Genomic DNA, 72,089 nt, shown 5'->3' with positions numbered 1-72,089 from the left:
CTCATTTTAACAGCTAAAACAATTCAAACTGGATGGAGGGACCTTTTAATTAGACGGAGACAAATGTGAAAGATGACTTAAATATTATATAAGATGTGAGGGACTACTTAGACAATTATGGCAAATTTGAGGGACTAAAAAATTATTTTCCCATATATAGATAATTAATTGATATAACTGATTCTTTCCTTTAGAATTGTCAAGTCAGATTGATTTTTTTTTTATATTTGATTGGAACGTTTATCTATTACATTATAAGAAATTTAATACTCCTCGATCAATAGGTTGATTTTCTATATTAAATTAAATTGTCAAGTACATATTAAGTTTAATGAAAATTAATGATTCTATATTAAATTTTACACGCATTTTAGACATATTTATAATAATAAAATATTATTATAATTTAACAATCAAATTTTCATGATAAAATTATAATAATATTTATGATATATGTAAATGGAGCAGTTTTCGATAATCTCAATGTATTCCTACCAATTCCCACTTATATATCTATAAAAGTTATTTATTATCAACAAATAAATGGAATTTTAGATTTCTTATTACTTTGCACTTTGCGGGCGGAAGAGTGTCACTATTTAATGGATAGTTTCCTACATAAAGACATAACATATTGTTTATAGTACATATATAGACAATTAATTCATATAGCTGATTTTTTTTCATTTAGAGTTGTCAAATACAAATTAATTCTTTTATATTTGCTTGCAACATTTATTTGTTATCTTGTATGAAATTTAATACTCCTCAATTAATATGTTGATTTTTTATATTTGGTAGCAACAAATCACAATTACTTTTGTGAGAAATTTTGTATTCTTTAATGGGGCAACAAATTAAAGAGGGGTAAGGGTGAGGTCCAAATCCGGACGTAAAGGATCTTTATTTTGGCGGTTAGTCTAGGACTTTTTTGGTTTGTTAGCGTACAAAAAAGTGTCCTTTAGCATTTTAGACATAATTTTTATAAGTAAATTTTGATACAAATAGAAAATTATACATCTAAAACTTGAATTTCATGAAATTCAATAATTATATATTAAATTTTATATCGATTTTAAATTTTTTTAAAACTTTATATTGGGTCATAAGAAATGTAGAAATGAATAGTATTATCTTATTATATATATATATATATATATATATATATATATATATAAAATTTCTTATTTTATCCAATAAATTTTAGATTTAAATATGAAATTAATATATCAATCAAAATTAAATTACCTTTTTTTTTAACCAATCAAATTAAAATCTTTAAATGATATTTTTTTTAATACACAAACTTAGTAGGGACATTTTTGTGAATCCTAATGTTCCCCGCCCATTCTCACTTTTATATATATTATAGTTATTATTGATATAAAAAAATTATTTATTGTCAGGAAATAAAGGGAGTCTTAGATTTCCTATTGCTTTGCACTTTGCGGGAAAAAAAAAGTGTTGCTATTTGGTGGATAGTTTGTTACACAGAGGCATAACATGTTGCTTATGGTAAATATATGGGCAATTAATTGATATTGCTGATTTTTTCCTTCAGATTTGTCAAGCACGTGTTGATTTTTCTATATTTGATTGCGACATTTATTTATTACCTTGTAAGAAATTTAATACTCCTTAATCAATATGTTGATTTTCTATATTTGGTTGCAACATTTCTCAATTACTTTTGTGAGAGATTTAGTATTATTTAATGAGGTTACAAATTAAAGAGGGGTGAGAATGAGTTTCAAATCCGGACGGAAATGATCTTTATTTTGGCAATTAGATTAAAACTTCATTGGCTTATAGGGGTACAAAAAAGGTGCCCTTGGCCATTTTAAACGAAATTTTTATTAGTAAAATTTGACACAAATGGAAAATTACACATCTAAATGCTAAATTTATTAAAATTCAATGATCATACATCAAATTTTATATGGATTTTGAATTTTTTTTAAACTTTATATTGAGTTATAAGAAAGGTGAAACCGAATAGTATTACCATATTTTATATATACCTTATATAGTATAATATAATTTCTTATTTTATCCAGTAGAATTTAGATTTAAATAGAAAATTAATATTTTATATATACCTTATATAGTATAATATAATTTCTTATTTTATCCAGTAGAATTTAGATTTAAGTAGAAAATTAATATGCCAATCAAAATTAAATGGCCTTTATCTTTTCAACCAATCAAATAAAAATCCTTAATGATATCTTTGTGAATCCATAAACTTAGTGTGGATATTTTTGGCAATCTTAATGTTTCTCCATCCATTTCCACTGTTATATATATTATAGATATATATAAGTTATTTATTGTCAGGAAATAATTAGAATCTTAAATTTGCTATTACTTTGCATTTTTCGGAAAAAAGAGTGTCACTGTTTGATGGATATGTTGCTACATAAAGACATAACATGTTGTTTATGGTAAAACATGGACAATTAACAAATATAGCTCATTTTTTCGTTTAGAGTTATCAAGTACAGGATGATTTTTCTATATTTGATTGCAACATTTATCTATTACCTTGTAAGAAATTTAATACTTCTGATCAATATGTTGATTTTTTATATTTGGTTGCAACATTTCTTAATTACTTATGTGAGAATTAATGAGATTACAAATTAAAGAGAGGTGAGGATGAGATGCAATCCGAACGTAAATAATCTTTGTTTTTGGCTATTATGTTTGGGACTTCATTAGCTTATTGGGTACAAAAAAGTGCCCTCGGCCTTTAGACATAATTCTTTTAGTAAAAATTTGGCAAATAGAAAATTACACAATTACAAGCTGAATTTTATGAAACTCAGTGATTATTTATTAAATTTATATGAATTTTGAATTTTTTTTTTAAACTTTATATTGGGTTATAAAAAAGATAAAACCGAATAATATTATTATATTTCTATATACCTTATATAGTATATAATATAATTTCTTAAATTATCCAATAGACTTTAGATTAAAATAGGAAATTAATATGTTAATTAAAATTAAATTATCTTTATCTTTTACAATCAATCAAATTAAAATCCAAAATAATATCTTCATCAATTTATAAACTTAGTAGGGATATTTTTGACAATCTTAATGTTCCTCCACCCATTTCCTCTTATATATATATATATATATTCAAGTTATTTATCACGAGGAAATAAACAGTCTTAGATTTTTATTGCTTTGCATTTTTGACAAAGAAGAAAATCACTGTTTAATGGATAGGTTACTACATAGAGACATAATATGTTACTTATAGTAAATATATGGACAATTAATAGATATAACTATTTTTTTTCTCAAGAGTTTTCATGTTGGTTTTTCCATATTTGATTGCAATATTTATCTATTACCTTGTAAGAAATTTAATACTCCTTAAACAATATGTAGATTTTTATATTTGGTTGTAGTAGTTCTCAATTATTTCTGTAAGAAATTTTGTATTTTTAATGAGGTTACTAATTAAAGAGGGGTGAGGGTGAGATTCAAATCCGAATGTAAAGAATCTTTGTTTTGTCTATTAGGTTAGGATGTCATTAGCTTGTTAGGTACAAAAAAAGTGCTCTTAGCCATTTTAGACATAATTTTTATTAGTAAAGTTTGACTCAAATAGAAAATTACACATCTACAGGCTGGATTTTATGAAAGTCAATGATTATGTATTAAATTTTATATTTGGTTATAAGAAATGTGTAACTATTCAAAGGGAGGCAAAAATATCAAAATGGAGGCAAAAACTCATGTAAGCGCTAAATAAAATGGCTCAAGTGTTACTTGAGAAATGAGACTTCGAATCGTACATCTGCCTCAAATAAGTCAACGATTTCATTTTCCAATCACTTCGAAATAATGAAAACACAAAGAATCTTAGATGAATGGTACATTCGAGTTTCTAGAAATTGAGAGCATCCGTGAGAGAGTAAGTTTTCATTTGGGGAGGAGACTAACTTCACTAAGAAGTTGTCCACATCAGCATAAGGGTGTTTTTGTCTTTTTATCTCATTTTAACAGCTAAAACAATTTAAACTGGATAGAGGGACCTTTTTAATTAGACGGAGACAAATGTGAAAGATGACTTAAATATTATATAAGATGTGAGGGACTGCTTAGACAATTATGGTAAATTTGAGGGACTAAAAAATTATTTTCCCATATATGGATAATTAATTGATATAACTGATTCTTTCCTTTAGAATTGTCAGGTCAGATTGATTTTTTTTATATTTTATTGGAACGTTTATCTATTACATTATAAGAAATTTAATACTCCTCGATCAATAGGTTGATTTTCTATATTAAATTAAATTGTCAAGAAAATATTAAGTTTGATGAAAATTAATGATTATATATTAAATTTTATATGCATTTTAGACATATTTATAATAACAAAATATTATTATAATTTAACAATCAAATTTTCGTGATAAAATTATAACAATATTTATGATATATGTAAATGGAGTAGTTTTTGATAATCTCAATGTATCCCTACCAATTCCCACTTATATATCTATAAAAGTTATTTATTATCAACAAATAAATGGAATTTTAGATTTCTTATTACTTTGCATTTTGCGGGCGGAAGAGTGTCATTGTTTAATGAATAGTTTCCTACATAAAGACATAACATATTGCTTATAGTAAATATATAGACAATTAATTGATATAGCTGATTTTTTTCATTTAGAGTTGTCAAATTCAAATTAATTCTTTTATATTTGATTGCAACGTTTATTTGTTATCTTGTAAGAAATTTAATACTCCTCAATCAATATGTTGATTTTTTATATTTGGTAGCAACAAATCACAATAACTTTTGTGATAAATCTTGTATTCTTTAATGAGGCAACAAATTAAAGAGGGGTAAGGGTGAGGTCCAAATCCGGGCGTAAATGATCTTTATTTAGGCTGTTAGTCTAGGACTTTATTGGTTTGTTAGCGTGCAAAAAAGTGTCCTTTAACATTTTAGACATAGTTTTTATTAGTAAATTTTGATACAAAATAGAAAGTTATGCATCTAAAGCTTGAATTTTATGAAATTCAATAATTATATATTAAATTTTATATGGATTTAATTTTTTTTTAAAACTTTATATTGGGTCATAAGAAATGTAGAAATGAATAGTATTATCTTATTTTTTTCTATATATATATATATATATAATTTCTTATTTTATCCAATAAATTTTAGATTTAAATATGAAATTAATATATCAATCAAAATTAAATTACTTTTTTTTTAACAAATCAAATTAAAATCTTTAAATGATATTTTTGTTAATGCATAAACTTAGTAGGGACAATTTTGAGAATCCTAATGTTCCCCACCCATTCTCACTTTTATATATATTATAGTTATTATTGATATATAAAAATTATTTATTGTCACAAAATAAAGGGAGTCTTAGATTTGCTATTGCTTTGCACTTTGTGGGAAAAAAAAAGTGTTGCTATTTGGTGGATAGTTTGTTATTGTCATGACCTATTTCCGCAGGCCGGACTGGCACTAGGACCTGGGTGGGCTTAAGGCCTCCGGCTCGTAGTAAGCCTATATTAATTCATCCATATTCTAAATATAATTGTGGCTTCGGACCCAACAACTTTGTTTCATAAACATATCAAAAGTGCACCTTATATAATTAACATATATACTTTATTGTCTATTCACAACCCATTTGGAATACAATTGCGAAACTCTATAATTTACAATATTTTACATTTACATCGTTATTATAATCATTAACAGTCTTCCATAAATATTATTTCAACTCAGTTGAATTCCATAGGACTTTTCTTTCTTCCTATTACCTGAAAAAAATAGTAGGCAAAAGTGAGCGCCAAACTCAATGAGTAGGGTTAGATAACCCTCTGACCCCACACATTTCACATATGCTACAATAAATCGTTTTAGTCCTCCGACTAGTTATATGATCATGCAGTTTGTCACACAAATGGCAATACAGCAGCAACCACAAATATTATCATCTTCATATAATCACATCATGTGGAAATCAGTCAGTGGCGTCACCGAAACCCCCAATGAGTCGTCCTCCCACATGGCCATCCTCTCATAATATGTGCACCAGGGAGCCGATCCCCCATACATGGTCGACCAGTCTAATCCTCACTTGACCAACCCTCTCATTTTTTTTCCTGTCTCTCTTTTCTTTTACATACCAACAGGAGGCCACCTTGTAGTTTATCCATATTATCCATATCATATCATCAGGTGCACAAGGGACGCCGATCTCCCATACGGCCAACGGTCTCGTAGACCGCTCTCACAAACCCATTGTGACCCTCTTCATCTCAATTCCACACAAACAAGGCACAGCAATATCACAATACAATTAATCAAGCAAATTTTTAATCACAACAATAGTGCAGCACAATATAGCAATTTAACAAATGCATGATAACATTTAGCCGTGAATGCATGAATGCAAAGATGCAGGCGGATGATGCGAATTATCTAACACTACTCACGGTTCTTTATTGTCCTTTAAAGGACTATCGCTACTACTGCACGCTTCCAGCTTTTGTCTTCACATTTCAGAACTTTATAAACCTCTAAAATAAAAGAAAGTTCTAAAATAAGGATTCTAATTCTAGAAATGTATGCCACATTTATTTATTAGTTTTGGTTACCAATCGCTTAGTGTTTCCTTATTTATTTATTTATTCTAATTTATAACCTTTAAATAAAACTTCTAATTACTTTGTAAGTAATATTTTATAATAATAATAATAATAATAATAATAATAATAATCATAATCATAATAATAATACTAAAAGTTTTAGTTGTTATTACTTATTAATGATACAGCTAATTTAGATCTTTATTCAGTGTCTTGCTAAAAATTTAGCAACATTTCCTCAATAAACTAGACTATCCAAATTTTATATGTCGGACATATCCACACACGGCCCATCCATCGGGCACATTCTCAATCACGTTAAATTCCCATCAGCCATAACCATACTCATCAATCATGTAAATATTTATTTATTTATCAAATCCACTTCATACCTATATATACTCCGCATATCAAATAATTTACATTCTTCTATAATTAATTATCTATCTATACCATAAATTATAATCCCTTCTAACAATATTTATTAAAATTTTGAAAACTAACTTACATAATTATTAGCTAGGAATTCTTATTTCAATATCAACCTTATAATTATAATTAATGTTCATGAAATATATTTAACAATATTCAATTTAATTCACTTAAATACTCAATTAAATTCATTAATTAATTAATTCGAGTTTTAAAATTTATACCGAAAGTGAGAAACTAGGTCTTAGAGTGTACCGATTGAGAATCAGACTGCGATTCCACGATCCGTGTGAAGAGAGGAAAATTTTGTTCCTTGGTGCCTCGTCGGAGGCTCATCGGACCGCCGCCGATGCCGTGCATGGTGGCCGGAAAATCGATTCTACCCAGAATTTTCCAAGAACACCACCACTCGAATCGGATTTCACTCATGATTCCATTTCCGATGTCGGCTGAGCTAGATGAGCCCTCTAATTGGACGGATCAGACTTGACAGGAGCTTTACGATTCTATTCATGGCAGTTTTGTCATCTGAGCTTTGTTGCCGTGACTGATGGAGGAGAAACGATCGCGTTGAGAAAAGGAAGCGATCGGCACCCTCACTTCACGCTGCAACCACCAACAACGGCGTGGTTCGCCATAATGAAGAAGAAAAGCTAAGGAAGAAACCAGCCCATATCGCGTCAACAGAGGCCTTTTCCGCGTGAGAGGAGACCGAAAACATGACCCGCAGTACCAGGCAAGTCGACCGCCACCTCGCTCTCTTCGAGCAGTGGCCGGAAACGATGAGGAAGGGGGGGCGCCTGCGCTCGGTGGAGAGGAAGAAGAAGAAAAGAAAAAGAAAGAAGAAGGGCAGTTCTAGAGAATTCTGGGCCATTCCGGTTCGATTCGAACTGATTTGGTCCAAATCAGCTATTCAACTCAATTTCTACTAGGTTTACGAATTTTTCATTTGATTTTCGAAAATTTCAGACTGGTTTACGGGTCTAATTAATTTATTTTAATAAATTTGATATTTAATGCCCAAAATAATTTTTAAACAGTTCAGAAAATTCTCGATTAGGAGTTGTCATACTATTCTTTGGGCTTGGACCCAACTCGCGAATTGAACACAGGCTAAGATTATGCAATACCTGTAGTCCACACTGTCAAAAATTTCGATTGTTAATTTAATAAAAATTCAAAAGTTTCGAAAATAAAAATACGGGGTGTTTCAGTTACATAAAGGCATAACATGTTGCTTATGGTAAATCTATGGACAATTAATTGATATTGCTGATTTTTTCCTTCAGATTTGTCAAGCACGTGTTGATTTTTCTATATTTGATTGCGATGTTTCTTTATTACCATGTAAGAAATTTAATACTCCTTAATCGATATGTTGATTTTCTATATTTGGTTGCAACATTTTTCAATTACTTTGTGAGAAATTTAGTATTATTTAATGAGGTTACAAATTAAAGAGGGGTGAGAATGAGTTTCAAATCTGGACCGAAATGATCTTTATTTTGGCTGTTAGATTAGGACTTCATTGGCTTATAGGGGTACAAAAAAGGTGCCCTTGGCCATTTTAAACACAATTTTTATTAGTAAAATTTGACACTAATAGACAATTACACATCTAAAGGCTAAATTTATGAAAATTTAATGATCATACATCAAATTTTATATGGATTTTGAATTTTTTTTTTTAAAAACTTTATATTGAGTTATAAGAAAGGTGAAACCGAATAGTATTACCATATTTTATATATACCTTATATGGTATAATATAATTTCTTATTTTATCTAGTAGAATTTAGATTTAAATAGAAAATTAATATGCCAATCAAAATTAAATTGCCTTTATCTTTTCAACCAATCAAATTAAAATTCTTAATGATATCTTTGTCGATCCATAAACTTAGTGTGGATATTTTTGGCAATCTTAATGTTTCTCCATCCATTTCCTCTTTTATATTTATTATAGATATTATAGATATATATAAATTATTTATTGTCAGGAAATAATTAGAATTTTAAATTTTCTATTACTTTGCACTTTCCGGAAAAAAGAGTGTCATTGTTTGATGGATGTGTTGCTACATAAAGACATAACATGTTGTTTATGGTAAATACATGGGCAATTACCAAATATAGCTCATTTTTTCGTTCAGAGTTATCAAGTACAGGATGATTTTTCTATATTTGATTGCAACATTTATCTATTACCTTGTAAGAAATTTAATACTTCTGAATCAATATGTTGATTTGTTATATTTGGTTGCAACATTTCTCAATTACTTATGTGAGAATGAGATTACAAATTAAAGAGAGGAGGATGAGATGCAAATCCGAACGTAAATAATCTTTGTTTTTGGCTATTATGTTTGGGACTTCATTAGCTTATTGGGTACAAAAAAGTGCCCTTGGCCTTTAGACATCATTCTTTTAGTAAAAATTTGGCAAATAGAAAATTACAAAATTACAAGCTGAATTTTATGAAACTCAGTGATTATATATTAAATTTATATGAATTTTGAATTTTTTTTAAACTTTATATTGGGTTATAAAAAAGATAAAACCGAATATTATTATCATATTTATATATACCTTATATAGTATATAATATAATTTCTTAAATTATCCAATAGACTTTAGATTAAAATAGGAAATTAATATGCTAATTAAAATTAAATTATCTTTATCTTTTACAATCAATCAAATTAAAATCCAAAATAATAACTTCATCAATTCATAAACTTAGTAGGGATATTTTTGACAATCTTAATGTTCCTCCACCCATTTCTTCTTATATATATATATATATATATATATATATATATATATATATATATATATATATATATATATACATATAAGTTATTTATCACGAGGAAATAAATAGTCGTAGATTTTTACTGCTTTGCATTTTTCACAAAGAAGAAAAACACTGTTTAATGGATAGGTTGCTACATAGAGACATAATATGTTGCTTATAGTAAATATATGGACAATTAATAGATATAACTATTTTTTTTCTTAAGAGTTTTCATGTTGATTTTTCTATACTTAATTGCAATATTTATCTATTACCTTGTAAGAAATTTAATACTCCTTAATCAATATATTGATTTTTATATTTGGTTGTAGCTGTTCTCAATTATTCTATAAGAAATTTTGTATTTTTAATGAGGTTACTAATTAAAGAGGGGTGAGGGTGAGATTCAAATCCGAATTCAAAAGAATCTTTGTTTTGTCTATTAGGTTAGGATGTCATTAGCTTGTCAGGTACAAAAAAAGTGCTCTTAGCCATTTTAGACATAATTTTTATTAGTAAGTTTGACTCAAATAGAAAATTACATATCTACAAGCTGGATTTTATGAAAGTCAATGATTATATATTAAATTTTATATTTGGTTATAAGAGATGTGTAACTAAATAGTATTACCATATTTTTTATATATCTTATATACTATTTAATATAATTTAGATTTAAATAGAAAATTAATACGTTGAGATCAATCTTCCTTAGAAAAATAGTTTTACTATTACTAATTTTGGTCGAACCGAATTAATTAGTTTCCTTATCACAATCCATGAATTTGAAATAACGGGGAATGAAAACCAGTGTGCAAGTCGACATTTCCTTATTGACTTTGTTGTAGTTGTAAAAAAGATGGTAAGATTTTCTAAGATTTGGGAAATGAAAATTTAATGCATATATTTTTATCTTAAAAAAGACATAATATATTAGAATACTCAGAATTTTATTATTTTTTTTTCAATTTTATCCTAATTTCAACCTTTTATAACTTCAATTACAATTAAAAATGAAATTAAAAACAAAAAATTATTTCCATCATTTTTTTAATCATAATGTGACTCATAAATTTTTTTAAAAAAAAAGCTTTTAAATATTCTATTAGTTTAAACAAATAATGCAACATTTAAATAACATACATTTTTTATATTTACCAAAAAAATCTCCAAGTATGATATAAAAATTAAATTAATAAAATATAATCTTTTATTTTATATTTTTTTATTTGTTTATATTTTTAGCATGAAAAATCCTAATTCTTCTGGTACGTTGAGTCCAGCAGGGGTTAGAGCCGTGTTAAGGTATGACAACAGAGTAGTTAAATGTATTTTTTATCACACAGTTGGTATTTTGAATTCGAATAAGGCGGAACTCCTTGCTTTCTTTTCTTTTTTTTTTTTTTTTTGGGAAAACCTTATTTATATCTTATATATGGAGAATCCAAAATGTCAGAATTAACAATGCCTTTAAGTAATTGAGGCAAAGAAGTAAATGTAGTAAAAATACAATTAATTGAGTACAATCTGCTGAAACGAGCCAAGAAATTAGCTGCTTGATTCCCCTCACGATAGATGTGGCAGAAAGAGACATTGAATCCCGAGACTAAATTCTTGATCTGAATGACAAACCGAGGCGTTCTAGCTGAAGTTGAGGAAGTGATGAAGTCGATGGTAGTTTTTGAATCACTCTCTATAATAAGGGGAAAGGTGTTTAAGCTTTGACACCATTTGAGACTGAAAAATAAGGAATTTAGTTCAGCGTCTGTAGAGTCTCTGGCATGAATTGGGAAGCAGTATGCGGCAATGAGGCTACCTAAATGATCTCGAATTATGGCTCCTCCTGCGGAAGAAGAAGAAGAGTATGAAGCATCAACGTTGAGCTTGTAAAATCCAGCTTGTGGTTTTACCCAAGATACCAGCTTAATTTTCAATTTATTGCCGAAGAATTCAGGAAGGTAATCTTGAAATAAAGAAATGGGTTTGGCAAATTTGGATTCAGAGTGAGCTACTCCCCATTTATAGATCGTGGTACGAATCTGTTCCAGCAATTGGGGAATATGAAAACCACCTCCTTCGCCCCATGTGAGACAGCAGTATGCTGACCAAATTGAGTAGAGAATAATTTGGGAGATAAATCTCATTATTATACCTGGTGATGATTTAGGAGCATAAAGAATCCACCATGAGATTAGTTCCTGCCGAAGGGAATTTGCTGCTAACGGTTTAGTGCAGATTGAATCACGAAAGAATTTCCAAATCAGGGAGATTGTCGAACAGCTAAAAAAAATATGATTAAATGAACCCTCTGCTGAACAACAAAATGGACAATAAGAAGCAAGCTGAATTCCCATTTTTTGTAATCGAGATGGAAGAGGTACAGCCTTTTGCAAGACTTTCCATGTGAAGATTGAGATTTTAGTAGGAATATTTGGATCCCAGATCGAACGGTAAGAGAGAGTGGCTGATTTCTTTAGTCTCACAAAATCATATGCTAATTTTAGACTGAAGTTCTCCCTGTCGTTTGCAATCCAACGGGGGCCATCATCCTCAATAGAAATTAAGGTATTAGTTGTTGTTTGAATTCGACAAATTCTTTTCCAGGTACAAGAATCAGTAGTTTTAAAATTCATTTGATCTCTTCTATAATATTTCTTCCGTAGCAGCATTGCCCATAACGATTTTCCTTCGCAATATCTCCACCACAGTTTAATAGAATATGCTTCTTGGAGAGAGGATAGTGATCGGAGACCAAGACCGCCTTCTTCCACAGGGAAACAAAATCTGTCATATTTTAGCCAATGATGTCTGAGAGTTGTAGAGTCCGGAGACCAGAAGAAATCTGCAAATTTTTTTTCTAGGATAGCAATAATACTCTTCGGTAGAGACATAGCTCCCAGCGTATGTATCGGAATTGAATTCAGTACATGTTTAATAAGTAACAGTCTGCCCCCAGTGGAAAGAAATTTTTTTGTCCATCCTTGCAGTTTAGCATCAATTTTTTGAAGAAGAGAAGAACAATATTGAGCTCTATTAATTCCTTTATATATGGGAGCTCCCAAGTACATGAATGGAAGAGCTTTAGCAGTGATGGAAAGAATGGACTGAATTTTATCCTTGTAAGCCGAAGTGCTTTTCGAAGAACAGTAGAAAGAGCTTTTGTTGAGGTTAACTAATTGTCCAGAGGTTTTTTGATAGAGTTGCAGGAATTCTTTAAACTGTTTGGCACTTTTAACGTCCCCGTTAATGAAGATGAGGAGATCATCTGCGAAGGCTAGATGAGCAATTATATCACTTCCTCTAGTTGTCTTGTAAGGAGCAATTTTCCCGTGAGACACCAACATCTTAAGACCCCTTGAAAAACCTTCCGAAGCCAGAATAAACAGGAGAGGAGAAAGTGGGTCCCCCGTTTAATTCCACGAGTTGGACGAAATGAGCCATAGCTAATACCATTGACTGAAATGGAGAAGACAGTAGCTTTGAGATGTGAAAGAATTAAGTGAACAATCTTAGTAGAGAACCCAGCTTTCAAGAGAACAGCCTCTAAGTATTTCCACGACACTCGATCAAAAGCTTTGGACATATCCAGTTTAATTGCAAGATTATGCCCTCTAGTTTTTTTGTCAATATCATGGATGAGTTCGTTTGCAATCAATATCTGATCATGGATGGATCTGTTCTGCATGAATCCCGCTTGCTCTGGAGAGATTAATTGAACAAGAAGAGGAGCAATACGATTAGCGAGAATGCGAGTACATACCTTGTTTATGAATGTAGCCAGGCAGATAGGCCGAAACTGCTCAAAAGAGGAGGGATGTTCAGTCTTGGGGATGAGTATTATCATAGCTTTGCTGAAGTCTTTAGGGATAGGAATACCCAAGAAGAATTCCTTCACTGCACTGCACACATCCCACTTCACAATCTCCCAACAAGAACGAAAGAAGAATCCATCAAAGCCATCTGGTCCTGCAGCGCTATTAGGATCTAATTGCCATACTGCTCGTTTAATTTCTAAATCAAGAGGAATAGATTCCAAAGTGTGGTTCTGTTCCCTTGTGATAATCGATGGAATAAGTTCAATTAAGGGAAACACATTTTGATCTTCCTCAGCAGTAAATAAAGATTCAAAAAAACGTACAGCTTCCTTTCCTATGTCCTTCGAATCCTGTAGCCATGTTCCATCTGCTGCTTGAATGGTAGAGATATGTTGAAATTTTCTTTTCATTCTGACATAATTGTAGAAGAAAGTAGTGTTTGCATCTCCCTCTTGTAACCATTTAATGTTAGCCTTCTGTCTCCAGAATATCTCTGCTTGCTTGTGTCTTTTAAGAAGCATTGCTTCCTTTAGTTTCCAGGAAGAACGATTAGTAGGAGTGGGATCAGATAAATATTGATTTTCAGCAATAGCAGCTTCTTCTTCCAATCGAATGCTCTCATTAAAGATATTCCCAAACTGACTTTGATTCCAGGATTGAATGGCCCGCTTTAGAGAGTGCAATTTTTTGAAAATACCATGCATACCTCCCCCATAAAAATTTCTGTTCCAATTCTCTTGGACTACGGAAAGGAATCCTTCGTGAGTAAACCACATATGCTGACATCTGAAGGGCTTGGGGATTTTTTGACTGAGTTTGGTGCAGTTGAGTAGAAGAGGTGAGTGATCTGATGAAGCTTTACTCAGATGTCTAACATGAATATCAGAGAATAGATCAAAGAAAGAAATTGTTGCCATAATTCGATCTAGTCTCTCCCAAACCCTGCCTGAAGAGCGTATACCTGTCCAAGTGTAGCTACAGCCATAGAAGGGAACATCCACTAGACCACAGTCATTTGAGCAAGAAACAAAATCTTGAATGCTGTTGAGACAAGGAGAAGAGTTACCTTTATATTCTGCAGGGTTCTTAATGACATTAAAGTCCCCTCCAACAAGCCATGGAAGAAAGTGTTGAGAGGAAAGAGATCGCAAAGCATCCCATAAGTGGTTCCTATCACTTCTGTTATGAGGGCCATAAATAGAAGTAAAAAGAAATCTGAAGCCGAAAGAATGTTCCTCAACTTGGCATGACAGCAAGCTTCGATCATCATTAAATTGAGTTAATGAGACATATTGAGATTTCCAAAAAATCCATATTTTGTTATCAGCTGAAGAGAAGACATCACTAAACCCCAATTTGCAAGCATACCATAAGTTTTTCTTGGCGTTAACCATAGGTTCAATGATAGATAATAAGTGAAAGTTAAATTCTTTACAAAGACCTTGGAGTCTAGAAAGGGAGGAAACTAGGCCTCTAGAGTTCCATATCAGAGCATTCATTGTTCAGGATTGGATAAGAAAGTGACAGAACGATTACCCCTTTTAGAGGTTCGCAAGGCTCTGGATGATTGTCTCTTAAGAATTTGTCTGCGTTCCACTCGCACAAAGCCATCATCTGCATCTGCATCGCTGCCTTGATGATCCGCAGCTGCTTTTAATTTAGTGTCAATTAATTTACTAGCATTTTGCAATTCGAGTTGAGTGCAGGTGGTATCTTTGTTTGGAAGATTTGAATCAGAATTATGCTGGATGTAGTCATCATCAGAATTACGATCAAGTTCTTGCTCTGATCCACCTCTGTCTTTCAAGGCATCCATTGTAACAGTCTCTTCATTAAAAGGAAGGAGAGTTTCTTGAGGGTGATCAGAAAAGGCTTTCGGTTCAGCTGGTGGCTGAGGAGAGGAGTCAGTAGCAATATCGACTTGGACAGCAGCAGGATTTTGCGAAGGAAGCTCAGCAGAAGAGATGTCGGGTCTTTGAATAGAAATATTAGTTGTTGGTGCAGTGTTTTTAGGGATCCAGAGCTGAGTAGCTTTAGCCTGTTCTGTCATAGCTTTAGAGGAAGCAAGCGTTGATGAAGTAGAATTAAGCGGGCAAGATAGAATTTCATGGCCAATTCTGCAGCATTTGGTGCAAAATAAAGGTAAACTTTCGTAATTGACTGGTTGGAAAAAGCCTAAATCACCATCATCAATCCACACCTTATTCGGCAAATCTTTAGACAAATCCAGTTCAACACAAACTCGCGCTACTGAGGGTCTAGACAATGTTGCCGTCGCCGCGTCAACTTTTAGAGGCTTTCCAATTAGATTAGCGATGGGAAAGAGAGCAGCCTTGGCGAAGAGATGAATAGGAAGGCCTTCAAATAAAATCCATGTTGGGACAATTGAGCAATCTGTATTGGGTTTTATTAGTATTCAAATGTTAAGAATTTTCCTTTGATTGTGAAGTCTGATGCTAAAAATACTTTGTGCTGGATTATTCAGAAGATTATGAGGGCATGGAAATGGTGGGAGAAGTTTAACAAGTTTGATAAGATTTTGTCTCAACTCAACCAGGTTCAGTTTGTTTTTGTTTCAAGAGATGACAATCATTTTGCAGATTTTTAACTAAGAAAGGTGTTTCTCCTTCAAGTCCATTCTTAGCTTGGATTTAACTTCATTGTTTTTTTTTTTTTTTTTTTTTGGATTTTCTCTCTTTGTACTATCAGCAGTTCTAGCATTTTTAGTACTCTTCTCTTGTCTTGGGAGATGTTTTTAATGTGGTTCTTCTGCTCCATTTGTTTTGGGTTTTCTTGTCAATTTCGAGTTTGGATTCGGGTGTATAGGGCAAGCAAGTTGGCTTGGGAGTAGTTACTCCGTTTTGGTAAGTTTTGTCCTATTACTACCTTTAATAAATTTTTAATATTCTCATTGCTGATAAAAAAGCTTTTTTAATTTTTTAGATTAATAATATATATAGTCAAATTATTATTAATTTAGTAAAAAACTGTTATAGAGGAGGTTCTCATTTTGAGACTATGCAAAATAATTATAAAAATTTTGCAATAAAGCTTTATTCCACCAATATGCCATACCTTCCTCAAGTTCTTAACTTATAAGACTGACCTTTTTTTTAATCTTAAATCCTTAATTTTCTAGTATGCAAATTATGTTGAGACAGTTCAACCGATAGACTGTATATTCTTTAATATTCTACCTTGGCAGCAGCTGGAGTTGTACTCATCTCATTTACTGAGGATGTTCCATGGTTGGTGGATGAAGACTCTGCTTCAGGCTTATTCCTTTCTGTGAAAAAGCCTGGCTGCTTCGGTTTCGGCAATAAACTCTCACTGCTTAACATTACAACTACAGATGCCATGCTTGGTCTGTCTTCTGGACGCTGTTGAACACATAAAAGACCCACTTGAATGCATCTTAACACTTCAGACATGGCTAAAGATTCTAGCTTTCTATCAACTAATTCCATTGACCTCTCTTCTATCCACAGTTTCCATGCCTGTAAAATCAAGAACAATAAAGATTAAAAAGTTATTCCAATTAGTAATTGAGTGACTGTGCCAGCAAAAGTTCTTACATGTCCAAGTAGATTGTGGTTGTGTTCTTGGTGGAAGAACCCTCTGTTTTTCTTTCCACTTACTATCTCCAGTACTAATACGCCAAAGCTGAAGACGTCTGATTTCATGGAGAAAAGCCCGTCCACTGCGTACTCCGGCGACATATAACCACTGCAAAATGAAACATAGTAATGGAACTATATTTTTTGCTATCTTAAATTTGAAATTCCCAACAGGGGAGAACTGAAAATGAATAATAAGTGCAGATGTGTACTTACTATGTTCCTGCCACTCTATTTGTATTAGCCTCTGTTTGGTCTCCCCCAAATATTGTAGCCAAACCAAAGTCAGAAATTTTGGGATTCATGTCCTTATCCAATAACACATTGCTTGCTTTGAGATCTCTGTGTATAATCCTTAGTCTAGAGTCTTGATGAAGATAAAGAAGCCCTCTGGCAATTCCTCCAATAATGTGAAAGCGCTTTTTCCAATCTAGAAAATTGCTTCTCATTTGATCTGATATATTTGTCATCTATTAGTAGAATGTTTAACTAGATTAACATAAAACCAGTTGTGAAATAGTAATTATAGACAAGAGAGAAGTTCAAACCGAAAATGAAAAAATCTAAGCTCTTGTTCGGCATGAATTCATATATCAACATTTTTTCATCTTTCTCAATGCAACAGCCAAGAAGTTTAACAAGATTTCTGTGCTGAAGTTTTGCAATCAAAGTAACTTCATTTTTGAACTCTGTTAACCCTTGTCCAGAACTCTTTGAAAGCCTTTTCACTGCTATTTCTTGCCCATTAGTCAATGTACCCTGAAAACCATTGTTACAGAAACTGAAGATCTTTGTAGTTGCAGAGATAATATGTTACGTACCATATATAATATTCAAATCGTTACTTTACCTTGTAGACAGGTCCAAAACCACCTTGCCCCAGTTTGTTGATACTGGAAAAATTATCTGTGGCTTTAGCTATTGTAGGCAAATCAAATATTGGCAATTCCATGTCTTCCTTTACCTCTCCATCTTCATAACCTTCATAATCACATATTGGCAAATCAAGTATTCTCAGTGGGTATATTCATGAGATAATATGGCAATAACCTAACTAGCTAATTCCTTTTCTTGAAACAGATAAATTTTTTGGTAGAAAGAAAGATTTGGACCAATGAGCCCAGACTCGATTTTACTGTATTCAGTGCTGTGAGTTTCGAGTTTGAATCCTCCCCGGAGCCAAGTTGAAAGAATTAGAGGAAAAAAAAGAGTTTTTTATGTACCTGATCGTTTTGAAGAGGACATTTTTATATAGATATCTTGACCACCTTGAGTGTAATATCTCATATCAATCAGTTCACCAAACCATAGCACGCAGCCACTGCCATCTCCAATGATGTTTGAATTTGCATATGCAGTGCAAGAACAGTTTTTTGAACACATTTCTTTACATTCTGCAAGTGTCATATTCATATCATACCAAGAATCAGATGTATCTGGTAACTTCAATCCTATATACTTATGAAAAACGTAACCCTTTTTGCAATCCAATGGAGTTTTTCGAACACAGTGATTGCTCCTATTTTTGGAAGATTCCAATATAAAGCCCTCTAAGCAATCACATGTATGAGAATTATCAATAATATTACATTTCATATTAGCACCACAAACTGAGTACTTATCACATTCATCTAATGGTGCAGAATATATATTTGTCCAAGGAAGAGTTATTCTTACAAAACGCTCCAAGAAGCCCGATCGATTCATTAATAACCTGGACAAAAGAGCACCTTCAACCTGATAACTATAATAGACTCCATTTTTATTCAATTCAAATTCATATGTGAGGATATTTGAATTTGATGGCAACTGGGGAGTTCCTGTAAATCCAACGCCATTCCACGAACCAAGTCTGTAATGCTTAGAAGTTCCATTTCTCACAACAAGCTGAGGAAATCCAGCAGGATCTATCCAGAATGAAAATTGGCCGTGGCCAGGATTATCTTCACTCTTCCAAGATGTTAGGAACGTCTCTTGACCAGTTAAAAAATTCCTTCCTATTTTCATTCCAGGAAGTAATGTATCACATGGAGAATCAAAACTCTGCCACAGCAAATTAGTACCATTCCTGTCTTGGACAACTAAATTTCCCGAGTCCAAAAGCTGCACAACTGGATTTTGGACATTGCTTGTTTTGTTAGATGACCAAACTGTGTTATTTTTGCTATTTAAGATGATTAGAAGGCTTTGGTTAGAGATAAGCAAAACTCCTGAGCGATCAGTAAGTGGGGTTTCTCTGTTTGCTACCCAAATTACTGCATAAGCTGATGGATCTTTGTACCATATTCCTAAATAACGCTTTTTTGAATTTTCTGGTGCGAAAAATCCCAGCTCGAACTTTCCACCAGCTGAAACTAGAGTCTCACCGTCTTTGATGGATTGACCGGGATTAATGGTGCCTTGGGATGAAGAAGAAGATTGTCGTAAAAAGAGCAAGAAGAAGAAGTAGCTTGCCAAAAGCATTTTCATGGTAGTAGTTGATTTTTTTTTTTTTTCTTGTTTGTTTTTTCTCTTTTACATGGAGAGTAGTTTTTCATGCTAAAATAGTAATGTGGTTGAACAGCTTTGTACATATATTACTATTTGCGACATCTAAACATTAGGATAAGACTCTTCTAAAAAAAAAAAAAAAACATTAGGATAAGACTTGCTTATACGGATATATGGAACGACCGTTTTTTTATTGGTTTGATACAGAGGATAATTTAATTAATTTTTTTTCTCATTTTATTCTTATATCTACTAAACACAGTAACTATTTTAGTAACAAATTAATGGAGTGAAAATTAAAATCGGAATAACGAGGTGACATAAGGAGTAATTTAATTAAATTAAAGAGTATTTTGTTATAATTTACGAGATTTAATTGTTTCTTTAACCATTATAAAAAACATTGAACAAGAAATAAAAATAGATGAAGAAAGTATATTATATTGAATCCACCGGGTTAAATTGCAATATACTTAAGATCAGTCATTTAGGGTTAGCAGTGAGTAAAATTTGGTTAAAACTCAACAATTGAATGCAGAAAATAAGCCTAACATCTATCAGAAATAGCTAAAATTAAACCAAATCAATTAAATTAAATCTTTTCAGTATTTTTTTTTTTGGTTTGGTTCAATTCAGAATCGAACCTGCCAATTGGACACCCAACTAGTACAGCCCCCATCTGCGAATTGGCCAACCGAAGAGGTCATTTTCATTTTGCAATCACTTTGAAATAATGAAAACACAAAGAATCTGAGATGAATGGTACATTGTAGTTTCTAGAAATTGAGAGCGTCTGTGGGAGAGAAGTCTTCATGTGGGGAGGAGACTAACTTTATTAAGAAGTTGTCCACATCAGCATAAGGGTGTTTTTGTCTTTTTACCTCATTTTAACGGCTAAAACAATTTAAACTGGATGTAGGGACCTTTTAATTAGACGGAAACAAATGTGAAGGATGACTTAAATATTATATAAAATGTGAGGGACTACTTAGACAATTATGACAAATTTGAAGGACTAAAAAATTATTTTCCCATATATGGATAATTAATTGATATAGCTGATTCTTTCCTTTAGAATTGTCAAGTCAAATTGATTTTTTTTTACATTTGATTGGAACGTTTATGAAACACCCCGAATTTCTATTTAATTAAAAATCAGGAATTTTGACCGTGTGGGCTGTAAATGTAATACAGTCTCAATTCGAGCCCAAATTTTCGAATTGGGTCCAAGCCCAAAAACAGATTATTCGGAAGTTTCGATCCGAGAACACTTAAAATTTTTGACGAATCAAATGAAACTCCAGCAATTAATCTATTATGTAAGTATATAAATTAATCTTCCTAAAAATCAAATATGATTACTAATTATATTTTTATTCTTATTTAGTTAATGGAGGAAATGTTACGAAACCTAATTAAAATAATTAAAAATAAATTGAACCGGACCGAAAACCACACTAATAATCCGAAAACTGAGTGAAAAACTTGAAAATCAAACGAATGAGACCAAAGCACTAAATCGGACCAAACCGGTTTGAATCGAACCGGAATGGCCTAGAGTTTGCTAGAAACCGCCTTTCTCCTTTTTTTTTTTTTCTCTTCTTCTTCTTCAGCGCGCGACAGCCCCCTCCACCCTCTTCCTTCCCGTTTTCCGGCCAAACGGCCATGGATTCAGGCGCAACAACAGTCTGAATCCATCTTCTCGACGAGGGGAGCTCCATTATGGCTACTGGTTGTGCGATTGAGAGTGTGAATGGAAGGAATCGAGCCAAAATATTCCGACACCGCCGCGTCAAGTATTTTGGCGAATCCCGTCGACGCCGGCAAAGACACTCCACGAAAGGACCACCGATTGACTCCTTACTTCCGAGCGAGTCTTCCTCTTCCATTGATTTCGGCGATAGGGCTCAACCGACGGAAACAGCATGGATGGCAGTGGCAAAGCAACTGTCGGGGGTCATTTCCGGCCAGAAAGGGGCATACCCAGTTCAAGTGGATCACGGAATCGGAGTCCCCATAAGATTTTGAGCATTTTGGTATAAGCGCTGCTCAAATCTGGCCACAACCGGTTTTCCGGCCCGTGCACGGCGGCCGGCGGCCTGAGGTCCGGTGACCGGCCGGCGACACTCCGGCGAGGCCCGAGAGACAGAATTCTCTTCTCTTCGCGCTGATCATGGAATCGTCGCCCGATTCTCAATTGGTACGTTCTAAGACCAGTTTCATTATCTTCGGTATAAATTATAAACTTAATAATTATTAGTTAATTAAATTGAATTTGGATGAATAATCAAACAAATATAATTTTGTTAAGAAGCAATCGGTATAATATTGATGTAAGCTAATTTAGGAATTTGGATAAATATGCTTAGTCAAGTGAATAGTTTTAGAACAATTAATAGTATCATTGAATCATGCTTGGAGGTTAATATAATTTGTTAATTAGTTAATTTGGAACTATTAAGTGTATATATATATGTGAGTTTGATTAGAAATTCGGTCCTAGTATTGGTATGAAGAAAGAAAGACATGTATAAACTATAGATGATTTATGGGATATATTTATATACTTGTGTATGCAATGGTTGAGCTTGAAGTTTTATATGATTGTTAAGGGTCTATATTAGATAGTTTAACTAGTAACGTGTGGAGGTTAAGCAAATAGCTATTTTTCACTTATTTGCTTATTTATTTATTTACTTACTTAATGTTATATAGTAAGTTAAAGTTTGACATTGACGATTAAATATTGATGTTATTATTTTGGATGGAGGAAGGAAAATGAATTTGTTTAATTGCCCGATGGATGGGTTGTGTGTATTGATTGAAAAATACTTAGTGTTATTGGGATATTTAAGCAGGTTGATAGTCCCATTTTTAGGGGAGGTGCTTCCGAAATTTCGATAGAACCTAGACTAGTTTTAATTAATAATATAATTAACAAATTTATTTAGATTAATTCTATAACTTAATACATAATAAATAGAGTGCTCTAATTATTTTATGATTATCATCATTATTCATTTAATTATTCGATTACTTATTTATTTTCATCATTATTGTTTATTATTATTATTTATTTTATCGTTGTCGTTTATTGTTGATATTATTTATTTATTTATTTGCATTTGAGTATGAATGTCTAATTGAGCATTGCATTTCGATGTTTAACTGATCAACATGTCTGTATTTAATTGCAATACTTGATTAATTGTGTTGTAATATTACTGTGCTTTGTTTGTGTGAAATTGGGATGAAGTGGGTCACCATGGGTTTGTGAGGACGGTCAATAAAGCATGGATCCTGATTATGATGAATTATGAAATTGGACCGTCGGCCGGGAAAATGGGAGATCGGCGCCCCCGTGTGCACCTGCCGTTATAATCTGTATGATATGGAAAACTACAGGTTGGCTTCTTTATTGGGCGCACCTGATAATCTAGATTTGATCGCAGCCCGCAGGGTGGCCTCCTGTTGTGAGCGCTTGAAGATTTAGATTTGATGGAAACGACCGGGTTGCCTCCTGTTGGTATAAAAAAAAAAAAGAGAGAGAGAGAGATTATACTGAAATCATAGGTTGGCTTCTTTATTGGGCGCACCTGATAATCTAGATTTGATCGCAGCCCGCAGGTGGCCTCCTGTTGTGAGCGCCTGATGATCTAGATTTGATGGAGACGACCGGGTTGCCTCCTGTTGATAAAAAAAAAAAAAAGAAAAAAAAGAAAAAGAAAAGAAAGAAAAGAGAGACTGGAAAAAAAATTAAAATAATGAGAGGACTGGTTGTGTGAGGATTAAACCGGTCGGCCAGAATGGGGGATTGGCTCCCGGGTGCACATGTGAGTGGATGAGCCATGTAGGAGGACGGCTCATCGGGGTTTCGGTGACGCCACTGACTAATTTCCACGTGATGTGATTATTTGAAGGTGATATTAATTGTGAGTGCTGGTGATATGCCATTTGTGTGACCGACTGTATGAGCATATAACTAGTCGGATGACTGGATTGATATATTTACACATTTGTGTGACTGCGTGTGTTGTGCAATAATTATTACTCCTTAGAAAACTCACATGTCTTGTTTAAATTTTTCAGGAAGTAAGCTTCTCTTTAATTCGGTTTAAGCTATGTTTCTTCGCCGCAGGGCTATTAAGAAGTTTTCCTAGTTCCATAATTATTTTGCTATGTAACTATATGTATAAGAAGCTATGTATAACAAACAATTAGTGACTCCGCAGCTGTAGAATTTACATACATCTAGTCGTGTAGTAATACAGATGAAGTAATTCTGTTAGCTCATATTAGAAATGTGTTGTATAGTAAATGGGGCTCGAACTGTGTAATGCTGAAAATGATAAATTTGGGCCAAGGTATATTAAAATTTTGAGGTATATTTTTCATATCAATATGGGCTAAATGTTTAAAGTTATATTGAGACAGTAAATTTTTAGTGTTTCAGGCTTACTACGGGCCTCGGGAGCCTTAACCTTACCTGGGCCCTAGTGCCGGTCCGGCCCATGGTATCGGGTCGTGACAGTTTATATATTACATTATAAGAAATTTAATACTCCTCGATGAATAGGTTGATTTTCTATATTAAATTAAATTGTCAAGTACATATTAAGTTTGATGAAAATTAATGATCATATATTAAATTTTATACGGATTTTAGACATATTTATAATAAAAAATATTATTATAATTTAACAATCAAATTTTCATGACAAAATTATAATAATATTTATAATATATATACCTACCAATTCCCACTTATATATCTATGAAAGTTATTTATTATCGACAAATAAATGGAATGTTAGATTTCTTATTACTTTGCACTTTGCAGGCGGAAGAGTGTCACTATTTAATGGATAGTTTCTTACATAAAGACATAACATATTGTTTATAGTAAATATATAGACAATTAATTGTTATAGCTGAGTTTTTTTCATTTAGAGTTGTCAAATACAAATTAATTCTTTTATATTTGATTCCAATGTTTATTTGTTATCTTGTAAGAAATTTAATACTCCTTAATTAATATGTTGGTTTTTTATATTTGGCAGCAACAAATCACAATTACTTCTGCTAGAAATTTTGTATTCTTTAATGAGGCAACAAATTAAAGAGGGGTAAGGGTGAGGTCCAAATCCGGATGTAAAGGATCTTTATTTTGGCTGTTAGTCTAGGACTTTATTGATTTGTTAGCGTACAAAAAAGTGTTCTTTAGCATTTTAGACATAATTTTTATTAGTAAATTTTGATACAAATAGAAAACTATACGTGTAAAGCCTGAATTTTATGAAATTCAATAATTATATATTAAATTTTATATTTTAAATTTTTTTTTTTAAACTTTATATTGCGTCATAAGAAATGTAGAAACGAATAGTATTATCTTATTTTCTATATACTTTATATAGTATAAAATATAATTTCTTATTTTATCCAATAAAATTTAGATTTAAATATAAAATTAATATATCAATCAAAATTAAATTTCCTTTTTTTTAACCAGTTAAATTAAAATCTTTAAATGATATTTTTGTTAATACATAAACTTAGTAGGGACATTTTTGAGAATCCTAATGTTCCCCTCCCATTCTCACTTTTACATATATTATAGTTATTATTAATATATAAAAATTATTTATTGTCACGAAATAAAGGGAGTCTTAGATTTGCTATTGCTTTGTACTTTGCGGGAAAAAAAAAAGTGTTGCTATTTGATGGATAATTTGTGACATAAAGGCATAACATGTTGCTTGTGGTAAATCTATGGACAATTAATTGATATTGCTGATTTTTTTCCTGCTGATTTGTCAAGCACGTTTTGATTTTTCTATATTTGATTGTGACGTTTATTTATTACCTTGTAAGAAATTTAATACTCCTTAAGCAATATGTTGATTTTCTATTTTTGGCTGCAACATTTCTCAATTACTTTTGTGAGAAATCTAGTATTATTTAATGAGATTACAAATTAAAGAGGGGTGAGAATGAGTTTCAAATCCGGACGGAAATGATCTTTATTTTGGCTATTAGATTAGGACTTCATTGGCTTATAGGGGCACAAAAAAGGTGCACTTGGCCATTTTAAACAGAATTTGTATTAGTAAAATTTGACACAAATTGAAAATTACACATCTAAAGGCTAAATTTATGAAAATTCAATGATCATACATCAAATTTTATATGGATTTTGAATTTTTTTAAACTTTATATTGAGTTATAAGAAAGGTCGAACTGAATAGTATTACCATATTTTATATATACCTTATATAGTATAATATAATTTCTTATTTTATCCAGTAGAATTTAGATTTAAATAGAAAATTAATATGCCAATCAAAATTAAATTGCCTTTATCTTTTCAACCAGTCAAATTAAAATACTTAATGATATCTTTGTCAATTCATAAACTTAGTGTGGATATTTTTGGCAATCTTAATGTTTCTCCATCCATTTCCACTTTTATATATATTATAGATATTATAGATATATATAAGTTATTTATTGTCAGGAAATAATTAGAATCTTAAATTTGCTATTACTTTGCACTTACCAAAAAAAGATAGTCACTGTTCGATGGATATGTTGCTACATAAAGACATAACATGTTGTTTATGGTATATACATGGACAATTAACAAATATAGCTCATTTTTTCATTCAGAGTTATCAAGTACAGGATGATTTTTCTATATTTGATTGCAACATTTATCTATTACCTTGTAAGAAATTTAATACTTCTGAATTAATTTGTTGATTTTTTATATTTGGTTGCAACATTTCTCAATTACTTATGTGAGAATGAGATTACAAATTAAAGAGGGGCGAGGATGAGATGCAAATCCGAACGTAAATAATCTTTGTTTCGGCTATTATGTTAGGGACTTCATTAGCTTATTGGGTACAAAAAAGTGCCCTTGGCCTTTAGACCTAATTCTTTTAGTAAAAATTTGGCAAATAGAAAATTACACAATTACAAGCTGAATTTTGTGAAACTCAGCGATTATATATTAGATTGATATGAATTTTGAATTTTTTTAAACTTTATACTGGGGTATAAAAAAGATAAAACCGAATAATATTATCATATTTATATAATATAATTTCTTAAATTATCCAATAGACTCTAGATTAAAATAGAAAATTAATATGCCAATTAAAATTAAATTATCTTTATCTTTTACAATCAATCAAATTAAAATCCAAAATAATATTTTTATCATTTCATAAACTTAGTAGGGGCACTTTTGACAATCATAATGTTCCTCCACTGATTTCCACTTTTATATATATTATAGATATACATATAAGTTATTTATCACGAGGAAATAAATAGTCTTAGATTTTTGCTACTTTGCATTTTTCACAAAGAAGAGTATCATTGTTTAATGGATAGGTTTTTACATAGAGACATAATACGTTGCTTATAGTAAATATATGGACAATTAATAGATATAACTATTTTTTCTTAAGAGTTTTCATGTTCATTTTTCTATATTTGATTGCAATGTTTATCTGTTACCTTATAAGAAATTTAATACTCCTTAATCAATATGTTGATTTTTATATTTGGTTGTAGCAATGCTCAATTATTTCTATAAGAAATTTTGCATTTTTAATGAGGTTACTAATTAAAGAGGGGTGAGGGTGAGATTCAAATCCAAATGTAAAGAATCTTTGTTTTGTCTATTAGGTTAGGATGTCATTAGCTTATTAGGTACAAAAAAAGTGCTCTTAGCCATTTTAGACATAATTTTTATTAGTAAAGTTTCACTCAAATAGAAAATTACACATCTACAAACCGGATTTTATGAAAGTCAATGATTATATATTAAATCTTATATTGATTTTGAATTGGTTTAAATTTTATATTTGGTTATAAGAAATGTGTAACTAAATAGTATTACCATATTTTTTATATATATTATATACTATTTAATATAATTTCTTATTTTATCCAATATAATTTAGATTTAAATAGAAAATTAATATGTCAATCAAAATTACCTTTGGTTTTTCAAAAAATTAAATTAAAATAGTTAATAATATTTTTGTCAAACTTAGTAAAGGCATTTTTGACAATATTAATGTTGTATACCTATTCCCACTACCATATATATATATATATATATAGTCTTTTTCTTTTTCTCGATCCTCATTTGGTCTATTTGTCATTATTGAATTTGTATACTACAAGCTTAGATAAGTCTTCGTTTCTTAAAAGTTAGATTTAGTTTATTAATTAGGTATTTTACTTAAACTACAAGTCGTTGGGTCATGATTTTATTCACTGCTGCGAGGTAAGTTACTGAGTTAAGTTGGTTTACCCTTCATGGAAAAACCAAGCAAACAACTCCAAAATCCCAAACGACAAAATGCAAAAGACTGAACACTACAAAACTAGTTTTACTATTACTAATAATCTTCTGTTGAAAGAGATCAGTGGTAGTATTGTCTTAAACCTAGTATATTATTATTATGGCTAGTCTGATTAAACCTAGTATTATAATAATATTCAAAATTAAAATCTCTCATCCCTTTTGTTGTAGAAGAAAGATTCATATAAGTTCGAATAGGAACTTGAAAAATAATACCACGTGTTTTTAGGCAAAAAGAGCATTTTCATACCATTTTAAGCAAATTGGTTTAAAATGTAAAATGTATTGTTACGAAAGTGTCATCAAACCGAAAAGTCAGGGATTTAAATCATTTTGAGAAAATTTGTTTTTTTATTATAAAATGTTTTTTTTTTTTTTTTGTATTTTATGAAAGATCTTAGATTTTAGTAATATAAAAATTAATAGAAAATCATATATATAAATTAAATTGCATTTACATTTAACGGGGGAAAATCAATGAATACAGACAACCATATAATGCAAGTTATAATCTTGGTATGAAGGTTCATCCTAAGTATAATCTTGTTAATATTAATCATAGAGGAAGATATACGAAGTACAGACCTTTTGTGTTGGCGATGCAAGCTGTGCCGGTGTACTATGTTCCATATTCATCATTGAAACGAGATCGAATGGATTGGATGGTAGTATGCAAAATTAAGCCTAGAGTAGTAGTTCATGAAGTTGAAACCAAACAATCTGCTTTACTCGCAATCTTTGAGCTATTTTAAGAAGTTGAGTGATAAGTGTTAATTTTATAGTGTTTTTAATATAGTTTTTATTAGATTTTGAGTAAGTTTTTATTACTTTAAATCACTTTTAGTATAATTATGTTCAAAAGTTTCGTTGATCTTTAATCCGCTTGATCTAAGAGAAAATTTCAGGAATTTGGCACAGAAAGAACTTTATAACACAAGGCACTTAACTGGTAGCACGCCCTGGCCGTGCTAAAAGGCACGGCCGTGCTACAAGGGTCCCTAGGCGTGTCAAGCATAGCACGCCCAAGGCAACTTTAGGCAGACTTCCAGAGAAAAGCACGCCCAGACCGTGCTACCTGGCACGCCCGTGCCTCAATGCTTCACCAGCCCGTGCTACCTAGCACGCCCCGTGCTTTACTGGCCAGACTTCCAGACTAAAGCACACCCAGCCCGTGCCAGGAAGCACGCCCGTGCTGCGCAGGCGGAACCAGCGAGAATTTAATGCGCAAATCAAGCTTTTTCTCACATGGGCCGACCTCGGGGAGTTTCCTAAACACACTAAACAAGACCTGGACCTATTCTTGGGGAAAAAGGAGTCCTAATCAAGAAGAAATCAAGAACCTAAACAGTTATGATCTCCTATAAAGGATTTTGCACTAAATAAGGATTCTATTTCCTAAAAGGAGTCAAACTTGCCTTCAAGAACTCTATATAAAGAGAGGAACTTCTCCTAACAAGGCATCTCTCGTTTTTTAGGCAATTTCTTTACATAATTCGTTCTCTCTCTTAAGGATTTCAAGCATCAAACAATTGTGCCAAGATTCAAGGAAGCCATCAACATAGTTGTGATACAGTTTTTATTCTAAAACTCTTCATCTTGTTTCTTTCTTTTATTATTGTCTTTAAATATGATGAATGTGCCAAGCATGATTGAGTTTAATTTAATTACTATGTCCAGCTAAACTCTTATACTAGGGATTTGATGTAACTTAATTCGATTCCAGTTTATGATATTAGATTTGTTTTTCTTTGTTCTCGTTATAAATTATTATTGTGCTTAATGCTTCCAGGCAGAAAATTTCCCCTGGATTGAGTTATTTCAATAACTACATTCGGGAGAAGGGTTATTGATATGAAAAAGATAATAATTTACTTGAGAATAATAACTTGATGCGGAAGCTATATGGTTTGACTCAAGGGAGGTTTTCATAAGTTAATAAATTATTAAGTTGTGAACTCACAAAACAACCATAAAACCTAATAATCTGATTTATGTTTAATTTCACTATTAAAGATAGGTAATTGAACTGAATTAGAATAACTAACAATAAATCGGGAGAGCTTGTTAGTGACTTTAGGGTTGTTCTCCTACTTGAACAATTAAAATTGATTAATGAACTAATAGAATAAGCTGGATAGAATTAAGTGAATTCAAATTCCCTAGTAGCTTAATCCTCTGATTTCTTTTCACTTGAATTTTGTGTTTGATCTCTTCTATTTTTACTTTAAATTTTATTTACCTTACAGCGAATCTCCTTTATCGTCGTCTAAATAATAATAGGTTAACATAATTTTGGTAATTGATAAACAATCCCTGTGAATACGATACTTTCTTACTCTATACTACTTGTTGCGATTTCGTACACTTGCGAAAAAAAAACGCTGTCAAGTTTTTGGCGCCGTTGCCGGGGATTGGCGTATCAATATCAATACGAATTACCCTATTGTTAATTTAGACACTCTTTTTATTTTCTTTACTTAATTTTTTTTTTCTAAGAATTATTCCAGGTGTTTTATGCAAAGAAGATCGAAAAGGACTGAACCTTTAGTCTTTGATCCAGAGATTGAGCGAACTTGTCGTAGGCACAACGCTGCAAGAAAAACGCGGGAAATAAAACCCGAACAAGAAGAAAACATGGCCAACGAAAACGAAAACATAAATGAAAACATAGTTGGACCACCACTTCAACAGCCGGTCCGTACCTTGAGAGATTATACAACACCTAATCTGAATGGGACAACCTCAAGTATTACTAGACCCAGGGTAGAAGCTAACAACTTTGAGATTAAACCAGCAATTATCCAAATGCTCTCTACCTCGATCCAATATGGGGGTCTACCTAGTGAAGATCCTAATGCTCACATCACCAATTTTTTGGAAATTTGTGACACATTCAAGCAAAACGGTGTTTCTGAAGATGCAATCAAATTGAGACTCTTTCCATTCACTCTTAGGGATAAAGCTAGGTCCTGGTTACAATCATGTCCAGCTGGAAGTTTCACCACATGGGATGAATTAGCTCAAAAATTCTTAGCTAAATTCTTTCCGTCCTCAAAAACTACCAAGTTGCGAAATGAGATAATGACATTTGCTCATAATGATCAAGAGAGCTTGTATGAAGCTTGGGAAAGATTCAAGGACTTGTTAAGAAAGTGCCCACATCACAGTTTGCCCAAGTGGTTACAGGTACAAACTTTCTATAATGCATTATCTCCTAACATAAAAATCACCTTAGATGCAGCAGCAGGTGGATCCTTTGAAAAGAAAGGAATTGATGAAGCATATGAGTTGATAGAGGAGATGGCAAGCAACAGCCACTACCAAAACAATACCGAAAGAAGAAGAACCGCAGGAGTCTATGAAATAGACGCTATTACAGCACTTAATACCAAGGTAGATAACATGGTAAGGAAATTAGACATGTTAACTACTAATCCTGTGAATTCTGTCATACAAGTTTGTGATAGGTGCAATGGACAACATGGAATTGGAGAATGTATCATGGACTCTTTAAATCCACAAACTTTGGAACAAGTAAACTATGTGATGAATCAAGGAAGAAAGAATTACCCTTATTCAAATTCCTATGATAACAGGTTAAGGAATCATCCTAATCTATCTTATGGTAATCCTAACAATGCCTTGAATGCACCACCAGGTTTCCACCTTCCTGAAAAGAAATCTCATGACGACCTCCTCACTGCTCTTTCCAAATCGCACATGGAGTTTATGAATGAAACTAGAGAGAACCACAAAATCCAGCAGGCCGCAATAAGAAATTTGGAGATCCAATTGGGACAGTTTGCAAACATGATGACATCTCGACCCCAAGGTACGTTACCTAGCAATACTGAAAAGAATCCAAAGGAACAAGTGCAAGCTATTACCTTGAGGAGCGGCAAACAGTTAGATGAACCACCAAGGAAAGAAAAAGAAGAAAAAGAACAAACAAGGGTACCTATCATTGACTTGGAGGAAAAAGAAAAGGTAAAACCATATGTTCCCCCTGTACCCTTTCCACAAAGATTAAAGAAAGCACAAGAGGACAAGAGCTTCCTCAAATTCCTAGATGTATTTAAGAAGCTTCAAATCAATATTCCTTTTGCTGAAGCTCTTGCTCAAATGCCTAGCTATGCTAAATTCCTAAAAGATATCCTAAGCAAGAAACGAAAAATTGATGATCAAGAAACGATAATGTTAACCGAGGAGTGCAGTGCGATTATCCAAAACAAATTGCCTCCAAAGTTAAAAGACCCAGGAAGTTTTTCTATCCCTTGTAACATTGGTAATCTTGACTTTGAAAAAGCTTTGGCAGATTTAGGTGCTAGCATTAATCTTATGTCCTATGAAGTTTTTAAGATGCTAGGTATGGGAGAACTCAAGCCAACAAGGATGTCTTTGCAACTAGCAGATCGGTCAATTAAATATCCTAGAGGGATTGTAGAAGACGTGCTTGTAAAGGTAGGTACATTCATCTTTCCTGTTGATTTTGTAATTCTTGACATTGATGAAGATAGGGAAGGATCTCTAATCCTGGGACGACCTTTTCTTGCAACTGCAAGAGCATTAATTGATGTTTATGAGGGTAAGTTGACCTTAAGAGTTGGACAGGAAGAGATTGTCTTTGATGTACTTAAATCTTGTAAATTTCCTATGGACTATGGAGATTGTTTTAGAATTGATGTTGTTGATGAATGTGTGGAAACCACTTTGCATGTTGAAAATAACACTAACGAATCAAGCATCTTGAATGAAAAAGAAAAGGAACTTCCTAAGCATGAACTGAAACAACTTCCACCTCATTTAAAACATGCATTCTTAGGAGAGAACCATTCTTTTCCTGTTATTATTTCTTCTCACCTAACGCTTGATCAAGAGGAAAGGTTGTTACAGGTTCTACAAAGGCACAAGAAAGCTTTAGGGTGGTCTATCTCGGATCTACAAGGAATAAGCCCAAGTGTGTGCATGCATAAAATCTTGATGGAAGAAGACTACAAACCTTCAATCGAGCATCAAAGGCGGCTGAACCCAAACATGAAGGAGGTAGTCAAGGCTGAAATCATCAAACTCCTAGATGCCGGTATCATTTATCCGATTTCAGACAGTAATTGGGTAAGTCCTGTCCAAGTTGTTCCAAAGAAGGGAGGTATGACTGTTATCTCTAATGAAAACAATGAACTCATTCCCACAAGAACAGTCACAGGTTGGCGTGTGTGCATAGATTATAGAAAACTAAATAAAGCAACACGAAAAGACCATTTTCCCCTTCCCTTTATTGATCAAATGCTTGAGAGACTTGCTGGCTATCCTTTCTATTGTTTCTTAGATGGCTACTCAGGGTACTTCCAAATACCTATAGCTCCTGAAGACCAAGAGAAAACCACATTCACCTGTCCTTATGGCACTTTTGCCTACAGGAGAATGCCTTTTGGGCTATGCAATGCCCCTGCAACCTTTCAAAGGTGCATGATGTCCATCTTTTCTGATATGGTGGAAAAGTTTATTGAGATATTCATGGATGACTTTTCTGTGTTTGGTTCTTCCTTCGATGCATGTCTTCATAATTTATCTCTAGTAATGCAACGATGTGAAGACACTAACCTTGTGTTAAATTGGGAAAAATGTCACTTCATGGTGAGTGAAGGTATTGTCTTAGGGCATAAAATCTCTCAAAAAGGAATTGAAGTAGACAAGGCAAAAATTGAGGTAATTGAGAAACTACCTCCTCCTAACACAGTAAAAGGTATAAGAAGTTTTCTTGGGCATGCAGGGTTTTACAGGAGGTTCATAAAAGACTTCTCCAAAATCACTAAACCTCTTTGCAATTTGTTAGTTAAAGATGTTCCATTTGATTTTGACAAAGAATGTTTAGATGCTTTTAACAGGTTGAAGAAGGAATTAATCTCAGCCCCGATCATCACTACACCAGATTGGACTTTACCTTTTGAGCTTATGTGTGATGCTAGTGATCATGCTGTAGGAGCCGTTCTTGGACAAAGAAAAGACAAGAAGTTGCATGTTATTTATTATGCAAGTCGCACATTGAATGATGCGCAATTAAACTATGCAACTACGGAAAAAGAATTATTGGCTATTGTTTTTGCTTTTGACAAATTCAGGGCATATCTAATTGGAGCTAAAACAATAGTCTACACAGATCACTCCGCCATCAAATACTTGCTGGAAAAGAAAGATGCAAAACCGAGACTCATTCGTTGGGTACTTTTATTGCAAGAATTTGACCTAGAAATTCGCGACAAAAAGGGGACCGAGAACCTCGTTGCTGACCATCTTTCCAGGCTTGAATTGGGGGAAGAAGATACAAGCGAGCTACAAATCAATGAAAGCTTTCCTCATGAGCAACTTCTTCTAGTAGCAAATGCTCAAACCCCCTGGTACGCTGACATAGTTAATTATCTTGTTTGCAAAATTTCTCCTCCCAATTTTTCTTACCAACAGAGAAAGAAATTTTTTCATGATATCAAATTCTACTATTGGGAGGAGCCATTTTTGTTCAAGTATTGCAGTGATCAGCTATTCAGGAGATGTATACCAGAGACTGAAATAGAAAGTGTCCTTAAATTTTGCCATTCCATGGAATGCGGAGGCCACTTTGGAGCAAGCAAGACAGCTGCGCGTATACTAGAAAGTGGTTTGTATTGGCCTAATCTCTTTAAAGATGCTTATAACTATGTTCGTCTTTGTGATCGTTGTCAAAGGTTAGGTAACATTTCGAAGAGACATGAGATGCCCCTAAATAGCATCCTTGAAGTCGAAATCTTCGACGTATGGGGTCTGGACTTCATGGGACCGTTTCCGCCATCATATTCAAACCAATACATTCTAGTGGCGGTGGATTATGTGTCAAAATGGGCAGAGGCTGTTGCTCTTCCAAATAACGATGCCAAAAGTGTAATGAGCTTCATCAAGAAAAACATTTTTACAAGGCATGGTACTCCTAGGGCAATAATCACGGACGGAGGTAAGCATTTTTGTAATAAGTATTTAGATTCCCTTCTTGCAAAATATGGTGTCACTCATCGTGTAGGTACTCCATATCATCCTCAAACAAGTGGACAAGTAGAAGTAACTAACAGGGAAATCAAGAAGATCCTCGAAACCACTGTTGGACAATCACGAAAGGATTGGTCCAAAAAGCTAGACGATGCTCTATGGGCCTACAGAACGGCATTCAAAACACCTATAGGTATGTCTCCATATCGCATGGTGTATGGTAAGGCTTGTCATCTTCCTGTAGAGTTAGAACATAAGGCGTTTTGGGCCATTCAATTTCTTAACTTCAATGCAAAGGAAGTTGGTCAAAAGCGATCGTTACAATTAAACATGATGGATGAAATGCGCCTCCATGCTTATGAAAGTGCCAAAATATACAAAGATCGCACCAAACAATGGCACGATAAGCGCATTATCATGAGGGATCTGAAGGTAGGCCAGCAGGTATTGCTCTATAACTCTAGGCTCCGTTTATTCCCTGGTAAGTTACGCTCTAGATGGTCTGGACCATTCACAATAAAGGAAATCTTTCCTCACGGTGCAATTGAAATAGTGGATGGTAAGACAAATCGAAGTTTCAAGGTGAATGCTCAACGTCTGAGAAGCTATCATAATGACAACTTCGAACCCATCAAGAGTGCGATCGGTCTTGTTTAGCCTAAACTAGGATAAGTGCGTCGAACTTAACGACGTTAAACAAAAGTGCTTGTGGGAGACAACCCATCTAATTTTTCTTATGTGTTTTGTTTTATGTTTGATTCCATTTATGTGTTTTGTTTTATGTTTTATTTGTAAAAAAAAAAAAAAAAAAAAAAAAAAAAAAAAAAAAAAACAAAAAAAGAAAACCCCCAAATTTTCTCCATAATTATTGTTTTGTTTTAGTTAGAGTTCTTTTTAGAAAAAAAAAAAAATGGAAATTCAGAGAAGAGCACGCCCGGGCCGTGCTAACTGGCACGCCCGTGTCATTAAAAAGGGTCAATCACACTTGAAGGTCAGAGAAGAGCACGCCCTAACCGTGCTAAGAGGCACGCCCGTGCTACTGAAGAAGGGAAAAGACACTTGAGAGTCAGAGACAAGCACGCCCAGGGCGTGTCAGATAGCACACCCGTGCTATCCACAGGCAATTTTCAATTCAAGAGGCAGGGCAGAGCACGCCCAAGGCGTGCCCATCAGCACGCCCGTGCCAGGTATGCCCTTTCTTTCACTTGCAGGTCAGAGGAGAGCACGCCCAGGCCGTGCTTATCAGCACGACCGTGTCACGATCAGACACCCTCATTTATTGGCGCCCCTATTTAAAGAGCACGCCTCTAACCGCCCCACTTCCCATCTCGCACGCCCTAGCCGTCACCTCTCTTCTCTCAAATTTTCTCTCTTCTTCTCCTTTCTTTCTCAAATCAAACACCCTCCACACCAAATTTTCAAATAATCATCTCCAACCATGCCTCCTAGATACAAACGTAGCAGACCCGCATCCTCAGTTGCCGCTCGAAAACGCCCAACTGCGCGCGATCCACCACGGATCCTCAACCTCCTTCACCTCTTGCACTTCCATTCGACTTTGCCTCATCAGATCAACAAGAAAGGTACACAAAATTATCTCTTCGGCCTATTTTACCGAATAGATTTATTGATGAGACTGCTTTAACACAAGTGGGTCTTAGAGATATTGTGTTAGAACCTCTTAGGCGAATAGGGTGGGGACAGTTTCTTGAAATGAAGGATTTAGTTTATGCTCCATTAACTCTGGAATTTTTAAGTTCTTATTCTTCTTTTATCCGGTTTTTGCCAACATCTCCACCAAGCAAAATTCGTTTTAGGCTTCTTAGTCAGGATTTTGAACTGTCTGTAAATGAAATTAGCCAAATTTTCGGATTCCCCACAGAAAATAGTCAAATTCAAATATCTAGTGATTTTAGTGCACGCAATACTTGGCGAAGTTTTACAGGTGAAGTGAATTATAATCCTAGATATTCGAAGGCGTCCAAATTGAAAAAACCTTCCTTGCGGTATATTCATAAATTTCTGTCAAATACTATTTTTGGAAGGAGTGAAAGTGATGGGGTGTTAGGTTTAAATGAGCTATATTTTCTATGGGCGATTGAAAATGGAGTCTTGTTGAATGTTGGATATTGGCTATGCCAGAGATTTGCAAAAGTAGCTCGAGCCGACAAAGGAGCTATAATGATGGGGTGTTTTGTGACCCGAATTGCTAGCTATCTACAGGTTTGGAACCCGGCTAGGCCAATTTATGATAGTGTAGGAGGGAGGCGTGGTACCAGGTTAGATGTAGATGTTATGATTCATATGAAGTTGATTGAAAAAGTTGGGGATGCATATCGAGTAGTAGGTGTTCCAGAGAATGATTCTGATGATGAAGGAGCCGAGGCCGCAGGCAGTGCTGACATGGAGGAGGATATCCCTCCACCTTTTGCCTCTTCTTTTGGTGCAGGTACATCTGGTGCTGGTCCATCGTTTCAAGGCACCTCCAACATGTCAAATGATGAAGTCCTTGCAAGGATGATGTCTCGAATGGACCTCTTTGACACGCGCCTTAACGGAATGGAAACAATGATCACAGACCGTTTCCAGTCCATTGAGATCATGAATGGCAGTCTTGACTCTAGGATGGACACCATGCAAGGCCAACTCCAGACCATCCTCCAGCTTCTGCAGCCACCCCCACCACCAGATAATTGACGGATTTCTCATTTTTCTTTTGTTTGGTTTATGTTTATGTTTCTTTTGTTCTAATACATTGTTTTTGTTACTTTCATTTTAACTTGTTTGCTTGTTTGTTTGTTATGTGGATTTTTATAACTTCTTAGTAATTTTTGTTCTTAATGTTTAGTTGCTCCTTTAGCTAAGACACATTCCACAACCTTTCTATTGTATTGTTCAATACAATGTTGGTAAGTTTTCTACTTCTCTCTTGATGCTTTCTTTCTAAGCAATGCAATAAGTTTGGGGAATTTATACACATTGGGGACAATGTGATTGATTGAATTGGGGGAAGGGAATTTTAGCTAAAAATCTAAATTTTTGTTTTTTGCTTAACATGGTTGGAATGACTACAAGCAAGCTTGACGGTTCTTGTGTCTAGTAATAAGTGTTAAACATAATTGTTTCTCAAATCTAGCATATTTTAAGTTTTGAATTTGAAAGTTTGATTTAAACATGTTCATTGATCTAAACTATTTGTTTCTAGATTTTTAAACACTGATTTTTATGAGAGTTATGATGTATAAGTGTGTTTTACTCTAAGTTATTTAAATCTTGGCATTCCTAGAACAAAACTTAGAAATCCCTTCGAGGCGAAAAATTTAAATGTTTACTTTTTGAAAGAGATGATTTAGGCAAATTTTGTTGAAACCTATATTTAGCCTAGACCACCTAAATTAAAAATATGACTCTTGAAACCAACTTTGAAGCCTTAAAACCGTAAAATTTTTCTTCACCCTCAATAAACCAAGCCATTAAAGCCAAATTCAAATTTCCTACCCTACGTACAAAGGATTGTATGATTGAAAGATTCGATTTTTAATTAGAATGTAGCAACAAAAGAGGGAGAATTCATCAATTAATACTAGCAAATAAAGAAAAGAAGAAAGAATCAAGAAAGAGGCACATGAAAAGCAATCAAAAGAATTCAAGAAAAATAGAAAAAGACAAGGAAGAAAAATGCCAAAATATTAAGAAAAGACCTTGTCCAAGATGCCTCTAGCTAGTAAGAAAGTTTCAAAACAAGACACTCCCTAGAACTAGAAAAAGTTTAATTAAAATAGCATCTTGAATGTTATACATTCTTTTGTACTCTTTGTCTACATTTTATCCCTTTCTTTGATTAAGCAACGTTTACACCAAGAAAGCCCCATTACAACCCAAAATAAAGACCTTCTGATCTTTTAATCGTATGCATTTAAATCGTGGAGAAAGGATGACTAATTCTGCATATGGGAATGCCACTTTTGCTCTATCAATTGTCTCATTTTTTTTGCCTTAGATGATTCATGTCTTATTTATCATAAATGGAATAAATATTAGTGTTGATAATCTCTCTAAACTTATATTTTACTCAATGAATGTGCTTTATTCAAAAATAAAAATCAAGCTTAAGTATGAATAGCATGGAGAACAATTGAGTTATCCACTTATTTACTAATCATGATATCATGAAAAGTTTATTGAGATCAGTTCCAACCATGGTAAGCTAGTGTCATCAAAATATTTTTTTTTAGTTTTGTTGCTTGAGGACAAGCAATGGTTTAAGTTTGGGGAATTTTGATAAGTGTTAATTTTATAGTGTTTTTAATATAGTTTTTATTAGATTTTGAGTAAGTTTTTATTACTTTAAATCACTTTTAGTATAATTATGTTCAAAAGTTTCCTTGATCTTTAATCCGCTTGATCTAAGAGAAAATTTCAGAAATTTGGCACAGAAAGAACTTTATAACACAAGGCACTTAACTGGTAGCACGCCCTGGCCGTGCTAAAAGGCACGGCCGTGCTACAAGGGTCCCTAGGCGTGTCAAGCATAGCACGCCCAAGGCAACTTTAGGCAGACTTCCAGAGAAAAGCACGCCCAGACCGTGCTACCTGGCACGCCCGTGCCTCAATGCTTCACCAGCCCGTGCTACCTAGCACGCCCCGTGCTTTACTGGCCAGACTTCCAGACTAAAGCACACCCAGCCCGTGCCAGGAAGCACGCCCATGCTGCGCAGGCGGAACCAGCGAGAATTTAATGCGCAAATCAAGCTTTTTCTCACATGGGCCGACCTCGGGGAGTTTCCTAAACACACTAAACAAGACCTGGACCTATTCTTGGGGAAAAAGGAGTCCTAATCAAGAAGAAATCAAGAACCTAAACAGTTATGATCTCCTATAAAGGATTTTGCACTAAATAAGGATTCTATTTCCTAAAAGGAGTCAAACTTGCCTTCAAGAACTCTATATAGAGAGAGGAACTTCTCCTAACAAGGCATCTCTCGTTTTTTAGGCAATTTCTTTACATAATTCGTTCTCTCTCTTAAGGATTTCAAGCATCAAACAATTGTGCCAAGATTCAAGGAAGCCATCAACATAGTTGTGATACAGTTTTTATTCTAAAACTCTTCATCTTGTTTCTTTCTTTTATTATTGTCTTTAAATATGATGAATGTGCCAAGCATGATTGAGTTTAATTTAATTACTATGTCCAGCTAAACTCTTATACTAGGGATTTGATGTAACTTAATTCGATTCCAGTTTATGATATTAGATTTGTTTTTCTTTGTTCTCGTTATAAATTATTATTGTGCTTAATGCTTCCAGGCAGAAAATTTCCCCTGGATTGAGTTATTTCAATAACTACATTCGGGAGAAGGGTTATTGATATGAAAAAGATAATAATTTACTTGAGAATAATAACTTGATGCGGAAGCTATATGGTTTGACTCAAGGGAGGTTTTCATAAGTTAATAAATTATTAAGTTGTGAACTCACAAAACAACCATAAAACCTAATAATCTGATTTATGTTTAATTTCACTATTAAAGATAGGTAATTGAACTGAATTAGAATAACTAACAATAAATCGGGAGAGCTTGTTAGTGACTTTAGGGTTGTTCTCCTACTTGAACAATTAAAATTGATTAATGAACTAATAGAATAAGCTGGATAGAATTAAGTGAATTCAAATTCCCTAGTAGCTTAATCCTCTGATTTCTTTTCACTTGAATTTTGTGTTTGATCTCTTCTATTTTTACTTTAAATTTTATTTACCTTACAGCGAATCTCCTTTATCGTCGTCTAAATAATAATAGGTTAACATAATTTTGGTAATTGATAAACAATCCCTGTGGATACGATACTTTCTTACTCTATACTACTTGTTGCGATTTCGTACACTTGCGAAAAAAAACGCTGTCATTGAGGTTGATACGCAACTGATGTAAGAGGTTGCAGATTTAAGAATATACTGGATGATGAAATTGGAACTTATGTTGAAATAGGTTTGTCAGATGATGAAGAGGAAGAAGATGATATCATCTTGGGTACCTTAGAAGAAGAAGATGATGAAGATGATGAAGAAGAAGAAGAAGAGGATGATGATGAAAAAGATAAAAATACTTAACGCATTATGTATTATGGATAATAAATTAATAGATGTATTAATGAATATTCTTCACTTTCTTTATACATATTTTTCACATGTTCTACCATTCTTATAAATTGTATACATACATATGTAGGTTCTGTTATTTGTAGTACAGATGGCTAAAGGTAGGAGGGTTGATTCAGATGTGTATAGCAGCGGTCTGCATGGTTGTTATGGCCGAGGATGTAGCACACGTGGACGAGGAGGAACTATCCCTCCTCTACCTCCTCTTCCTTCTTCTAGCACACCTAGGCCTTCATCTTTTGTTCAGCCCCCCATGCCGCCACCACTTCCTTTTATTCCTTCCTCTTCTACCCCATTTGTTGGACTAGCGGAGTCTTCACAAGCTTCATAGTCCCGTATTGCACTAGGTAATCATAACTGTTAATTAGAACACCAGTAACTGTCATTTTAGTTATATATTATTTCCCTCTATTAATAACATTTGTCACTTAATCCTTTTACAGCTTCCTCAGAGCCACGTAACAAGCTCAGTTTGGCAGTGGGATAATAAGTACTTGTTTACTTTTTCCTTTTAATTTGGTTTTGTTTAGATTTTGAAGTATTCGTCTACTTATATTTCACTTTGATTTTTTTCATAGCATATATCCATCCTCTCGAGCATCAAGGTTAATTATGATGATAATCAAGCTACTTCTAGATAAAGATGGATACACATGAGATGCCAAACCACAAGAGGTAAGAGACTTTTACTCGGAAAAGTTTCAGGTACGATTTGGTTCAAGTTATATCTTCATTCAATTTAATTTATAATCTGTATCTATGGACCTTCACTGACTATTTGTGGAAATATTGTTTTTCATTTTTATAGAAGCATTTTGCATGGGAAGAGACTATTACGGATATATTGAAAGTGGCATGGAAGAAGTTGTGCATTTTACGATACGCTGACTTCACTTATAGGATGCGAAAAAGTGATAAGAAGCAGCATTGCGTGTTTCAGGAGATATAAGAGAGTTGGCAGAAGGTTTGGGAGGTCGTGCATTCAAGAGAAAGTGTAAAATATTTACATGAAATAGGTGCAGTGAGATTGGCGGTGACAAAGTAGGACTTTCCAGACACACAATCAGATCAATCTCTGCGATAGAGACATCCCAATTATCAGTGAGTTAATTACTTACAGTTACATAATTGATGTTTAATGAAATGACACCATATTAATATATTATGCATAAAAATACGATACAGGTTGAAAAATATAGCCTTAAGCCCACACCGATGGAGGTATTTGCTTACACTCACACAAAGGACCACAATGGACATACGTTTATTGACAGACGTGTGGTGGGCGTCAATGTAATTACATATTAAGTATTTTTCTATTTGTTTTTCTCTTACGCGTTCAAGGTCAATAAATCTTATTATTGCATTGATTAATTAATTTGTTGTTTTCTGGAGAACTACAGTACAGCTCGCGAGCGTGTTGTTTTTTCTCAGGTTGGATCTGAAGCTAAGCTGAATGTTGATGAGTTAGAACTATATTTTGCGGCCGTAGGAGACAAAAAGAAGAGAAAAGTATATGGCATCGGGTCTCAAGCATCACAGTTTTACGACAGCTCACTGTCTAATGCTGTTGGAGCTTCCTCACGACCACAGCCTGACCATAGTACTATCGAGGAGATTAGTGCATTATGAGCTGGTGTTGATGTGCAGGAGAGACAACTTGCAGAGCTTAAAGCGCATGTGATGCAGATGTCCGATCTGCACAATGTTGGTACTTCTTCTTTCGATTCTTCGACTGTTACAAATCCACTTGTTTCTACTCTGCATCAGCTACCATCTTCTCCCTTTCATCCAGATACTGCAGACGATACCTTCATCACTCCTACAGACACTACATTGTAGCACATCCAATGGACACTACAATGGATCATCCAGAGGACAGACATCATAGATTTGATTTCGGACCATTTTAGCTATCTGTGATTTTTTTTATATTCTGTAAAATATATTACATTTACAGTTCCTTTTTGGATTATTATTCTTTAGTAATGATGATGATGATGCTTGTGATATATATATGTGTGTGTGTGTGTGTGTGTGAGTGTTGCTTTCTAATCAGGTGGAAAAATTTATAGTTTTTAATATTTATAAATTATTTTTTTTCTTATAATCATATTTTGTGACTGACTTGCAACTGAACAATGACCAAACAATAACCGTTAAATTCAAATTTGTGATTAATCACCAACCAATCACTTTTAGATTTTGCGATCGATTAGCGACGACCTTTCGCTAATTGCAACTGACAAGTTTTGCAACCGCTTTGTGATAAGTTTTCAATTGGAAAATACGACGTAGATTAGCGATCGATTTGTTATATTTTGTGACCGATATATCGATCGCCAAATTGTGACCACTTTGTCATTCGATAGCAAAAGAATTTGTGACGAGGACTTTTGCATCCACTAGCAGGTTTAGTGACAAATTTCTTATATTTAGTGACCGATTAGACATTGGCAAATTAGTGTTTTTTTTTTTGTACTGTTAAATTTTAAAGTCAAACTGACATTTGTTAAAAATAAGTTTTAAAAACTGATATTTAGTATAATATCCCTATTAAAATCAACTAACAAATGAAATGAAAAGGCTCCAAAACTTATCTGATCAAATCACTAGCTATTTCGGACTTCTATCAACTATAGGTTGCTAATTAAAAAATTTACTAAACACCTACAAGCTAATTGTTGGGTGTGAATCAACTACCAGCTGCATGAATTAGTTGGACCAAACACCGTTATCATGCAAATTAAAGGTGATTAATAGAATAATAACAGGTTTTGTTTTGGAGTTTTATGAAATTTTGGATTTATGATCCAACTTGATTTTCCCTAATATCTTGCCGTCGTGACTTGATTTGCTTAAGAAATTTCATTAAATTATTTGCTGATATATATTGTTGGCAATTGAAATTATATTGGTATTGTGAATTTGTTTCAGTAGAGTATAATATTTTTCTTTGTCCATTATTTGTCCTATTATTAATGCAAACCTATAAAAATTTATTCCAAATATATTAATTTGTGTTGTGGTTATTAATGTCTTATTTGTGTTTTGTGTTCTTAAATATATAAATATATTATATTATATATATATATATATATATATATATATATATATATATATATATATATATAACATGTTAATATTATCTGTGTTTGTAATTAACCAAATATTATTTATATTTTTTAAATTAAAATTTTTAATTGGATATGATTTAGGATATTATATGATATATAAAATTTAACTTAGTATATTTTAGGAAATCTCATTATTTCCACTCATTTCAATATTTATATATGTTACATATATAATTATAGAGTATATATATATATATAGTTTGGTCAAGCATGCGTTGCATTTTGTTTATACTTGCTGATTTTTGCACATTGCAAGTAAATATAATTTAATTTTTATTATTATTTTTATAATATTATGAAGAATTTATATACTAAATCAAAGAAAGAAAAAGAACATTTTACGAAATGATAAAATAAATATTCAATAATTAAATAACTTGTTAAAAAAATAATATATTTATATGATAATAAACATTATTATAAGTTGACAATCAAATTTTCATGAAAGTAAAAATTATAACAATATATATAAACGTTGTATTTTTAGCAACCCCAATGTTCCACTACCAATTTCCACTTTCATATGTTCTGTTTATTTTCCTAAAATAAATTGTTGGAAAATAATTTGCTGAAAAATATTTTTCAAATGACTTATTTTCCATTATTTGGTTGTAATATTGAAAATTAATTAAAAATACTAAAGTATATATCTCATAAGATCATAAAAAATATTAATAATAATAGAGATTTTATAATTTAAAAACCTTATTGTTAAATATGAAAAGAATGCAAAAAAAAAAAAATGTAAATTATGAAAGCTGCCGGTGGTCGATGGTAAATGGTGACTGTGATAGTGACCACGATGATTAATAAATTAGAAAAATATAGATTTATAAGAATTGTTAATGTCTAGAAAATTTCTAATATATATACCTACCAATTCCCACTTATATATCTATAAAAGTTATTTATTATCAACAAATAAATGGAATTTTAGATTTCTTATTACTTTGCACTTTGCGGGCGGAAGAATGTCATTGTTTAATGAATAGTTTCCTACATAAAGACATAACATATTGCTTATAGTAAATATATAGACAATTAATTGATATAGCTGATTTTTTTCATTTAGAGTTGTCAAATTCAAATTAATTCTTTTATATTTGATTGCAACGTTTATTTGTTATCTTGTAAGAAATTTAATACTCCTCAATCAATATGTTGATTTTTTATATTTGGTAGCAACAAATCACAATAACTTTTGTGATAAATCTTGTATTCTTTAATGAGGCAACAAATTAAAGAGGGGTAAGGGTGAGGTCCAAATCCGGGCGTAAATGATCTTTATTTAGGCTGTTAGTCTAGGACTTTATTGGTTTGTTAGCGTGCAAAAAAGTGTCCTTTAACATTTTAGACATAGTTTTTATTAGTAAATTTTGATACAAAATAGAAAGTTATGCATCTAAAGCTTGAATTTTATGAAATTCAATAATTATATATTAAATTTTATATGGATTTAATTTTTTTTTAAAACTTTAAATTGGGTCATAAGAAATGTAGAAATGAATAGTATTATCTTATTTTTTCTATATATATATATATATATATATATATATATATATAATTTCTTATTTTATCCAATAAATTTTAGATTTAAATATGAAATTAATATATCAATCAAAATTAAATTACTTTTTTTTTTTTAACAAATCAAATTAAAATCTTTAAATGATATTTTTGTTAATGCATAAACTTAGTAGGGACAATTTTGAGAATCCTAATGTTCCCCACCCATTCTCACTTTTATATATATTATAATTATTATTGATATATAAAAATTATTTATTGTCACAAAATAAAGGGAGTCTTAGATTTGCTATTGCTTTGCACTTTGCGGGAAAAAAAAAGTGTTGCTATTTGGTGGATAGTTTGTTATTGTCATGACCTATTTCCGCGGGCCGGACTGGCACTAGGACCTGGGTGGGCTTAAGGCCTCCGGCTCGTAGTAAGCCTATATTAATTCATCCATATTCTAAATATAATTGTGGCTTCGGACCCAACAACTTTGTTTCATAAACATATCAAAAGTGCACCTTATATAATTAACATATATACTTTATTGTCTATTCACAACCCATTTGGAATACAATTGCGAAACTCTATAATTTACAGTCTTTTACATTTACATCGTTATTATAATCATTAACAGTCTTCCATAAATATTATTTCAACTCAGTTGAATTCCATAGGACTTTTCTTTCTTCCTATTACCTGAAAAAAATTGTAGGCAAAAGTGAGCGCCAAACTCAATGAGTAGGGTTAGATAACCCTCTGACCCCACACATTTCACATATGCTACAATAAATCGTTTTAGTCCTCCGACTAGTTATATGATCATGCAGTTTGTCACACAAATGGCAATACAGCAGCAACCACAAATATTATCATCTTCATATAATCACATCATGTGGAAATCAGTCAGTGGCGTCACCGAAACCCCCAATGAGTCGTCCTCCCACATGGCCATCCTCTCATAATATGTGCACCAGGGAGCCGATCCCCCATACATGGTCGACCGGTCTAATCCTCACTTGACCAGCCCTCTCATTTTTTTTCCTGTCTCTCTTTTCTTTTACATACCAACAGGAGGCCACCTTGTAGTTTATCCATATTATCCATATCATATCATCAGGTGCACAAGGGACGCCGATCTCCCATACGGCCAACGGTCTCGTAGACCGCTCTCACAAACCCATTGTGACCCACTTCATCTCAATTCCACACAAACAAGGCACAGCAATATCACAATACAATTAATCAAGCAAATTTTTAATCACAACAATAGTGCAGCACAATATAGCAATTTAACAAATGCATGATAACATTTAGCCGTGAATGCATGAATGCAAAGATGCAGGCGGATGATGCGAATTATCTAACACTACTCACGGTTCTTTATTGTCCTTTAAAGGACTATCGCTACTACTGCACGCTTCCAGCTTTTGTCTTCACATTTCGGAACTTTATAAACCTCTAAAATAAAAGAAAATTCTAAAATAAGGATTCTAATTCTAGAAATGTATGCCACATTTATTTATTAGTTTTGGTTACCAATCGCTTAGTGTTTCCTTATTTATTTATTTATTCTAATTTATAACCTTTAAATAAAACTTCTAATTACTTTGTAAGTAATATTTTATAATAATAATAATAATAATAATAATAATAATAATAATAATAATAATAATAATAATAATCATAATCATAATAATAATACTAAAAGTTTTAGTTGTTATTACTTATTAATGATACAGCTAATTTAGATCTTTATTCAGTGTCTTGCTAAAAATTTAGCAACATTTCCTCTATAAACTAGACTATCCAAATTTTATATGTCGGACATATCCACACACAGCCCATCCATCGGGCACATTCTCAATCACGTTAAATTCCCATCAGCCATAACCATACTCATCAATCATGTAAATATTTATTTATTTATCAAATCCACTTCATACCTATATATACTCCGCATATCAAATAATTTACATTCTTCTATAATTAATTATCTATCTATACCATAAATTATAATCCCTTCTAACAATATTTATTAAAATTTTGAAAACTAACTTACATAATTATTAGCTAGGAATTCTTATTTCAATATCAACCTTATAATTATAATTAATGTTCATGAAATATATTTAACAATATTCAATTTAATTCACTTAAATACTCAATTAAATTCATTAATTAATTAATTCGAGTTTTAAAATTTATACCGAAAGTGAGAAACTAGGTCTTAGAGTGTACCGATTGAGAATCAGATTGCGATTCCACGATCCGTGTGAAGAGAGGAAAATTTTGTTCCTTGGTGCCTCGTCGGAGGCTCATCGGACCGCCGCCGATGCCGTGCATGGTGGCCGGAAAATCGATTCTACCCAGAATTTTCCAAGAACACCACCACTCGAATCGGATTTCACTCATGATTCCATTTCCGATGTCGGCTGAGCTAGATGAGCCCTCTAATTGGACGGATCAGACTTGACAGGAGCTTTACGATTCTATTCATGGCAGTTTTGTCATCTGAGCTTTGTTGCCGTGACTGATGGAGGAGAAACGATCGCGTTGAGAAAAGGAAGCGATCGGCACCCTCACTTCACGCTGCAACCACCAACAACGGCGTGGTTCGCCATAATGAAGAAGAAAAGCTAACGAAGAAACCAGCCCATATCGCGTCAACAGAGGCCTTTTCTGCGTGAGAGGAGACCGAAAACATGACCCGCAGTACCAGGCAAGTCGACCGCCACCTCGCTCTCTTCGAGCAGTGGCCGGAAACGATGAGGAAGGGGGGGGCGCCTGCGCTCGGTGGAGAGGAAGAAGAAGAAAAGAAAAAGAAAGAAGAAGGGCAGTTCTAGAGAATTCTGGGCCATTCCGGTTCGATTCGAACTGATTTGGTCCAAATCAGCTATTCAACTCGATTTCTACTAGGTTTACGAATTTTTCACTTGATTTTTGAAAATTTCAGACTGGTTTACGGGTCTAATTAATTTATTTTAATAAATTAGATATTTAATGCCCAAAATAATTTTTAAACAGTTCAGAAAATTCTCGATTAGGAGTTGTCATACTATTCTTTGGGCTTGGGCCCAACTCGCGAATTGAACACAGGCTAAGATTATGCAATACCTGTAGTCCACACTGTCAAAAATTTCGATTGTTAATTTAATAAAAATTCAAAAGTTTCGAAAATAAAAATACGGGGTGTTTCAGTTACATAAAAGCATAACATGTTGCTTATGGTAAATCTATGGACAATTAATTGATATTGCTGATTTTTTCCTTCAGATTTGTCAAGCACGTGTTGATTTTTCTATATTTGATTGCGATGTTTCTTTATTACCATGTAAGAAATTTAATACTCCTTAATCGATATGTTGATTTTCTATATTTGGTTGCAACATTTTTCAATTACTTTTGTGAGAAATTTAGTATTATTTAATGAGGTTACAAATTAAAGAGGGGTGAGAATGAGTTTCAAATCCGGACCGAAATGATCTTTATTTTGGCTGTTAGATTAGGACTTCATTGGCTTATAGGGGTACAAAAAAGGTGCCCTTGGCCATTTTAAACACAATTTTTATTAGTAAAATTTGACACAAATAGAAAATTACACATCTAAAGGCTAAATTTATGAAAATTTAATGATCATACATCAAATTTTATATGGATTTTGAATTCTTTTTTTAAACTTTATATTGAGTTATAAGAAAGGTGAAACCGAATAGTATTACCATATTATTCGGTTAAACCGAATAGAAGTTTAACAAGTTTGATAAGATTTTGTCTCAACTCAACCAGGTTCAGTTTGTTTTTGTTTCAAGAGATGACAATCATTTTGCAGATTTTTAACTAAGAAAGGTGTTTCTCCTTCAAGTCCATTCTTAGCTTGGATTTAACTTCATTGTTTTTTTTTTTTTTTTTTTTTTGGATTTTCTCTCTTTGTACTATCAGCAGTTCTAGCATTTTTAGTACTCTTCTCTTGTCTTGGGAGATGTTTTTAATGTGGTTCTTCTGCTCCATTTGTTTTGGGTTTTCTTGTCAATTTCGAGTTTGGATTCGGGTGTATAGGGCAAGCAAGTTGGCTTGGGAGTAGTTACTCCGTTTTGGTAAGTTTTGTCCTATTACTACCTTTAATAAATTTTTAATATTCTCATTGCTGATAAAAAAGCTTTTTTAATTTTTTAGATTAATAATATATATAGTCAAATTATTATTAATTTAGTAAAAAACTGTTATAGAGGAGGTTCTCATTTTGAGACTATGCAAAATAATTATAAAAATTTTGCAATAAAGCTTTATTCCACCAATATGCCATACCTTCCTCAAGTTCTTAACTTATAAGACTGACATTTTTTTTAATCTTAAATCCTTAATTTTCTAGTATGCAAATTATGTTGAGACAGTTCAACCGATAGACTGTATATTCTTTAATATTCTACCTTGGCAGCAGCTGGAGTTGTACTCATCTCATTTACTGAGGATGTTCCATGGTTGGTGGATGAAGACTCTGCTTCAGGCTTATTCCTTTCTGTGAAAAAGCCTGGCTGCTTCGGTTTCGGCAATAAACTCTCACTGCTTAACATTACAACTACAGATGCCATGCTTGGTCTGTCTTCTGGACGCTGTTGAACACATAAAAGACCCACTTGAATGCATCTTAACACTTCAGACATGGCTAAAGATTCTAGCTTTCTATCAACTAATTCCATTGACCTCTCTTCTATCCACAGTTTCCATGCCTGTAAAATCAAGAACAATAAAGATTAAAAAGTTATTCCAATTAGTAATTGAGTGACTGTGCCAGCAAAAGTTCTTACATGTCCAAGTAGATTGTGGTTGTGTTCTTGGTGGAAGAACCCTCTGTTTTTCTTTCCACTTACTATCTCCAGTACTAATACGCCAAAGCTGAAGACGTCTGATTTCATGGAGAAAAGCCCGTCCACTGCGTACTCCGGCGACATATAACCACTGCAAAAGGAAACATAGTAATGGAACTATATTTTTTGCTATCTTAAATTTGAAATTCCCAACAGGGGAGAACTGAAAATGAATAATAAGTGCAGATGTGTACTTACTATGTTCCTGCCACTCTATTTGTATTAGCCTCTGTTTGGTCTCCCTCAAATATTGTAGCCAAACCAAAGTCAGAAATTTTGGGATTCATGTCCTTATCCAATAACACATTGCTTGCTTTGAGATCTCTGTGTATAATCCTTAGTCTAGAGTCTTGATGAAGATAAAGAAGCCCTCTGGCAATTCCTCCAATAATGTGAAAGCGCTTTTTCCAATCTAGAAAATTGCTTCTCATTTGATCTGATATATTTGTCATCTATTAGTAGAATGTTTAACTAGATTAACATAAAACAAGTTGTGAAATAGTAATTATAGACAAGAGAGAAGTTCAAACCGAAAATGAAAAAATCTAAGCTCTTGTTCGGCATGAATTCATATATCAACATTTTTTCATCTTTCTCAATGCAACAGCCAAGAAGTTTAACAAGATTTCTGTGCTGAAGTTTTGCAATCAAAGTAACTTCATTTTTGAACTCTGTTAACCCTTGTCCAGAACTCTTTGAAAGCCTTTTCACTGCTATTTCTTGCCCATTAGTCAATGTACCCTGAAAACCATTGTTACAGAAACTGAAGATCTTTGTAGTTGCAGAGATAATATGTTATGTACCATATATAATATTCAAATCGTTACTTTACCTTGTAGACAGGTCCAAAACCACCTTGCCCCAGTTTGTTGATACTGGAAAAATTATCTGTGGCTTTAGCTATTGTAGGCAAATCAAATATTGGCAATTCCATGTCTTCCTTTACCTCTCCATCTTCATAACCTTCATAATCACATATTGGCAAATCAAGTATTCTCAGTGGGTATATTCATGAGATAATATGGCAATAACCTAACTAGCTAATTCCTTTTCTTGAAACAGATAAATTTTTTGGTAGAAAGAAAGATTTGGACCAATGAGCCCAGACTCGATTTTACTGTATTCAGTGCTGTGAGTTTCGAGTTTGAATCCTCCCCGGAGCCAAGTTGAAAGAATTAGAGGAAAAAAAAGAGTTTTTTATGTACCTGATCGTTTTGAAGAGGACATTTTTATATAGATATCTTGACCACCTTGAGTGTAATATCTCATATCAATCAGTTCACCAAACCATAGCACGCAGCCACTGCCATCTCCAATGATGTTTGAATTTGCATATGCAGTGCAAGAACAGTTTTTTGAACACATTTCTTTACATTCTGCAAGTGTCATATTCATATCATACCAAGAATCAGATGTATCTGGTAACTTCAATCCTATATACTTATGAAAAACGTAACCCTTTTTGCAATCCAATGGAGTTTTTCGAACACAGTGATTGCTCCTATTTTTGGAAGATTCCAATATAAAGCCCTCTAAGCAATCACATGTATGAGAATTATCAATAATATTACATTTCATATTAGCACCACAAACTGAGTACTTATCACATTCATCTAATGGTGCAGAATATATATTTGTCCAAGGAAGAGTTATTCTTACAAAACGCTCCAAGAAGCCCGATCGATTCATTAATAACCTGGACAAAAGAGCACCTTCAACCTGATAACTATAATAGACTCCATTTTTATTCAATTCAAATTCATATGTGAGGATATTTGAATTTGATGGCAACTGGGGAGTTCCTGTAAATCCAACGCCATTCCACGAACCAAGTCTGTAATGCTTAGAAGTTCCATTTCTCACAACAAGCTGAGGAAATCCAGCAGGATCTATCCAGAATGAAAATTGGCCGTGGCCAGGATTATCTTCACTCTTCCAAGATGTTAGGAACGTCTCTTGACCAGTTAAAAAATTCCTTCCTATTTTCATTCCAGGAAGTAATGTATCACATGGAGAATCAAAACTCTGCCACAGCAAATTAGTACCATTCCTGTCTTGGACAACTAAATTTCCCGAGTCCAAAAGCTGCACAACTGGATTTTGGACATTGCTTGTTTTGTTAGATGACCAAACTGTGTTATTTTTGCTATTTAAGATGATTAGAAGGCTTTGGTTAGAGATAAGCAAAACTCCTGAGCGATCAGTAAGTGGGGTTTCTCTGTTTGCTACCCAAATTACTGCATAAGCTGATGGATCTTTGTACCATATTCCTAAATAACGCTTTTTTGAATTTTCTGGTGCGAAAAATCCCAGCTCGAACTTTCCACCAGCTGAAACTAGAGTCTCACCGTCTTTGATTTTTTTTTTTTCTTGTTTGTTTTTTTTCAGTTTGCTCTTTTACACGGAGAGTAGTTTTTCATGCTAAAATAGTAATGTGGTTGAACAGCTTTGTACATATATTACCATTTGTGACATCTAAACATTAGGATAAGACATCTAAACATCCACGCACCATGGAGAAGGTAAGGTGGTTATACGGGATATATGGAACGACCGTTTTTTATTGGTTTGATATAGAGGATAATTTAATTAATTTTTTTTCTCATTTTATTCTTATATCTACTAAACACAGTAACTATTTTAGTAACAAATTAATAGAGTGAAAATTAAAATCGGAATAACGAGGTGACATAAGGAGTAATTTAATTAAATTAAAGAGTATTTTGTTATAATTTACGAGATTTAATTATTTCTTTAATTATTATAAAAAACATTGAACAAGAAATAAAAATAGATGAAGAAAGTATATTATATTGAATCCACCGGGTTAAATTGCAATATACTTAAGATCAGTCATTTAGGGTTAGCAGTGAGTAAACTTTGGTTAAAACTCAACAATTGAATGCAGAAAATAAGCCTAACATTTGTCAGAAATAGCTAAAATTAAACCAAATCAATTAAATTAAATCTTTTCAGTATTTTTTTTTTTTTGGTTTGGTTCAATTCAGAATCGAACCTGCCAATTGGACACCCAACTAGTACAGCCCCCATCTGCGAATTGGCCAACCGAAGAGGTCATTTTCATTTTGCAATCACTTTGAAATAATGAAAACACAAAGAATCTGAGATGAATGGTACATTGTAGTTTCTAGAAATTGAGAGCGTCTGTGAGAGAGAAGTCTTCATGTGGGGAGGAGACTAACTTTTTTAAGAAGTTGTCCACATCAGCATAAGGGTGTTTTTGTCTTTTTACCTCATTTTAACGGGACCTTTTAATTAGACGGAGACAAATGTGAGGGATGACTTAAATATTATATAAAATGTGAGGGAGTACTTAGACAATTATGGCAAATTTGAAGGACTAAAAAATTATTTTCCCATATATGGATAATTAAATGATATAGCCGATTCTTTCCTTTAGAATTGTCAAGTCAAATTGATTTTTTTTTATATTTGATTGGAACGTTTATATATTACATTATAAGAAATTTAATACTCCTCAATGAATAGATTGATTTTCTATATTAAATTAAATTGTCAAGTACATATTAAGTTTGATGAAAATTAATGATTATATATTAAATTTTATAAGGATTTTAGACATATTTATAATAAAATATATTATTATAATTTAGCAATCAAATTTTCATGACAAAATTATAATAATATTTATAATATATATAAATGGAGTAGTTTTCGATAATCTCAATATATACCTACCAACTCCCACTTATAGATCTATGAAAGTTATTTATTATCGACAAATAAATGGAATGTTAGATTTCTTATTACTTTGCACTGTGCGGGCGGAAGAGTGTCACTGTTTAATGGATAGTTTCCTACATAAAGACATAACATATTGTTTATAGTAAATATATAGACAATTAATTGTTATAGCTGAGTTTTTTCCATTTAGAGTTGTCAAATACAAATTAATTCTTTTATATTTGATTCCAATGTTTATTTGTTATCTTGTAAGAAATTTAATACTCCTTAATCAACATGTTGATTTTTTATATTTGGTAGCAACATGTCAAATACAAATTACAAAATTATTTTTGCTAGAAATTTTGTATTCTTTAATGAGGCAACAAATTAAAGAGGGGTAAGGGTGAGGTCCAAATCCGGATGTAAAGGATCTTTATTTTGGCTGTTAGTCTGGACTTTATTGGTTTGTTAGCGTACAAAAAAGTGTCCTTTAGCATTTTAGACATAATTTTTATTAGTAAATTTTGATACAAATAGAAAATTATACGTCTAAAGCCTGAATTTTATGAAATTCAATAATTATATATTAAATTTTATATGGATTTTAAAATATTTTTTTTAACTTATATTGCGTAATAAGAAATGTAGAAACAAATAGTATTATCTTATTTTCTATATACTTTATATAGTATATAATATAATTTCTTATTTTATCCAATAAATTTTAGATTTAAATATAAAATTAATATATCAATCAAAATTAAATTTCCTTTTTTTTTAACCAATCAAATTAAAATCTTTAAATGATATTTTTGTTAATACATAAACTTAGTAGGGACATTTTTGAGAATCCTAATGTTCCCCTCCCATTCTCACTTTTATATATATTATAGTTATTATTGATATATAAAAATTATTTATTGTCACGAAATAAAGGGAGTCTTAGATTTGCTATTGCTTTGCACTTTGCGGGAAAAAAAAAAGTGTTGCTATTTGATGGATAATTTGTTACATAAAGGCATAACATGTTGCTTGTGGTAAATCTATGGACAATTAATTGATATTGCTGATTTTTTTCCTTTAGATTTGTCAAGTACGTTTTGATTTTTCTATATTTGATTGTGACATTTATTTATTACCTTGTAAGAAATTTAATACTCCTTAAGCAATATGTTGATTTTCTATTTTTGGCTGCAACATTTCTCAATTACTTTTGTGAGAAATCTATTATTATTTAATGAGGTTACAAATTAAAGAGGGGTGAGAATGAGTTTCAAATCCGGACGGAAATGATCTTTATTTTGGCTATTAGATTAGGACTTCATTGGCTTATAGGGGTACAAAAAAGGTGCACTTGGCCATTTTAAACAGAATTTGTATTAGTAAAATTTGACACAAATAGAAAATTACACATCTAAAGGCTAAATTTATGAAAATTTAATGATCATACATCAAATTTTATATGGATTTTGAATTTTTTTTTAAAACTTTATATTGAGTTATAAGAAAGGTGAAACCGAATAGTATTACCATATTTTATATATACATTATATAGTATAATATAATTTCTTATTTTATCCAGTAGAATTTAGATTTAAATAGAAAATTAATATGCCAATCAAAATTAAATTGCCTTTATCTTTTCAACCAATCAAATTAAAATTCTTAATGATATCTTTGTCAATCCATAAACTTAGTGTGGATATTTTTGGCAATCTTAATATTTCTCCATCCATTTCCTCTTTTATATTTATTATAGATATTATAGATATATATAAGTTATTTATTGTCAGGAAATAATTAGAATTTTAAATTTTCTATTACTTTGCACTTTCCGGAAAAAAGAGTGTCACTGTTTGATGGATGTGTTGCTACATAAAGACATAACATGTTGTTTATGGTAAATACATGGGCAATTACCGAATATAGCTCATTTTTTCGTTCAGAGTTATCAAGTATAGGATGATTTTTCTATATTTGATTGCAACATTTATCTATTACTTTGTAAGAAATTTAATACTTCTGAATTAATTTGTTGATTTTTTATATTTGGTTGCAACATTTCTCAATTACTTATGTGAGAATGAGATTACAAATTAAAGAGGGGCGAGGATGAGATGCAAATCCGAACGTAAATAATCTTTGTTTCAGCTATTATGTTAGGGACTTCATTAGCTTATTGGGTACAAAAAAGTGCCCTTGGCCTTTAGACCTAATTCTTTTAGTAAAAATTTGGCAAATAGAAAATTACACAATTACAAGCTGAATTTTGTGAAACTCAGCGATTATATATTAGATTTATATGAATTTTGAATTTTTTTTAACTTTATACTGGGGTATAAAAAAGATAAAACCGAATAATATTATCATATTTATATAATATAATTTCTTAAATTATCCAATAGACTCTAGATTAAAATAGAAAATTAATATGTCAATTAAAATTAAATTATCTTTATCTTTTACAATCAATCAAATTAAAATCCAAAATAATATTTTTATCATTTCATAAACTTAGTAGGGGCACTTTTGACAATCATAATGTTCCTCCACCCATTTCCACTTTTATATATATTATAGATATACATATAAGTTATTTATCACGAGGAAACAAATAGTCTTAGATTTTTGCTACTTTGCATTTTTCACAAAGAAGAGTATCACTGTTTAATGGATAGGTTGTTACATAGAGACATAATATGTTGCTTATAGTAAATATATGGACAATTAATAGATATAACTATTTTTTCTTAAGAGTTTTCATGTTGATTTTTCTATATTTGATTGCAATGTTTATCTATTACCTTATAAGAAATTTAATACTTCTTAATCAATATGTTGATTTTTATATTTGGTTGTAGCAGTTCTCAATTATTTCTATAAGAAATTTTGTATTTTTAATGAGGTTACTAATTAAAGAGGGGTGAGGGTGAGATTCAAATCCGAATGTAAAGAATCTTTGTTTTGTCTATTAGGTTAGGATGTCATTAGCTTATTAGGTACAAAAAAAGTGCTCTTAGCCATTTTAGACATAATTTTTATTAGTAAAGTTTGACTCAAATAGAAAATTACACCTCTATAGACTGGATTTTATGAAAGTCAATGATTATATATTAAATTTTATATTGATTTTGAATTGGTTTAAATTTTATATTTGGTTATAAAAAATGTGTAACTAAATAGTATTACCATATTTATATATATATATTATATACTATTTAATATAATTTCTTATTTTATCCAATATAATTTAGATTTAAATAGAAAATTAATATGTCAATCAAAATTACCTTTGGTTTTTCAACAAATTAAATTAAAATAGTTAATAATATTTTTGTCAAACTTAGTAAAGGCATTTTTGACAATATTAATGTTGTATACCTATTCCCACTACTATATATATAGTCTTTTTAAATTAAATTAAAAAGAGAATATATATATAGTCTTTTTCTTTTTCTCGATCCTCATTTGGTCTATTTGTCATTATTGAATTTGTATACTGCAATCATAGATAAGTCTTCATTTCTTAAAAGTTAGATTTAGTTTATTAATTAGGTATTTTATTTAAACTACAAGTCGTTGGGTCATGATTTTATTCACTGCTGCGAGGTAAGTTAATGAGTTAAGTTGGTTTACCCTTCATGGAAAAACCAAGCAAACAACTCCAAAACCCCAAACGACAAAATGCAAAAGACTGAACACTACAAAATTAGTTTTACTATTACTAATAATCTACTGTTGAAAGAGATCAGGGGTAGTATTGTCTTAAACCTAGTATATTATTATTATGGCTAGTCTGATTAAACCTAGTATTATAATAATATTCAAAATTAAAATCTCTCATCCCCTTTATTGTAGAAGAAAGATTCATATAAGTTCGAATGGGAACATGAAAAATAATACCACGTGTTTTTAGGCAAAAAAAGCATTTTCATACCATTTTTCATATACCATTTTGCATATATATATATGAAAAATCAATTAAATATAGTACATATATAATTTTACATATAAATATGTACTTTGTATCAACATACATCGTATGTGCCGTTTGAACCAGAAAAACATTATATGTGTGACATCCCAGGTTTGGGGCACAACACCTTAGGCGAATCCCACATCGGCTACGCACAAGGTGGAAGTCCTATACATAAAGGGTGGCAACCTTGAACTAGTGTGACGCGTTTTGGGCTAGCAGAGCGGAGGTTTCCCTGGCCCAAAAACAAAACCGTGAGGGTTCAGGCCAGGTTTGGCACCCAAAGCGGACAATATCACACTAGGGCTGGGCTGTTACAATTTGGTATCAGAGCCAAGCCTTGTCCCTCTGGCCGGTGGTGGGGCAAATCTCAGCGAGGACGCTGAGTCCCTAAGGGGGGGTGTATGTGACATCCCAGGTTTGGGGCACAACACCTTAGGCGAATCCCACATCGGCTACGCACAAGGTGGAAGTCCTATACATAAAGGGTGGCAACCTTGAACTAGTGTGACGCATTTTGGGCTGGCAGAGCGGAGGTTTCCCTGGCCCAGAAACAAAACCGTGAGGGTTCAGGCCAGGTTTGGCACCCAAAGCGGACAATATCACACTAGGGCTGGGCTGTTACAATATGTATATGGACCGTATTTACTGTTAAATCGTAAAATCTAGTTTTTCGATTGTTTGTTTCTTCGATTAGGGAAATGAAATCACAAATTTACTTCGCATATATACCTAGTTTTTCTATTTTCTTTTCCTCTGATTTTTTGGAGGTCGCAATTAGTTTTAGGGTTGATTCCGTTTGGACTTTCTTTTTAGTGTGCTTATCGGAGGTGGAAGATTGTGTCATTGGGAGACTGTTTTGAAGTAGAGGCAGTTAGTTTTAGGCATTTTTGACAATTTTAATGTTCCTCCATCCATTTCCACTTTTATATATATTATAGATATACATATAAGTTATTTATCACGAGGAAATAAATAGTCTTAGATTTTTACTGCTTTGCATTTTTCACAAAGAAGAGTATTACTGTTTAATGGATAGGTTGCTACATAGAGACATAATATGTTGCTTATAGTAAATATATGGACAATTAATAGATATAACTATTTTTTCTTAAGAGTTTTCATGTTGATTTTTCTATATTTTATTGCAATGTTTATCTATTACCTTGGAAGAAATTTAATACTCCTTAATCAATATATTGATTTTTATATTTGGTTGTAGCATTTCTCAATTATTTCTATAAGAAATTTAGTATTTTTAATGAGGTTACTAATTAAAGAGGGGTGAGGGTGAGATTCAAATCTGAATGTAAAGGATCTTTGTTCTGTCTATTAGGTTAGGATGTCATTAGCTTGTTAGGTACAAAAAAAGTGCTCTTAGCCATTTTAGACATAATTTTTATTAGTAAAGTTTGACTCAAATAGAAAATTACACATCTACAGGCTGGATTTTATGAAAGTCAATGATTATATATTAAATTTTATATTGATTTTGAATTGGTTTAAATTTTATATTTGGTGATAAGAAATGTGTAACTAAATAGTATTACCATATTTTTTATATATCTTATATACTATTTAATATAATTTCTTATTTTATCCAATATAATTTAGATTTAAATTGAAAATTAATATGTCAATCAAAATTACCTTTGGTTTTTCAACAAATCAAATAAAATCGTTAATAATATTTTTGTCAAACTTAGTAAAGGCATTTTGACAATATTAATCTTGCCCACCTATATATATATATATATAGAGAGAGAGAGAGAGTCTTTTTCTTTTTCCCGATTGTAAATGCACCTACATCCTCATTTGGTCTATTTGTCATTATTGAATTTGTATACTACAAGTGTAGAAAACTTAGAGAGAAATTGTAGAGGAAAATATTCTCATCTCATTCCTTCATACGTACAGGTACAAAAGGTATCTATTAACCCCCTAACTACTTTGACTTTATCTCTAACTCTAACAAAGTGATAAAGACAAATCTGTTACAATGATAATTATCATCTAAAACAAACTAATTCTAATATTATAACATGGTAAAATTGTTCTAGCTAACACTCCCCCTCAATTTTAGTATGGATATCGAATATACACAATTTTCTACATGCAGAATGATGACTTCTTCCATTAACTGCTTTGGTTAACACGTCTGCAAGTTGATCTTCTGACTTAATGAATACCAATTGGACCAATCTTTGATCAATCTTCTCTCTAATAAAGTGTCTATCAATTTCTATGTGCTTTGTTCTATCATGCTGAACTGGATTTTTTGCAATTTGGATTGTAGCTCGATTATCACACATTAAGTCCATCAGTTTGGTTGAATCGAACCCCAAATCTTTCACGATTTCTTTTGTCCAAATCAGTTCACACAGCCCTTAGGCTAGTGACCTGAATTCTGCTTCTGCACTTGATCTTGCAGCAACTTTTTGTTTCTTACTTTTCCAAGATACTAAGTTTCCACCAATCATAATAAGATACCCTGAGGTAGAACGCCTAGTATCTTTGTCTCCTGCCCAATCTGCATCAGTAAAACATGTAATATCCAAGTTTCCATTGTCTTTAAATAAAATCCCCTTTGTTGGAGTCCTTTCAAATACCTCAAAATTCAAAACACAGCCTCCATATGCTTTTCAAGTGGTTCATGCATATATTGGCCGACCTTACTAACTGCAAAAGTAATGTTAGGCCTAGTGTGTGTTAAGTAAATCAATCTCCCTACTAGCCTTTGATATCGCCCCACATCATCATATCTCTCTTTCGATCCACTTTCAAAATGGCTACTTACTTCCATTGGTGTTTCGGCTAGCTTACAGTCTAGCATACCTGTTTCAGCTAATATATCTAACACATGTTTCCGTTGACATAAGAAAATTCCCTTTTTTGATCTAGCCACTTCAATTCCCAGAAAATATTTCAAATTTCCCAAGTCTTTCATATCGAAAGTTTTCTGATAGTGTTAATTTTTATAGTATTTTTATTGTAATTTTCACTAAGATTTCTAGAATTTTTAATTTATCTAAATTGGCTTTTATATAATATTATTATGTTTTTACTTAAAAGCTTCCTTGAAACACAACTCACTTGATTTTGAGGAAAAGTGTAGGATTTTGCAAGAAAATGACAAAAATAAGGCAAAACATGATTAGCACGCTCCAGCCCATGCTAAGGCGCACGACCGTGCCAAATACAAGGCAAAATAAAGCAAAGAGTCAGAGGCGCGCACGCCCCAGCCCATGCTAAGCCGCACGCCCATGCCTCAATTGCCTTAGACTTCCAGAGGCGCGCACCCCCTTGGCCGTGCTGAGACGCACGCCCGTGCCGGCACTGGAGATAAAGACTTGGCCCGTGCAGCTAAAGCACGCCCGTGCTACATATGTTCCAGACTTCCAGAGGTGCACACACCCCTGGCCGTGCTAAGGCGCACGCCCGTGCGCTGGAACTTATCCAGACCATGCTAGACAACACGGCCCGTGTTGAGAGCCCCAGACTTCCAGAGCCTGGCACGCCCCAGACCATGCCAGGCAGCACGCCCGTGCCAATCAAGAAATCCTGAATTTGAGTCAAAAATTGCCAACTAATTCCTACCATTTTCACAGGATACTTTGGATACTCTCTTCACATGCCAGTCAAACTTCAACCATATGCACTTGGAAAGCCATAATTGAGAGTAATTTATGGCTTGATTTAGAACTTTTCCACCTCACAAAGTTGGACTTTACTCATTAAAGCATATGGATTGTTCCCCCAAGAAGTCTATATAAAGAGGGGAAGAGGCCATTCCAAAGGTATCCCATACTCTACATCTCCTCTTCTTTCTCCCAATTTATAGCTTTGTATATAGTTTTGTTTTTCTTTAGAAGTTAAGTATTCAAGAGTTGTGCAAAGTTTCAAGGAAGCCATCCAAGAAATTTATCACTAGTTCTTATTTCTAATCTCTTAATCTTGTTTATTTCTTTCATTATTCTTATTGATTATGGGACATTTATCAAGTATTATTGAGTTTTATTTAAGTACTGTGTAACTAAAATTTTATACTAGGGGTTTGATGTAGCTTAATCTCTTTTCCAATTTATGCAATTAGATTTATTTTTCCTTATTCAAGTTATGATTTATTAATGAACTTAATGCTTCTAGGCAGAGTTTTCCCCTAGATTGATTTATTTCAATTATCACTATCGGAAGAAGGATCTTTGATAAGAAAAGGTTAATAAAACACATGAGAATAATAACTTGATGCGGAAGCTATATGGTTTGACTCATGGGAGGTTTTTATGATTTATCAACCTTAAATTGTAAATTCATAAACAACTACATAGCTTAATGATTTAATTTATATTTGGTTACGCTATTGGAAGATAGGTAATTAAATGGAATTAAAATAGCTAGCAATACATCGGAAGAGCTTGTTAGTGAATTCAGAGTTGTTTCCCCTACTTGGATAATTAAATTGATTAATGAACTAATGAAATAAATTGGATAGAATTAAGTGAAATCAAAACCCCTAGTAGCCTTACTTCCTTGAGTTCTTTTAATCAATTTTTGTTTACTTGACTCTTGTTTATTTTACATTCATAAAACAATTCTCTCAAGTATCGTTTAAATAATAACAAGATAACATAATTTTGGTACTTGGATTACAATCCTCGTGGGAATGATATCTTTCTTATCATATATTACTTGTAGCGATTCTTACACTTACGAAATAAGCTGTCATTTTCCCTAGGAATTTTTGTAGCTTTTCAATTTCTTCAACATCATCTCCTGTTATTATCATGTCATCAACATAAACAAGTAATACAGTAATCTTTCCATATCTCCATTTTAAAAACATAGTATGATCATGATTACTTTGTTTATATCCAACAGACTTCATTTCGCCACTAAATTTTCCAAACCATGCCCTAGGAGACTGTTTCAAGCCATAAAGAGATTTCTTAAGCCTACAAACTTTGCCTTCTTGTTTAAGATTTTCATTTACACCATGTGGATAAGCCATAAAAACTTCCTCCTCTAATCCTCCATTTAGGAAAGCATTTTTAGCATCAAACTGTTTCAAAATCCAATCCTTATGAACAGCAATAGAGATTAGAATTCTTACAGTGTTGAGTTTTGCTAAAGGAGCAAAGGTTTGTTGATAATCAACCCCATATTTATGAGTGAAACCCTTAGCAACTAGCATTGCCTTAAAGCAATCAATACTTCCATCAGGCTTTAACTTCACTATAAATACCCATTTACAACCAACAATTCGTTTCTTATTAGGCAATGTAACAACTTCCTAGTTTCCATTCCTCTGTAATGCTTCCAACTCCTCATTCATTGCCTTCCTCCATCTAGGATCAGCCAAAGCTTCCTGCACATTACTTGGAATAAAAACTTTGGATAATTGATCAATAATTAAGGCATATGGGCCTGAAATATTATGAGTAGAAATATAATTATTAATTGGATATCTTGAATTAGCTCTTAAGTTAGGTTCATACTGCTTTCTTGGTTTTCCCCTGGTGGTTGGATTTGGCAAAATGGTTTTAGGTGTTTCACTGTTAAAGGTCTCAATTTCGGGTTCGTTTCTTGGTTCGGTTTCAAGGTTTAGGATTTCAGTTTCGACTTCACTTGTCAAGTTAGTTTCAGTTTCGACTTCACTTGTCAGGTTAGTTTGGTCATTTATTTGTGGCTGGTGTGGTGCAGCTTAGATTGGGGTGAAAGCACTGTTGTAGTTTACTTGATCAGGCTATTGTTTGGCATTTGGCATATCATTCCTTCCAGTGTCCTGTTGATTTGAAAGTCGCCCATTCTCTTGTGCCAAAGAAACACTTTCCATACTACCTTGACCATACTTGGTTGCTAATGTTTCTTCTATTTGTTCCACTTCTAAAAAATCATTTTCCACACTATCATACCTAGCACTCAACTCGTTTTCATGATTACTCTCCCCCTGAGTTGAGGCATGCTTATTGTTTGCATAAAAAGGCTTATCTTCATTAAAGGACACATCTAGTGTGATGTGCAATTTTTTAGTTTCTAGCTCATATCCCTATACCCTTTTTGCAAATCTCCATAACCTACAAAAATGCATTTTTTGGCACATGGTTCTAATTTGTGTCTAAGAGCTTTTGGTACATGAACAAATGCAAGACAACCAAATATTCTAGGTTCTAGATTTGGTATATGCACTCGTTTAGAATGATGTTGCAACCTTTGTTGTGGTGTTTTAAAATTCAAGGCACGAGAAGGTACCCTGTTCATTAAATACACAGCTGATTTTACTGCTTCACCCCAATAAAAAATTGGAACATTCATTCCAAAAAGCGATGCTCTTACAATTTCTAAAATTTGCCTATTCTTTCGTTCTGCCAATCCATTTTGTTGGGGTGTGTATGTGCATGAGGTTTGATGATGAACACCGTTTACTTTTAAAAAATCATGTAAATCATGTGTTAAAAATTCAGCTGCATTATCAGTTCTCCAAGTTTTAATTTGCCTTTCAAATTGATTTTTTACCATTTTGTGAAATTCTTTAAAGATAGATGGTGCATCACTTGTCTTTTTCAACAAATTTACCCATGTAAATCGTGTACACTCATCAGTAAATGTAATAAAATATTTTGCATTGGAAAAAAAATTTACTTTTGCAGGGCCCTAAATATCAGAATGTATAATATCAAAAGGGGAAAAACTTTTATTCAAACTAGGAGAATATGTGACACGATGACTTTTTGCAAACTCACAAATGTCACACTTAAAATTTGAAACATCACAATTCTTAAATAACAAAGGCTTCAATTGTTTCAAATACCCAAATGAGATGTGTCCTAACCTTCGGTGCCATAACCACACTGTTGTTTCACCAAGTCCTACGGCTCTAGACTGAACCGAATTGCAAAACCTCTCATGACCCTCGATTGTAAGATCTAGATAGTATAGTTGGTTCCTTTTAACACCAAAGCCAAGCGTCCTCCTCGCTAACAAGTCCTGGAAGATACAATAACAAGGAAAAAAGGTAACACAACAATGTAAAGTTGTGGTTACACGGCTGACAGATAACAAATTTTGTTTAAGGGTAGGTACAATAAGGACTGTATCAAGTGTGATAGTATCAGAAAGTATAGCAGTCCCTTCTCCTAAAATTGGTGCAATGCTTCCATTAGCAGCAACTATATGTGATTCATTACTTTTCCGATATCCAATTAATTCATTATCATTCATACTCATATGATTAGTTGTCCCTGAGTCAATGATCCAAGTTTGATTCTTTGTAATATGCATAAAGTTTTTGGCCTTACCTGGTTGGACTACATTTGCAGATGGAGCATCATTTTGCTTGCCTTTATATCCTTCAAATCCAAGTGGTATGACTTTCCTTGGTGTTTTGTTGAAATCCCACCACATTGGATAGCCTCGTTTCTCATAGCAACATTTCTCCGTATGGCCCGTGCCACCACAGTAATTACAAAGCATATCAGTTTTTGAAACTAAATTTTTACCTCGTGGGGTCCTTGCTGCTAGAACAGTTGGTTCAGTTGTTTTCACAGCTGAAATGACTTGTTGTTGTTGCGCTGCCCTGCGAATGTATGCATATGTTTTTTCAAGATCCATCTTTGGTTCAGCTCGTAATACCTCTCCTCGAACCTGGTCAAATTCAGCATCCAAACCTCCAAGGAAAATATGGACTCGCATTCTTGTTAATATATTATGAGTTTGAACAAAACCAGCAACAGTACCTTCCATAGTGTCATTTCGCATGTCTTTTTCTTGGAAAATAGCCACGAGTTCATTATAGTATGTCGGCAACGGTCGTCCATTTTGCATCGTTGTGAAGGATCTCTTGTTCAACTCAAATAATTGTGTTTCATCTGTGCCGTCATAGAATGTCTTGGCTTACAGACAACCATAAGGTACGAAGTTCACCAAGCTGGATAATTCGGATCGGTCTCTGGTGGCTTTACTATTGCTCCAGTTAAGTGTCCAAGCTTGTTTCGGGCACCAATTCACATTTCCACCAATTGTCGCCATAATGCATAATTGGTCTCATCTAAGATTACAATGGAGGTGAAGCTGGTGTTGTCTTGCTGCACAATTATTGATTGTGGCAAGGATACGTAGTTTGGATTCATGTTTACAATTGGTAGGGTAGGATCATGAGGTGTTTGTTTGGTTTCATTCTTCTCTAAATCTTCCATGAATGCTCTGATACCATGTAGAAAACTTAGAGAGAAATTGTAGAGGAAAATATTCTCATCTCATTCCTTCATACGTACAGGTACAAAAGGTATTTATTAACACACTAACTACTTTGACTTTATCTCTAACTCTAACAAAGTGATAAAGATAAATCAGTTACAATGATAAAGATAAATCTGTTACAATGATAATTATCATGTAAAACAAACTAATTCTAATATTATAATATGGTAAAATTGTTCTAGCTAACAACAAGCATAGATAAGTCTTCGTTTCTTAAAAGTTAGATTTAGTTTACTAATTAGATATTTTATTTTGTTAAACTACAAGTCGTTGGGTCATGATTTTGTTCACTGCTGCAAGGTAAGTTAATGAGTTAAGTTGTTTTACCCTTCATGGAAAAACCAAGTAAACAACTCCAAAATCCCAAACCACAAAATGCAAAAGACTGAACACTACAAAATCCCAAACGGGAATAAGAATAAACAATTACTTAATTTTTTTTAAAAAAAGGGAAATCTTGAAAAAAGAGAGGCAATTTCCGACCTAAAACCTATAGTAGATGAGCATTTGATTGGGGTACCTGACTGACTATTATTATAGCTTTGAGGACTAATTTTGTAGCCTTATAGCTAGAGGCGCAGACCGGCGCGGGCCACCCCAACAAATTTTTTTTTTTTTAATTTCCTTGTGAAAAATTACATTTTAAATATTTAAAAGTATAAAAAAATTAATTTGGACTCCCTAAAAACTTTAAAAAATTTTGTTTCACTCTCCAAAATAATTGTCTTAGCTCCGCCCTTGTTGGTAATATTCCATTTCAGCTTGTCCAAACAAGTTCATTTCCAAGTCTAACAGAGCATGTTTTAGTCCTTTTCAAACCTTTTAAAGTTTTCTTAACAAGTTAAATACTTAAAATTTCAATACAGCACCAAAATATGAATTAAACTAATTTCTAACCAGTAATTAGTAGCAGAGAGATAAGCACTTGTTTGTTTTGGTTCAAAATTTAGAAAAATTGCGAACTAAACCGAATGAAAATTTTCTGATGGAATAAAATCTGAAATCGAACAGCATATAAACTAAAAGGATATGATTCGATTCATTTTCAATTATTTGTGGATGTTTCAACTTTTCTTTTGGATTTAATCAAACTAATTCGTATTAAAAAATTTCCTATTCTTTATTAAAACCAAAATGGAACTAATTTTTTAAGATATTAAATCGAATTAAATTGAGCGTAAAAGTTACTCTTTACTCTTGCTTCAAAAAACTTAATAACAATCCATGAATTTGAAATAACGGGGAATGAAAACCAGTGTGCAAGTCGACATTTCCTTATTGACTTTGTTGTAGTTGTAAAAAAGATGGTAAGATTTTCTAAGATTTGGGAAATGAAAATTTAATGCATATATTTTTATCTTAAAAAAGACATAATATATTAGAATACTCAGAATTTTATTTTTTTTTTTTTCAATTTTATCCTAACTTCAACCTTTTATAACTTTAATTACAATTAAAAATGAAATTAAAAATAAAAAATTATTTCCATCATTGTTTTAATCATAATGTAACTCATAAAATTTTTTTTAAAAAAAATTTTAAATATTCTATTAGTTTAAACAAATAATGTAACATTTTAATAACATAAATTTTTGTTATTTACCAAAAAAATCTCCAAGTATGATATAAAAATTAAATTAATAAAATATAATTTTTCATTTTTTATTTTTTTATTTGTTTATATTTTTAGCATGAAAAAAATCCTAATTCTTCTGGTAAGCCAGGTCCAGCAGGGTTTAGAGGCGTGCTAAGGTATAACAACCGAGTAGTTAAATGTATCACTCAGTCGGTATTTTGGATTCGAATAAGGCGGAACTCCTTGCTTTCTTTTCGGCTATTGAGTTTTATTAGTATTCAAATGTTAAGAACTTTCCTTTAATTGTAGAGTCTGACTCTAAAAATGCTTTGTGCTGAATTATTCAGAAGATTATGAGGGCATGGAAATGGTGGGAGAAGTTTAACAAGTTTGATAAGATTTTGTCTCAACTCAACCAGGTTCAGTTTGTTTTTGTTTCAAGAGATGACAATCATTTTGCAGATTTTTAACTAAGAAAGGTGTTTCTCCTTCAAGTCCATTCTTAGCTTGGATTTAACTTCATTGTTTTTTTTTTTTTTTTTTTTGGATTTTCTCTCTTTGTACTATCAGCAGTTCTAGCATTTTTAGTACTCTTCTCTTGTCTTGGGAGATGTTTTTAATGTGGTTCTTCTGCTCCATTTGTTTTGGGTTTTCTTGTCAATTTCGAGTTTGGATTCGGGTGTATAGGGCAAGCAAGTTGGCTTGGGAGTAGTTACTCCGTTTTGGTAAGTTTTGTCCTATTACTACCTTTAATAAATTTTTAATATTCTCATTGCTGATAAAAAAGCTTTTTTAATTTTTTAGATTAATAATATATATAGTCAAATTATTATTAATTTAGTAAAAAACTGTTATAAAGGAGGTTCTCATTTTGAGACTATGCAAAATAATTATACAAATTTTGCAATAAAGCTTTATTCCACCAATATGCCATACCTTCCTCAAGTTCTTAACTTATAAGACTGACATTTTTTTTTAATCTTAAATCCTTAATTTTCTAGTATGCAAATTATGTTGAGACAGTTCAACCGATAGACTGTATATTCTTCAATATTCTACCTTGGCAGCAGCTGAGTTGTACTCATCTCATTTACCGAGGATGATCCAACTGCCTTTTACTGTTTCTCGCTTTCTCTGTTTCTTTTTCCTTATGAAAACTATAATCCCCACCATTAGCATTCCTATGAGTATAGCAGAGCTGACAATGATACCAATCAGCTCCTTTTTGTACTGATCTGAAATATAAAAAAGTATTTTCAGTGGGTATTCTCATGAGATAATATGGCAATAACCTAACTAACTAATTCCTTTTCTTGAAACAGATAAATTTTTTGGTAGAAAAGAAAGATTTGGACCAATGAGATGAGTACAACTTTTTACAATCCAATGGAGTTTTTCGAACACAGTGATTGCTCCTATTTTTGGAAGATTCCAATATAAAGCCCTCTAAGCAATCACATGTATGAGAATTATCAATAATATTACATTTCATATTAGCACCACAAACTGAGTACTTATCACATTCATCTAATGGTGCAGAATATATACTTCTCCAAGGAAGAGTTATTCTTACAAAACGCTCCAAGAAGCCCGATCGATTCATTAATAACCTGGACAATAGAGCACCTTCAACCTGATAACTATAATAGACTCCATTTTTATTCAATTCAAATTCATATGTGACGAAATTAGAATTTGATGGCAACTGGGGAGTTCCTGTAAATCGAACGCCATTCCACGAACCAAGTCTGTAATGCTTAGAAGTTCCATTTCTCACAACAAGCTGAGGAAATCCAGCAGGATCTATCCAGAATGAAAATTGGCCGTGGCCAGGATTATCTTCACTCTTCCAAGATGTTAGGAACGTCTCTTGACCAGTTAAAAAATTCCTTCCTATTTTCATTCCAGGAAGTAATGTATCACATGGAGAATCAAAACTCTGCCACAGCAATAATATATTAACAATAATCTACTGTTGAAAGAGATCAGGGGTAGTATTGTCTTAAACCTAGTATATTATTATTATTATGGCTAGTCTGATTAAACCTAGTATTATAATAATATTCAGAATTAAAATCTCTCATCCCCTTTGTTGTAGAAGAAAGATTCATATAAGTTCGAATGGGAACATGAAAAATAATAGCACGTGTTTTTAGGCAAAAAGAGCATTTTCATACCATTTTGCATATTTCATCATCTCTTACGAAGCAAATTGGTTTAAAATGTAAAATGTATTGTTACGAAAGTGTCATCAAACCGAAAAGTCAGTGATTTAAATCATTTTGAGAAAATTTTTTTTATTTTATGAAATGTTCATTTTTTATATTTTATGAATAATATTAGATTTTTAGTAATATAAAAATTAATAGAAAATTACGTATGTAAATTAATAGAAAATCATATATATAAATTAAATTGCATTTACATTTAACGGGGGAAATTCAATGAATACAAAAAATCATATTATGCAAGTTAAAAAAACTAAGTTTATTAAGTATGGATTTTAAGGTTTCCGTCAATTTTCTCAAACAAAAATAGGATAACGTCGTATTGTATTTAGGCCTCTTAGGAGTTAAAAGTACTTTCCTTTTGGTTCAAAGAGTAAATAGGGCTTATAGTAATTGCTAAAACTGGGCCTAGCAATAATAATTGGGCTCAGGCTTATATTCAAACATTGCTTGATCCTATCATTATATTAAGCGTTTATTCGATAAAATTAGCGATTTTGGCAAGTGTCGGCTATTTTTAATAACTTTAATTGTTAGCTATTTAAATAGTTTTTTACAAAATGATATCTTAATATCTACAGATTAATTGAAACATCATGTTATCGACTATTATAAAAAATAGCATTGGAGAGTTACTTCTTATTATTAATAATTTGACTTTTCGATTCACTTTCAATTTAGGGTTTAATCTTTATTAAAATAAAAGTTGAGGTTGAAAGCTTAAAGTTGAAAAATTAAAAATTTAAGGGCTTAATAGGTAAAATTTAATAAATTCAGGAAGCTTTTTAAACGTTTTGTTTCTTTTTATACATATTTATTTTAAAAACTTTTACTTGTTATAGTTATCTTATATATATCTTTTTCTGCAATTTAATCAATGTTACTTAAAAAAAAAAAAAGAGTGATAATTTGCCAATACAATAATGCATGAAAATCCGTCAATTATCTTCTTGAATGAAGGTATTGCATGATGGATGTGAAAATCTGATATGGGCATAAATTATCACCAAAGTAACATTTCATGTGACTTTAAAATGGAAAAATAAAGAAAAAAACAAAGAAATTGATGCACTAGCGATCACCATGGTTCGGCTTTAAACTACAACTGGACCGAAACCGAATAATCAAAATCGACACTAAACTGTAGTCATTTGTTTCGGTTCTAAACCGTAATTAAAACTGTGTATTTAAAGTTTGATTTCAATTTTTTTTTTTTTTTTTGGAAATCAAAACCGATAGTTCCGATTTGAAACCGTAAAAAACATGTTTTTAAAGAAACTCTCAACTTATATTTTTATTTTATTATAATTTTTAAAAATAAATTTTAAGAATTTTTACTAAATTGGTTTAGTTTGTTTCAATAGTTTATTATTATTATTATTATTATTATTATTATTATTTATTCAAGCTATAACTTTAAAAAAATATTTTAAAAAATTTAAAATATATTATTTAATTTCAATTCAAAA

General features: G+C 32.4%; 2 protein-coding genes, 2 long non-coding RNA genes, 1 other non-coding gene and 1 pseudogene across 5 annotated transcripts; 2 read left to right on the top strand and 4 right to left on the bottom strand.

The window, feature by feature from the left end:
* Nucleotides 1-16,857: 16,857 nt before the first annotated feature.
* LOC149494890 (G-type lectin S-receptor-like serine/threonine-protein kinase SD1-1) lies at nucleotides 16,858-18,310 on the bottom strand. The gene is made up of 5 exons (XM_089724210.1): nucleotides 18,166-18,310; nucleotides 17,864-18,074; nucleotides 17,532-17,769; nucleotides 17,274-17,424; nucleotides 16,858-17,195 (listed from the first exon to the last, which is right to left on the bottom strand). The coding sequence occupies exons 1-5, from the start codon at nucleotides 18,265-18,267 to the stop codon at nucleotides 16,884-16,886; spliced, it is 1,014 nt and encodes a 337-aa protein (XP_089580336.1). The 5' UTR covers nucleotides 18,268-18,310; the 3' UTR covers nucleotides 16,858-16,883.
* Nucleotides 18,311-18,530: 220 nt separating this feature from the next.
* On the bottom strand, nucleotides 18,531-19,784 carry LOC149494889 (G-type lectin S-receptor-like serine/threonine-protein kinase At4g27290 pseudogene; annotated as a pseudogene).
* A 1,615-nt stretch (nucleotides 19,785-21,399) lies between these two features.
* On the top strand, nucleotides 21,400-24,205 carry LOC149494888 (uncharacterized). The gene is made up of 2 exons (XR_016321795.1): nucleotides 21,400-22,005; nucleotides 23,895-24,205. It is a non-coding gene; the product is annotated as an uncharacterized LOC149494888 (long non-coding RNA).
* Nucleotides 24,206-31,251: 7,046 nt separating this feature from the next.
* LOC149494887 (small nucleolar RNA R71) lies at nucleotides 31,252-31,357 on the bottom strand. The gene has a single exon (XR_016321892.1). It is a non-coding gene; the product is annotated as a small nucleolar RNA R71 (small nucleolar RNA).
* Nucleotides 31,358-50,315: 18,958 nt separating this feature from the next.
* On the bottom strand, nucleotides 50,316-63,751 carry LOC149494886 (G-type lectin S-receptor-like serine/threonine-protein kinase At4g27290). The gene is made up of 7 exons (XM_089724451.1): nucleotides 63,272-63,751; nucleotides 52,082-53,270; nucleotides 51,709-51,839; nucleotides 51,407-51,617; nucleotides 51,075-51,312; nucleotides 50,817-50,967; nucleotides 50,316-50,738 (listed from the first exon to the last, which is right to left on the bottom strand). Exons 1-7 carry the CDS (start codon nucleotides 63,749-63,751, stop codon nucleotides 50,427-50,429), a joined length of 2,712 nt encoding a protein of 903 aa, XP_089580577.1. The 3' UTR covers nucleotides 50,316-50,426.
* Nucleotides 63,752-68,695: 4,944 nt separating this feature from the next.
* Nucleotides 68,696-70,512, top strand: LOC149494885 (uncharacterized). The gene is made up of 3 exons (XR_016321797.1): nucleotides 68,696-69,117; nucleotides 69,715-69,852; nucleotides 69,932-70,512. It is a non-coding gene; the product is annotated as an uncharacterized LOC149494885 (long non-coding RNA).
* Nucleotides 70,513-72,089: the final 1,577 nt, after the last annotated feature.

The sequence above is a fragment of the Jatropha curcas genome, chromosome 7 (genome assembly GCF_041381405.1).
Source record: "Jatropha curcas cultivar XTBG-Jc1 chromosome 7, XTBG_Jcur_1.0, whole genome shotgun sequence".
NCBI lineage: Eukaryota > Viridiplantae > Streptophyta > Magnoliopsida > Malpighiales > Euphorbiaceae > Jatropha > Jatropha curcas.
Note: the sequence above shows the minus strand (reverse complement) of the source record. Positions and strands in the feature narration are given on the sequence as shown.

Excerpts from the sequence above, each read along its gene's own strand:
- LOC149494890 (XM_089724210.1), bottom strand. The coding sequence starts at position 18,267 with ATGGAATTGCCAATATTTGATTTGCCTACAATAGCTAAAGCCACAGAT. Across the intron at positions 18,075-18,165 it reads GTTTTGGACCTGTCTACAAG|GGTACATTGACTAATGGGCA; the intron begins GTAAAGTAACGA and ends AATGGTTTTCAG. Across the intron at positions 17,425-17,531 it reads AATAGAGTGGCAGGAACATA|TGGTTATATGTCGCCGGAGT; the intron begins GTAAGTACACAT and ends TTCATTTTGCAG.
- LOC149494886 (XM_089724451.1), bottom strand. The coding sequence starts at position 63,751 with ATGCTAGTTGCTAAGGGTTTCACTCATAAATATGGGGTTGATTATCAA. Across the intron at positions 53,271-63,271 it reads GGAAAATGACAGCTTATTTC|AGCAAACTGAAAAAAAACAA; the intron begins GTAAGTGTAAGA and ends TCCGTGTAAAAG. Across the intron at positions 50,739-50,816 it reads ACCACAATCTACTTGGACAT|GCATGGAAACTGTGGATAGA; the intron begins GTAAGAACTTTT and ends TTGATTTTACAG.